The sequence below is a fragment of the Ranitomeya imitator genome, chromosome 3 (assembly GCF_032444005.1).
Source record: "Ranitomeya imitator isolate aRanImi1 chromosome 3, aRanImi1.pri, whole genome shotgun sequence".
Lineage (NCBI taxonomy): Eukaryota > Metazoa > Chordata > Amphibia > Anura > Dendrobatidae > Ranitomeya > Ranitomeya imitator.
The window spans coordinates 47,798,302-47,870,390 of NC_091284.1; positions in this window are offsets into that span (position 1 = coordinate 47,798,302).

Genomic DNA, 72,089 nt, shown 5'->3' on the forward strand with positions numbered 1-72,089 from the left:
ATTTTTGTGTTCACTGAAGGGGTTAACTAGAAGGATAGTTTTATAGAGCGGTCGTTATTGACGCGGCGATAGCAAATATGTGTACTTTTATTGTTTTTTTTTATTTACATAAATAAATTGATTTATTGGAAAATATTTATTTTTATTTTTTTTTCTTTATTTGGGGATTATTATTATTTTTTTTTTACTTTATAACATTGTCCCAGGGTGGGACATCACTATATTACATCAGATCGCTGATCTGACACTTTGCTTAGCACTGTGTCAGATCAGCGATCTGACAGGCAGTGCAGGAAGCTCTCTGGCGACTGTTGTGACCATGCGCCGGGAAGTCACCTCACTTCAGGACCCGGAAGGAGCCCTGCAGCCATTTTGGATCCGGGAACTCCATGAAGACCACCGGAACAACGCAATCGCATTACGAGAGAGCGCAGAGAGCCCCTGTCCCTGCGCTGTGCCCCTCTATGTCGCTGTCACTACTGAAAGCGGCATCAGAGGGGTTAAATGCCCACGATCGGAGCTAGTGCCGATAGTGGGCATTGCTGTGGGGTGTCAGCTGTCACATACAGCTAACACCCGCACGCGATTGCCGCGGTGCTCACAGTGAGACTGCGCGATCGAGCAGCCGTACTACTGTAGTTCTGCGGTTTGCGGGAACGCAGTTCCCGCAGAGCAGTACTAGTACGGCGTATGTCGGGAAGGGGTTAATGGTGCAGCAGTGTGATGCAAGTACTACAATAGCAATGTTAAACCCTGTCTATATGCCTCCTCCAAAATAAGCTCTGACTCACGCTCATTATTATTTGTGATGTGAATGTCAAGGGTTCTTCATATTACTTAGTCATTTAGCAATTACTACTGTAGTTGTGCGAAAATGTAAATGTGAACACATCTGTGAATATATTCATATGCCATCTCACATCTTAATAGGCTCCCTTATAAATAGTCTTTCACTATAGAGAAATAGCAAATGTTAACTTGACTTAAAAGCCATCATTCTGATAATTTGTAAGAGAAGGTTATCTTACCTAAGAAAATAAGATATCTCAATGCTGTGTAATAAAGATACAGCAGGTGAATTAAGTATTGAACACGTCACCAATTTTCTAAATATATTTCTAAAGGTGCTATTTATATGAAATTCTCACCAGATGTCAATGACCACCCCTCCAATCCACACAGGCAAATAAATCAAAAGATAGGTGTCCATAAATTATGTTTGTGTAATAATTAGTGTTGAGCGATACCGTCCGATACTTGAAAGTATCGGTATCGGATAGTATCGGCCGATACCCGAAAAATATCGGATATCGCCGATACCGATATCCGATACCAATACAAGTCAATGGGACATCAAGTATCGGAATGTATCCTCATGGATCCCAGGGTCTGAAGGAGAGGAAACTCTCCTTCAGGCCCTGGGATCCATATTAAAGTGTAAAATAAAGAATTAAAATAAAAAATATTGTTATATTCACCTCTCCGGCGGCCCCTGGACATCAGCGGGAGGATCCGGCGTCCGGCACGGCTTCTTTCTTCAAAATGCGCGCCTTTAGGACCTGTGGAATGACGTCCCGGCTTCTGATTGGTCGCGTGCCGCCCATGTGACCGCCACGCGACCAATCAGAAGCCTCGACGTCATTCCTCAGGTCCTAAAAGGCGCTCATTCTAGGACTTTAGCTGAGGAATGACGTCGCGGCTTCTGATTGGTCGCGTGGCGGTCACATGGGCGGCACGCGACCAATCAGAAGCCGGGACGTCATACCACAGGTCCTAAAGGCGCGCATTTTGAAGAAAGAAGCCGTGCCGGACGCCGGATCCTCCCGCTGATGTCCAGGGGCCGCCGGAGAGGTGAATATAACAATATTTTTTATTTTAATTCTTTATTTTACACTTCCGATACCGATACCCGATATCACAAAAATATCGGATCTCGGTATCGGAATTCCGATACCGCAAGTATCGGCCGATACCCGATACTTGCGGTATCGGAATGCTCAACACTAGTAATAATTAGAAATGACCTAACGAAAAAGTATTGAACTCAGGAGAAAATAAAGGTGCAAAACCCCCTCGAAAGTTATAACACCAGCTGAAATCTATCATGAATTAAAAATCAATACTGCCACATAAAAAAAAAATTATTTCAGCTGCTTCAACTGATGGCTTAACGCTAGGACTACTGGACTCGTGAACCCTGACTAGAACTACTGCAAGTAAGTAGTCAAAATGACTATTCCAGTAGTCCTAGTGTTAAAAGTGTCTCATTACCAAGGTAACACACAAGGAACATCTCATGATCGGTAAAACCAGTGAGTATCTCAAGATCTTCACAAACTTATTGTTGCTAAGAAAACTGACAGAATTGGGTACAGACAAATTTCTAAACCACTGAAGGTTCCAGTGAGCATTGTTGGGGCCATAACCCAGAAGTGGAAAGAACATAATTTCACTTTAAAGCAGCCACGACCAGGTCCTCCCCGCAAGATTTCAGGTAAAAAACAAATAAAAAAAATTATCTGAAGAGTTGTCAGATAAGAGCCAAGGATCACCTGTGAAGAGCTATAGAAAGACTTGGGATCAGAAGGTACAATTGTTTCAAAGTAAACAATAAGCAATGCACTCAACCTTTATGGCCTGTATACATGCTCACCAAGCAAGACTCCATTGCTGAACAAAAAGCATGTTCAAGCGAGTTTAAAGTTTGCTTAACAACATTTAGACAAGCCTATGAAATACCGGGAGAATATGGTCTTTTCAGATGAGACCAAAATTGAACTCTTTGGAGGCCATAATACACACCATGTTTGGAGTCCAAAAGGCATTGCATATCACAGCAAAAACACTAACTATACCAACAGTGAAGTTTGGATTTCGAACATCATGGTCTGGGGCTGCTTTTTCAGCATATGGCACTGAAAAACTTCATGTAATAGAAGGTAGGATGAACGGGCAACTGTATTGAGAAATTCCCGAAAAAAATCTGCTGGATGACGAAGATGAAATGAGGGTAGACATTTCAGCAAGAAAATGATCCCAAGTTTCTATGTGTGGAGAGCTCAAAATCAGTGAAGTGAAACTTATATCATATGCAATGGTTTATTTATATCACTAAGAGTGCATTGTATGGCCTATAAATCATATTACATCAACTTTGTGCTCTCTATAAGGGCTCATACTCACTTGCGAGAAACTCGGATGAGTCTCGCATGTTAATACCCGGCGCTGTTGCTGGCACTCAGATCGGAGTGTGCGGCCGCATAGGAATACATGCAGCCGCACGCTCCGCTCCTGAGTGCCGGGTGCAGTGCCGGGTATTAACATGAGAGACTCATCCGAGTTTCTCGCAAGTGAGTATGAGCCCTAAGGAGAAGCTTTATCTGTTGGATCCTCTGTTAGAGGGTTCTTTCTAAGTCAAACTGTTCTCCTGCTTTGCACTGATGAGGGGCAAACGAAACATGCAACTGCAAATGGAATTTCTTTTTGACATCTTATACTAAGTCATGTGGCAAGGCAATTTAAGAAGTCAATATTGATTTTGTGAATTTTATTGCGTTACACTTTGTGCTATTTACTTTCTATTTTAATTACAGATGTGGCCCCGAACAGCTGCGGGTGGAATTACGATCCACCTGAGGCTGTTAACTAGTTAAAGGCCACTGTCGATCTCATAGCAAATGAGCATTTTAGCTACATATAGCAGGGCTGAAGCTCTGCTCTGGGTATCACAGGTGATCGCATGATCAAAGTTTCTAGTTTCCCATGGAGACTTTTGAAGTAAGTAAAATGAAAAAAAAAAGCTTTAAAAATGTTTTTAAAAATAAAAAAAATATAAAAGTTCAAATCACCCCCTTTTTGCCCCGTTCAAAATAAAACAATAAAAAAATACACATATTTGGTATCTTTGCATTCAGAATTGCCCAAGAATTAAGATTTTTTTGGTCGCTGCAACAATGCAATAAAATGCAATAACGGGTGATCAAAAGAGCTTATCTACACCAAGATGGTGCCAATAAAAACCCCAGATCCGTGCTGCAAAAAATGCCTGCATCCAGCCCCAGATCCCCAAAAAATGGAGATGCCATAGGTCTCGAAATATGGCACCGTTTTTTTTCTCTTTCTTTGGCAAACTTTGGATTTTTTTTCTCACCACTTAACTAAAAAAGAACCTATAGATGTTTGGTATCTGCAAATGAACTAGACAATCATATTGGCAGGTCAGTTTTGTCATTTTATGAACATGGTAAAAAAAAATTGTGGAATTGCACTTTTTCTGCAATTTAAAAAAAAGCAAGCTCTCACATGGCCACATTGGTGGAAACATAAAAAAGTTATGGCTCTGGGAAGAAAGGTGAACCCGCATCAAAGTCAGGACATGTCAGCTGTTTTGAAAAGCAGACATGTGCCCGCAATAGCTGTGGGTGGAATCGCAATCCACCAGCTGCTATTAACTAGTTAAATGCCGCTGTCAGACGCTGACAGCGGCATTTAACTAGCACTTCCAGCCATCGAGCCAGAAATGAGCGTATCGCTGACCCCGGGGGTCATCGATGCATCGGCATAACAACCAGAGGTCTCCTTGAGACCTCTATGGTTGTTGATGCCGGATTGCTATTAGTGCCACTCTGTGGTCAGCGCTCATAGCAATGCTGTAAATCTACTACGTAGGAGCGGTCTGAGCTTCACTCCTATGTAGCAGAGCCGAAGCTCGCAGTGAACTGAGCTTGCAGCAGCTCATTGTGTCCTGGTTTTTAGCATGGACGGTCACATCATGGCACTGTTCGTGTTAAAAAATAGATATTGCAGAGCTGGATTACGGCATGGGACAGTATGGCCTATCTGCACTTCGGACAGGTGAGGGATATGGTTGTGTATTGTTTTTAGGCATCGGTGAATTAGGCATAAGGTGAGAATTTTAGTTTTTTATTATTTCCTGTCTTCTATAGAGGACATGGGGTTAGTTATGGGGCGTCTTATAGATGCTTCTTCATTGCAAATCTCTGGCAATGAAGAACCCCTGGGCTGGCAATACAAAGGTGATGTCAACCCCAACCCGATTACCCCACTTGCCGCTAGCGAACTTCACTGCTTTTAACAGGTGCTGGTACATGTCAGACGGACACACAGACATCACATCGATGTAACACACGGATGCACAGACACAAGGACAGCAAACATGGACACACGGATGTCACATACGTACACTGACCAAGGATCTCTCCAGTACTGTTTTTTCCTGACCAGGAATCACCAGGACAAGTGAAGGAGGCCTTACACTGTGTGCAATGTATAATCAGGGCAAATATTCATGGATCATATGATAGCCCAGATAGCCGTTATTAAAATCTGCTGCAAAGATAACAAAATATATCCAATATATACACTATCTCCTCTGAAGCACTGACCACACATCCAGACAGTCTCTGCTGTGGCATTGTGCCAGTTCAAGTAACTGCCAGGAATAGATAAAGAAATCTCCTATTGAATGTACAGCAGCCCTGGCATCTCTTTGTAGATAGCATTGATTCTGTACAACGGTAAATGGAATTATTTATATGTTCATTATGTTGTCACAAAATAAGAAGCTTTTGCCAGAAATCATTGTTAATAGTCAAAGCTCAAAGCGATATTTGTCACCGGAATACAATTACAGAGAACGATTCAGATATTAATTTCACATTGCATTCTCTTTTATTCTGGCCTTTGTAATGAAGTTTTGTATAGTCCAACAAAAGAAAAGTTTTCTTGGGGTCATCCTTGTAAAGTTTTAGGATATCTCCTCCAAGTGTTTTATTCAAGTGAGTATCTGGACTAGAGATGAGTGAATTGATTTGTAACAAATCAAATTCATTCTGAAAATTTTTTTAGGGGTTAAAATTATAGTTGAGCAAAAAATTTCAGACTATCCCTTGGTCCGGCATCTAGTCCAGTCCTCCGTGTCAGCAAGACAAATGCAGTCTTCACTTCTGCGACCAACATTCAGAAGTGAAGATTGTGCTGGTCCCATTACGACAGATGATCAGACTGGAAATCTGTTTACGGGGTGTCTGGGACTTTAACACTGATTGCTCATTCTTACCATCATTGATATCGGATTGGTGTGGATGTGACACCCAGTGCCTCGGAAGATCAGCTTCCGGAGTAACGGAGATACACAACACAGCTCTATCAATGTAATAGTGACTGTGGTTCCGCACTGCACCCCCACCCCCTATTGACATGAATAAGGGGCGAGTGTGCAGTACTTGACAGCAGCCACTATTCACTCAATACTGTGCGGATTCATAACTCATCATTTTCGAACACTGCTTACACCAGGAACAGCTGATTGGCGGGGTGCCGGTTATCACACCCATCGATCAGACATTAATAACCTTTCCTAAAGGTAGGCCATAAATGTTAAAGTCCTGAAAAACTCCTTCAACTCTATTTAAAAAATATAATATAAAATTATACTTGCCTGTTCTAGGCCTGCCCCTCACCTTCTGTCGTTGCCCTCTTCCCCGTTCTCTGCTTGCTTCATCCAAAGTTTGGATTTTCTGTTTCTAACTACCGTAGGTCTCAATCAGACAAATGGGGGGCAATACATGTCATTGAAGTGTATTGCATACCACACGGCTACAGAAGGACTAGTCAGCACTGGAAATCCAAAGACCAAAAGAAACAAGAAGAGGACCAGGTTGAAAGCTGCAGTAGCAGGGTAGATAAGTAAACTTTTATTACTTTTTAATCCCTTCATTCCCTATGATTTGAGAAATGGAGAATGATTAACCTCAGAGCAAAATAAATGACTTTTCATAATTTCCCAGTTTTAAGGTTGAATCTAGTCATAAGTCCATGGAGCTCAACCTATAATCTAACATATTTATCCAGATAGGGCCTTGAGCAAAAGTTTAACGTAGGGCCATGAATGCTAATAAATTGCAGCATCATACAGAAACATTTTGGTTGTATTTATATGCGCTGAGTTCAGTATGTGAAACGAGCGTGATCAACAATTTAGAAGTCGTTTGATGCTAGTTTCCCAGCCTCTTTACATGTTATCAGCAGCATATCTACAGTTTTCATCGGGCGATGTGCTGCTGTGAACAATGATTTCTGTTTGGGCATAAACAATCCAATCTCTCTGTGAATAGGCAGCATTTTGCTCATTTAGTATACTGCACCTCATAGTCTTCCACATAGTATAATGCACCCCATAGTCCTCCATATAGTATAATGCACATCCTAAAGTCCTGCATATAGTACAATGTGGCCCATAGTCCTCCACATAGCGTAATACACCCCATATACTGTAGAAAGAACGGAACTCCTGTGTAGTAGCTAGGTGCACGGATTGGGTCCCAACCCATTATACAAAGAAAGAGATTCAGAGAGATTCCAAACGTATAGCATATGTAAATCCGGCTCTTTTGTTTCAAGCATAAGTATGACGGCCTGAACACTGCAGCGATTGGAGTTGCAACCCTGCGGGCTGTCACAGGCTCACTCTCTTCCTAGATACAAGCTTATGCTTGAATCAAAACAACCAGATACACATATGTTATATGTTTCGAATCTCTCTGAATCTATTTGAACCATTTAGTGTATAACAAATGAAGATCTAAGGACTGAAGCGTTCTGTACACTTTCCTCATGTTGTAAATAAATTCATCAATTTGAGTGCCAGATTCTTGGACTTTTTTCAAAATACACAGCACAGTCCTCCATATAGTATAATGCACATCCCATAGTCCTCCATATAGTATAAGGTGGCCATAGTCCTCCACATAGTGTAATATGCCCCATTGTCATCCACATAGTATAATGCATTCCCCATAGTCCTCCACATAGTATAATACACTTCCCATAGTCCTCAATATGGTATAATGCATCCCATAGTCCTCCAAATAGTATAACACCCCCTTAGTCTTCCATATAGTATAAGGTGGTGCATAGTTCTCTACATAGTATAATGTGCCCTCATATTCCTCCATATAATATAATACACTTCCCATAGTGCTCAATATAGTATAATTCATCCCATAATCATCCATATAGTCTTTTTAATAGTACAATGGACTTTCCATAGTATAGTGCACCCTATAGTACCTCATTTAGTATAATACAATCCCCATAGTCCTCCATACAGTATAATGCATTCCACATAGTCGTACATGCAGTGTAATGCAGCCTCTATATAGTATAATGCAGTCCCATATGGTATAATGCAGCTCCATTGAGTATAATGCAGCCTCATTTATTATGCTTTGCTTATGTAGCTCTATCATATTCTGCAGCGCTTTACATATGTTATTGTCAATGTCCCCAATGGGGCTCACAATCTAGATTTTTATCAGTATGTCTTTGGCGTGTGGGAGGAAACTGGAGAGCTCAAAGGAAACCCACGCAAACGTGGAGAGAACATGCAAACTCTTGCAGATGTTTTCCTTGGTGCAAGTTGAACCCAGGACCTTAGCACTGCAAGGCTGCAGTGTTAACCACTGAGACACCATTCTGCCCATGACTATAATGCAGCCTCATAGCGTATAATGCAGCCAAAAAAATTATAATGCAGCCAAAAAAATTATAATGCAGCCAAATAAAGTATAATGCAGCTCCCATAGAATATTATGAAGCCCTCACAGAGTATAACCCAGCCTCATAGAGTATAATGCAGCCTAAAATAGTATAATGCACCCCCATAGAGTAAAATTCAGCCCTCATAGAGTATAATGCTGTCCCCATATGGTATCATGCAGCTCCATATAAGATCATACATCCCTCATAGAGTATAAATGCAGCCCCCATATGGTACAATGCAGCCACATATAGTATAATACAGCCTAAAATAGTATAAACAGTCCCATAGTCCTCCAGTGTTATGACCACCATGTACACACTGATTGAAAAATCAATACCTCACCGCTCCTCGTTTCCCCACTGCTATGGTGTCTTCTCATCAGCTCCACTGCTCAGCAAAGCATAGCATGCGATGAAGTGACATCTTTGCACTCACTATGTCAGAAGCAGATGGGGAATAATGAGAGAGTGAGCGTCACCTGAAGCTCTCATCTCCATCATTGATTTTAACTGTATCAGCATCTATGATGCTGATACAGTTGAATGTGCTATGTGGACTTGGGGCAGAGCCACCACTGGCAGTGGCCCCGCTAACACATGGGCCCTATAGCAGCTATGTGGTGTGCCACTATTAGCAGCTCTCCACTGGCTGGGATCCCCTGGGGAAGTGGGGGCCCCAAGCAAATGCCTAGTTTGCCTGCACCTAACGCCAGCCCTGGATCCAGAGGAACACTAAAACCTCATGACGTAGGCATTAGTAGCTCCAAATTAGAAGAAACAATCCTTCCTGATTCCAAACACTGCAATAAGACTAGTTCCTTGGATCAACGCCCCATCACAGAGTCTAGTGCCTATAACCTGTAATATTATATATTTCAAGAAAAAAAGAATCTTTGTATGTGATCATGATTAAACCTTCTTACCTCTAGACATAGAGGATGCCCCCTTGTCCCTTTCGCAGGCATAAGTGTAGAAAAATCATTAGAAAGATCCTGTACTGTCCATTCATATATTTGTACACTGTAATAAGATCACCCCTAAGCCTTCAACTTGAGGAAGTAAATGTGGCTGGGAATTTAGGAGACAACAATCATACCATCCTTGAATTTTTGATAACAACATGAGAAAGACCTGCAAGGACTCAGATTTTAAGGTTCAACTTTAAAAAGGTAGATTTTAATAAACTGAGAAAAAGCTTAGCAAAGGTTCAATGGTTGGATGTTGTAAAGGATAGAAATGTCCAAGAAGAACGAGAGATTTTGCTAAGTGAAATTCTCACAATTGATAACAATTCCAAAAAGAATGGAGGAATGCATGGATGAACACAAAACTTAAACACTTGCTAGAAAAGAAAAAAGAAATGTATATCAAATGGAAAGAGGGGAAAGTATCTAAAGAAGAATATAATGCTGTCTGCAAGGAATGCAGGGCAAGCTTTAGAAGAGCTAAAGTCAGTAACGAATTGAGGTTTGCAAGGGAGACTAAAAGCAATAGGAAAGAATTTTGGTGGTATGTCAAGAGAAAAAAAAAGTCAAATATTCTAAAGAATTTTTACATGTTGAAAAGGGTGAAGTGGTCAAAAGTTATGTTGAGAAGGCCAAACTTTTAAATTCCTACTTTGCATCTGTGTTTTGCAAGAAAACAAATGTAACATCAACTGATCTTCACTGTCATTTTGAAGGAATTTAATAATCCACAGTATCTATAAACATAGAGATGGTGAGGGAACACTTAGCTAATTTAAATGAATTTAAATCTCCTTGTCCAGATGAATTACAGTACAAACCAAAAGTTTGGATACACCTTCTCATCCAAAGATTTTTCTGTATTTTCATGACTATGAAAATTGTACATTCACACTGAAGGGATCAAAACTATGAATTAACACATGTGGAATAATATACTTAACTAAAAAGTGTGAAACAACTGAAAATATGTCTTATATTCTAGGTTCTTCAAATTAGCCACTTTTTGCATTAATTACTGCTTTGCACACTCTTGGCATTCTCTTGATGAGCTTCAAGAGGTAGTCACCGGAAATGGTCTTCCAACAGTCTTGAAGGAGTTCCCAGAGATGATTAGCACTTGTTAACCCTTTTGCCTTCACTCTGCGGTCCAGCTCACCCTAAACCATCTCGATTGGGTTCAGGTCTGGTGACTGTGGAGGCCAGGTAATCTAGCGTAGCACCCCATCACTCTCCTTCTTGGTCAAATAGCCCTTACACAGTCTGGAGGTGTGTTTGGGGTCATTGTCTTGTTGAAAAAGTAAATGATGGTCCAACTAAATGCAAACCGGATGGAATAGCATGCCGCTGCAAGATGCTGTGGTAGCCATGCTGGTTCAGTATGCATTCAATTTTGAATAAATCCCCAACAGTGTCAACAGCAAAGCAACCCACACATCACACCTCCTCCTCCATGCTTCACGGTGGGAACCAGGCATGTGGAGTCCATCTGTTCACCTTTTCTGCGTTGCACAAAGACATGGTCGTTGGAACCAAAGATCTCAAATTTGGACTCATCAGACCAAAGCACAGATTTTCCCTGGTCTAATGTCCATTCCTTGTGTTCTTTAGCCCAAACAAGTCTCTTCTGCTTGTTGCCTGTCCTTAGAAGTGGTTTCCTAGCAGCTATTTTACCATCAAGGCATGCTGCACAAAGTCTCCTCTTAACCCTAGAATGCGTGACCATAGAAATCTACACTATTACGTACCTGGGGCCTTTGAGGCCTGTTTTCAAATAACATGGAATAACTCAAAAACATTTTTTTTTCAAAGTTATTTGAAAGTAAGCATGCATTCCCACTAGCTCAGGGGTCCGCCTGGACGGGATTTCGTAATGGATCTGACCTCCTGGTGACCCCGGCTAAGGCTGGTAGAACGCGTACCTGGGGCCTCGCAGGCCTGTCAGGTTACTTTTTTATTATTTTCTGTAAAACTACTTTAGTTACAATTTTGAAACTCTAGGTATTCCTCAGCTATATAGTTGTTAGTAATTTCCAGTTGTTCGTATATTTTTATGTTATAGGCATTTCGTATAGCAACGCTTTTTTTGTGACTACCCCATATTCACGTACCTGGGGCCTTTTAGGCCTCTGTGCAAATAACATGGAATAACTCAAATAAAAATACTTTTCAAAGTTTATTTTAAATTTGCAATGTAAGGATGCATTCCCACTAGCGCTGGGGTCCACCAGGAGGGGATCCGTAATGGATCTGACCTCTTGGTGACCTCAGCTAAGGCTGGTGGAATCCCGGCATTCCATCAGCCTTAGCTGGAGTTACCAGGAGGTCAGATCCATTATGGATCCCATTCTGGTGAACCCCAGCGCTACTTGGAACATAGCCTAAGATGTGTATAATTCCAAAAAAAAAAATTATGTACATAAAACAACAAAAATGTAACTAAACGGGCACGCCCAATATATTCACTCAGTACAATTTTTTATGATGGATACATTTTTTCTTATAAAAAGTTTTTACATAAAGTCTGTAGCAAACTTGGTGCAGGAATATTTATTTTCCACTTTACATATTCCCCCGACAATTCTTGCATATTATTTTTTCTTCAGAATGTTCCCTGCATACATTTTGCCCGCAAGTAGAACAGAAATGCTCCGATTTTCTTTCTTTCTTTGCTGGACAAATATAGCAGCGCTTTCTTTTTTCTTCTCTTTGCTCTGGCTGTTCCTGAAAGCATGTTCCACATCGGATCATTGCCTCTGTAATTTGTCTTGATAAGCATTTTGTGCTGCTTCTCTCTAGCATAGTAGGCATCAAAAGTTCATAACAAAGTTCTGTCAAAAATAGACGTCTCTTGTCATTCCTGTTGGCATGGAATTCTGGATTAGTTTGACAATAAACAATATAGCTATTGAGGGATGACACATCAAGGATATTGGAAAAAAGGGCAACAGGCCAACGTTTAGTCTGCCTTTTACACGAATATTCAGTAATCATTTTGTCCATCTTGTCGACACCTCCTTTTGTCTTATTATAATGAAGTATAATTTCAGGTTTTTGCTTCCTGTCATTGGTGTCAATACTTTTATCGTGATGCATTGTGCTCAGTAATATCACAGATTTTTCTTTCTTGGCTTTATAGGACACCATTGTTGCCTCATTGCAGAAACCGAATACACTCTCGTAGATTGGTCGCTGTGCATTGTGCTTCATTATTGGTCTCATTGTACCAACAAGTGTTAGTTGTTTCTGAAGCAAAAAATTGGCCAGTTCTAAATTAGTAAAATAATTATCCATAGTGATATTTTTTCCAGAATGGAAAATTGGTAAAGCTAGTGTTTTCACTATGTTGGAACATAGATCTTTCTGGACTGGAGCGTCAGCTTCTTTTCCACAGTAAATCATGCCATTTATCCCATAATAAGTTGCTGAATCGCACATCCAGAAAATTTTTATGCCGTATTTAGCTGGCTTACTGGGCATATATTGGATAAATTTGCAACGTCCCCTAAAGGCAAGAAGTTGTTCGTCCACTGTCACATATTCACTAGAATTGTAAAGTTTGTAACAGTTCTTGATAAAAAGATTCCATATATAGCTAATACTTTGTGAGGGGAAACTCCCTCCCAGGATCACATTACCATGTCAGGCAGAATCCACACTCTTCCCAGCAACAGCCATCGACCAATAGTCATAAAGACTGAGTCATAAGTTCTTCCCCAACAACAGTACAGACAAAAAGACTGAGGAGTACATGTAAACCAAAGCAGGCCTCAAAGGCCCCAGGTACGTGAATCTGGGGTAGTCACAAAAAAGCGTTGCTATACGAGATGCCTATAACATAAAAATATATGAACAACTGGATATTACTAACAACTATATACCTGAGGATGACCTTGAGTTTCAAAATTCTAACTAATGTAGTTTTACAGATAATAGAAAACAAGTAACCTAGCAGGCCTGCGAGGCCCCAGGTACGCGTTCCAGGGTTAACAGTTGTTGTAGAGATTTGTCTGCTGATAGAACTCTGTGTGGCATTGACCTGGACTCTAATCTGAGCTGCTTTTAACCTGCGATTTTTGAGGCTGTTGACTCGGATAAACTTATCCTCAGAAGCAGAGGCGACTCTTGGTCTTCCTCTCCTGGGGCAGTCCTCATATGAGTCAGTTTCTTTGTAGTGCTTTATGGGGTTGCAACTGCATTTAGGGACACTTACAAAGTTTTCACAATTTTTCGAACTGACTGACCTTCATTTCTTAAAGTAATGATGGGCACTCGTTTTTCTTTACTTAGCTGTTTTTTTCTTGCCATAATACAAATTCTTACAGTCTATTCAGTAGGACTATCAGCTGTGTACTGTAGCATGGCTAAAGGGTGTGTAGTCGATGGGAGGTATGTGCCACATAAGTGCCTTGTTGCTGTAATGTAGCCCGGAATATTGCGTTGTTTTATATAACCATATGTTTGTGTTTCAGGACCTGTGGTGATGTCAGACCACATGGCTAATCATGTGATAGATTACTGGGTGTGGTTAGTCCTATATAAGACTGGCTAATCCTTTACACAGCAGATATGTGTGGAGGTGAAACCCTCCTGAGTGTGTTCGGCTTCAGGACTGAGCCGGATGAACTGGACACTTGTTTTCCTTTGCCTGAACCAAAGGCCCATTTTGCTTTCTGTTGTTTTGCCACATGGTTTATGAAGCAATAAACCCAGTGAACTTTAAAGGAACACGTCTCCTGAGTGTCAGCCGTCGCAGCTGAGTGAGTGAAATCGCAACAATTGGTGGAGACCTGCGAGCAGCGTTCCCAGCGGAGACGTGAGTTTATTTTTGAATGTCCTGGGTCAAGGCTGTTGCAAGCCAGCAAGCATTGCTGGAGAAAATGGAGGACCTGCTGAAACACTTGGTCCAGCAGGAGCAAAGGCAGCAAGAGACCAACAGGCTGTTGATGCAGCAGATACAACAGAGCCAGCAGCAGATACAACAGAGCCAGCAGGAGCAACGGCAGCAGATGCAGCAAAGCCAGCAGGAGCAAAGGCAGCAGTTACAACAGAGCCAGCAGGAGCATCAGCAGCAGATGCAGCTTCTGGCAACCGCCATCCAGGGCAAGGCGAGCGCCCCAACCCCAGGTTTGGCTGATGACACCCACGTCCGGAAGACGGTAAGACGTGCATTGCAGAAAATGACTCCCGGGGATGATGTTGAGGCCTTCCTGATGGTGTTTGAGAGGGTCGCTGAGAGGGAAAAACTTCCGCCAGAGCAGTGGGCAGAGGTACTTGCGCCATACCTGACGGGAGAACCCCAGAAGGCGTACTATGATTTGACCTTGCAGGATGCCAAAGAGTATCACAAATTGAAAGCCGAGATTCTCGCACGTCTGGGGGTGACACTGACTGTCAGGGCACAGCGAGTTCACTCCTGGGGCTATCACCGGGACAAACCACCTCGTTCCCAAATGTTTGATCTGTTGCACCTGGTCCAGAAATGGCTGCAGCCAGAGACCTCTGCGCCTGCACAGATGGTAGAACGGGTGATGATGGATCGGTTTGTCCATTCCCTCCCGAGGCCTATACAGTCTTGGGTTGCCCAGGGTGATCCCCAGAATGCCGACGAGCTGATCGGACTGGTTGAGAGATACCAAGGGTTGGAAGGCTCCTTCGGGAGGCAGCCCATGCCGTACTGGGGGTCCCAGAGGGCAGCTGAGTCCCAAAAAGGGGTGGTGCGTCCAAGGTCACAAAGGGCGGGGGAGGTGGTGCCCAAGGTCCCCACGGGTGATGTTATTTGTTGGAGGTGCCACAAGCCAGGACATATAGCTGCCCGTTGTTCCCAAGCCACTGAGCAGATGGACTGCAGCATGGGACGCCGTTGTTCATACTATGCGTATCCAGTCTGTAGTGTGAACTCTCCATCCAACGAGGGACCTCAAGCGTGTCCCGTAAAGGTGAACGGTCGAGCAGTAACGGCACTGTTAGACTCGGGGAGCCTAGTGACCCTGGTGAGGGCCACTTTTCCTCTTCATCTGCTCCCAGGAAAGAAGGTCGGAGTGCGGTGCATACATGGTGATGCAAAGGACTACCCTATGGCCAGGGTGGACATTGAAACGGCATGTGGCACTGAATCCCACATAGTCGGCGTAGTTCAGGACTTGTTGCACCCTATAATTATTGGCCGGGATTTCTGTTTGTTTTGGGATTTGTGGGGAAAGGGTTCTGAGCTCCCTGGCAGGGAACCAGTGAACCCTGGAACGGTATCGCCACACCCAGAGGCAGACAGCTTTCCTTTTTGTGTTCTGGTTGGGGATGAGGAGGAAGTATCCCCTACATCTGACATTCTGGAGTTAGAGGTTACCGGTGAAAATTTTGGGACTGCCCAACATAGGGACCCCACTCTGAGGGAAGCCTTTAATAATGTCACAGTTATTGACGGGGTGGTACAGGAGCCGGGGGCAGACAAAAGATTTCCCCATTTTCTGTTGAGGGGGGAATTGTTGTACCGGGTCACGAAAATAAGGGAGGAGTTGGTAGAGCAGTTGATAGTGCCGGGTCCGTATAGACGGAAAGTGTTGGACATGGCCCATTCACACATCTTGGGTGGACACCTAGGGGTGGAAAAAACGCAGGAACGGGTTGTGCAGAGGTTCTATTGGCCTGGGTGTCACCGGGAAATAGTGAACTATTGCAGGTCCTGCCCTACATGTCAGCTAACTGCTCCTACTCCTCATTTCCGGAACCCCCTTGTGCCACTGCCCATTATTGAGGTACCGTTCGAGAGAATTGCCATGGACTTGGTCGGTCCCTTAGTTAAATCAGCTCGGGGCCATCAGTATATATTAGTCATCCTGGACTATGCCACACGCTATCCTGAGGCAATTCCCTTGAGGAATTCTTCCTCAGAGAGCATAGCCCGCGAGTTGGTCCATGTCTTTTCCCGGACAGGTCTGCCAAAGGAGATCCTGACTGACCAGGGTACACCTTTCATGAGCAAGGTGATGAGGGAGTTATGCAAAGCCCTGAAGATCTCCCAGTTGAGGACCTCGGTGTACCATCCCCAGTCAGATGGTCTTGTTGAGAGGTTTAACAAGACTCTAAAGAGCATGCTGAGAAAAGCTATAGAGAAAGACGGTAGAGACTGGGATTGTCTCTTACCCTATCTGATGTTTTCCATTCGTGAAGTTCCACAGGCCTCCACAGGGTTCTCACCGTTTGAGCTTCTATATGGCCGACATCCACGAGGACTCCTGGATATAGCCAAGGAAACCTGGGAAGCCGAAGTCACGCCCCACAGAAGCGTCATTGAGCATGTGGCCCTGATGCAGCAGAGGATTGCAAAGGTGATGCCTATCGTGAAAGAACACCTTCTCCAAGCACAAGAAGCTCAAGCCAGGGTCTACAACCGGTCTGCAAGAGTGAGGCAGTTCAATTCGGGAGATCGAGTTCTGGTGTTAGTTCCAACGGTGGAAAGCAAGTTCTTGGCCAAATGGCAAGGGCCATATGAGGTTGTCGAGAAACTTGGTGAGGTAAATTATAAAATTCACCAACCAGGAAGACGGAAACCATTCCAAGTTTACCATGTCAACCTCATCAAGCCATGGCAAGATAGAGAGCCGACAGTTACTCCGTCATTGTTAAGCAACCCAGAAGGTGAGGTTGGAGCGGTTACTATAGCAGAGACGCTATCGAAAACCCAGAAACAGCAGTGCCGGGAGTTACTCCAGAAAAACAGGGACCTGTTTTCAGAATTGCCAGGATACACGAAGGTCATAGAGCACGAGGTCCTAACAGAGCCCCATGTGCGGGTGAATGTGAAACCTTATCGTATTCCTGAGGCTCGTCGAGAAGTTATCTCCAAGGAAGTGGAGCGTATGTTGAGGCTTGGAGTCATTGAGGAATCCAAGAGCGGTTGGTCAAGTCCAATTGTCCTGGTCCCAAAACCTGATGGAGAGTGGAGGTTTTGCAACGACTATCGGAAGTTGAATGAGGTCTCCAAGTTCAACGCTTATCCCATGCCCCGTATTGATGAGCTCATCGAAAGGCTTGGGCACGCCAGATATATATCCACCTTGGATCTGACAAAGGGGTATTGGCAGATCCCCATGGCGCAGGAAGCCAAGGAGAAGACAGCCTTTTCGACACCTGATGGATGCTTCCAGTATGCCCGGATGCCGTTTGGCCTACAGGGAGCTCCGGCGACCTTCCAGAGGGCTATGGATAGAGTTCTTGCACCCCATAAGGCCTACGCTGCTGCGTACCTAGATGATATCGTCATCTTTAGCCCGGACTGGGAGAGTCATCTGGAGAAAGTCCAAGCGGTGTTGGATGCTATAAGAGAGGCCGGATTTACTATAAACCCAAAGAAGTGTGCCTTGGGTAAAGAAGAAGCTAAGTACCTTGGATACATAGTGGGTCACGGAGAAATAAAACCCCAAATCAGTAAAGTGGAGGCAATTCAAACGTGGCCAAAACCAGTTTCCAAGAAGCAAGTTAAAGCCTTTCTGGGAATCGTGGGATATTACAGGAGGTTCATCCCAAACTTCGCCACGATGGCTGCGCCTCTGACTGACCTGCTAAAAGGGACAAAACCAGTAATGGTTAAGTGGTCCGAAGAAACAGAGTCAGCCTTCCAAGAAATGAAAAACGCTTTGTGTAAGCAACCCGTTCTGATGGCCCCAAACTTCAAGAAAGAGTTTATTCTTCAGACAGATGCCTCCGATGTTGGGGTGGGAGCAGTCCTTTCCCAAGAACTACATGGGGAGGAGCATCCTGTTCTCTATCTGAGTAGGAAGCTGTCCTCATCTGAAAAGAACTACTCAGTCGTTGAGAAGGAGTGCTTGGCCATAAAATGGGCAGTGGACACATTACGGTGCTATCTGCTGGGACGTAAATTTAGACTGATATCCGACCATGCCCCACTTAGGTGGATGAGGGAAACGAAGGGTAGAAATGCTAGGGTCACCCGTTGGTTCTTATCCCTGCAGGACTTCAGTTTCCATGTGGAACATCGGGCCGGAAAGCTGCACGATAATGCAGATGCCCTATCAAGAATCCCTTGTTTAGTGGGAGAAAGTGCCAAGCCCCACGGCTTTAGGCAGAGGGGGGAGGTATGTAGCATGGCTAAAGGGTGTGTAGTCGATGGGAGGTATGTGCCACATAAGTGCCTTGTTGCTGTAATGTAGCCCGGAATATTGCGTTGTTTTATATAACCATATGTTTGTGTTTCAGGACCTGTGGTGATGTCAGACCACATGGCTAATCATGTGATAGATTACTGGGTGTGGTTAGTCCTATATAAGACTGGCTAATCCTTTACACAGCAGATATGTGTGGAGGTGAAACCCTCCTGAGTGTGTTCGGCTTCAGGACTGAGCCGGATGAACTGGACACTTGTTTTCCTTTGCCTGAACCAAAGGCCCATTTTGCTTTCTGTTGTTTTGCCACATGGTTTATGAAGCAATAAACCCAGTGAACTTTAAAGGAACACGTCTCCTGAGTGTCAGCCATCGCAGCTGAGTGAGTGAAATCGCTACAGTACCCACCAGATTTCTGCACAACACAAATGATCATCCCAACCCCATTTATAAGGCAAGAAATAACACTTATTAAACCTGACAGGGCACACCTGTGAAGTAAAAACCATTTCCGGTGACTACCTTTTGAAGCTCATCAAGAGAATGCCAAGAGTGTGCAAAGCAGTAATCAAAACAAAAAGTGGCTACTTTGAAGAACCTAGAATATAAGACATATTTTCAGTTGTTTCACACTTTTTTGTTAAGTATATAATTCCACATGTGTTAATTCATAGTTTTGATGCATTCAGTTTGAATGTACAATTTTCATAGTCATGAAAATACAGAAAAATCGTTGAATGAGAAGGTGTGTCCAAACTTTTGGTCTGTACTGTACATCATCAAGTAATGAAAGGGATAGCTGAGGAAATTGCAGAACCACTATCTTTGAAAATTTCTGGAGAGCAAGAGAAATCCCAGAAGATTGAGGAAGGCAAATATTGTTCCTATCTTCAAAAAAGGAAACAAGATGGAGCCAGGAAATTACAGGCCAGTGAGCCTTGCTTTTATATCAGGAAATAACTTTGAACAAATAATTTAACAGCAAGTATGTAAGTACTTGGATAAGACTACAGTAGTTAGCCAGAGTCAGCATGAGCTTGTAGCAAACAAGTCATATCATCTTAAATTAATTTCCTTCTATGATGGAATCACTGACTGGGGTGATAAGGGAAATGTGGTAGATATAGTATATCTTGACTACAGCAAAGTATTTGTTAAAGAATCTCATACTATCCTTATTGAAAAAATGACCAAGTATTGGATTGACTAGGCTACGGTTTGGTGGATTCATTACTGGCTAAGTGATCGTACTCACAGAGTGGTAATAAATGGTTGCACATCCAATTGGGAGAGTGTTTCAAGTGTGGTACCGCAAGGCTCAGCCATGGCCTAAGTGTTGTTCAACATATTTATAAATGATCTAAATAAAAGAAGTGAAGGTCAACTAATTTGCAGACGATGCAAATCTAGGAAGAATAGCTGACACTAGAGAAGACCGAGAAAGAATTCAGAACAAAAGATAAGCTTGAACAATGGGCAGCGACTAATACATTGGTATTTAACAGGTAGAAATGCAAGACTCTACATCTAAGTAAGAAAAACAAAAAATTACACTGGTCAAAAAAATAAAGGGAACACTAAAATCCCACATCCTAGATGTTAGGAGTCGAGTTTCCTCTGCTGCACAGGGGGAATCTCGATCCGTCTCCGCTGCGGTCTCCCATTCTCCTCCAGCTGCAGTGGAGTCTGCTCAGCAGGGACGTCGATCCCAGCGTCTCGCTCAGTCTGACTCTGTGCGAAGAGTTGCTGCTGCTTCTCCAGTCTCTGCCATTAAAGTCAGTGCTGGTCAGCAGCGAGCGGACTTCTCTGGGACTAAGTCCTTGTCTGCACGTACTGAGCATGCCCAGGGTAAGATCTCCCGTTGGAGATCGAGGGTCATGTGCTCAGGCTCTGCAGCACATTCCATTGGTCCTCTTGGCAGGTCTTGGAAGGCCAAAAGTGCTGTAGCCACTTCCTGTGCTGCAACTATATAAACTGCGCATGACCGCACGGCCATGCGCTAGTATTGTCTCATAATGTTATATGTGTGTGTGTAGATGAATGTATGTCGATGGATGAAAGCTCCTAAATATCCCTCCCTAGAGTTGTTGTCTGCTCGTGGATGTTGGTAGCTATCTAGCGCCCAACTAATCATCTGCACGATACACACATTACAGCGTCCTCTTGCTGTGTCCGCCTGTACGGCGCCGTGCGCTTGCCTTGCGCTTTCCATACTCAAGCCAGTGTGGTTGGTGGCATCCGTCAGTGCGGCATTGCTCGCACTCCTGTGCATTTATATATTTATACTTAGTTTCCTTACACACCCAGTTGTGGTGTAGTGCCAGCGAGGGTCTAATCGGACTTCAATCCCAGTTGGGGTTAAGTACGCTGACTACTCGCTCGCGCTTTAGGTGCGGTACCGCGATCCTGTGACGCAACAGGATTGCTCCCTTCACGCTGGGTGAGGTTGAACCCACGTGTATATACTTTAGTGTACCGCCATATAGTCTGTATTTACTAGCAGCAGGTTTTCACCTGCACGGTGGACCCCGGACTGCGAACGCATCTATATCACCTTTCTTGGTGCGTTCCGCCAGTCCTAACAGAATACTAGCGCCAGGGTCTGGCTAGTAAATGATGGACGATCAGCGTTCACAGCGGTACATCCAGCAGCTGGAGGGAAGGTTGGCGGCTCTTGAGCGTTCAACTTCAGCTGTGGATGTCACTGCTGTCGCTGTTCATGCTGCTAGTGTTGCTGCAGCCACCTTGTCCACTGCCGCTCCTGTTTCGACTCTAACTCGCCTCCCGCTTCCAGAGAAATTCTCTGGTGACAGTAAGTCTTGTAGGGGTTTCGTGAGTCAGTGCTCTATCCATCTCGAGCTTCTGGCCTCTCGTTTCCCTACAGAGCGGGCTAAGGTGGGATTTATAGTGTCTCTTCTGTCGGACAGAGCATTGCAGTGGGCTACGCCGCTATGGGAGCGTAGCGATCATGTGGTGCAGAGTGCTCCGTTGTTTCTGAGCACTCTGAAACAGGTCTTTTTGGGACCTCGTGTCACCCATTATACAGCGCTCCAATTGTTGGCATTGACTCAGGGCTCGTCCTTGGTCAGTCATTTTGCCGTCCACTTCCGCACCTTAGCATCTGAGCTGGAGTGGTCGGATAAAGCCCTCATTCCAATATTTTGGAGGGGGCTGGCTGACCACGTTAAGGACGCCCTGGCCACTAGGGAGATTCCCGCCACACTTGAGGAATTAATTACTCTATCCACTCGTATTGATCTCCGTTTTCACGAGCGGAGGTTAGAGCGAGCCCAGTGTAGGCAGAGGTTTCGGCTGGCTCCCACCTTCGCCAAACCTTTGGAATCTCCAGACCAGGCTCCTGAGCCCCATGAGTCTGTGGTAGAGTCTCGAGCAGGATCTAAGTCCCGGACCGCTCGTGCATTCCAGATTTGTCATCTTTGCCAACAGTCTGGACATCTTGCCTCCAGATGTCTCCAACGGTCGAGGAAACGTCAGCGTCTAGTGGTAGTTGGTGGAGGTGCACTAGACACGGCGACGTTTGCCTCCAAATTGTCCTTTAAGGGGACAATAACATTGGGCTCATCCTCTCACTCGGTGGAACTCTGCGTGGATTCTGGGGTGGAGGGCAATTTTATGTCTTCAGCCTTCGCCCAGCGTCACGCAATTCCTCTGGTCATGCTATCTCAACCAGTAACGGTACGAGTGGTGAATGGGTCGACACTGCCCACACAGATTACACATCAAACTATCCCTTTTACTCTGTCCATGTCACCATCTCATCAGGAGATTATATCTCTACTCGTCATTCCTGAGGGAATTGATGAGGTTCTCTTGGGGATACCTTGGTTACGGTACCACTCTCCTCACATCGAGTGGTCTTCAGGCAGAATTCTGGGATGGGGTGAATCTTGTGGGAACAGGTGTCATCGAGAGTGCGTTCAGGTTACTACTACAGAGGTACCCGCAGATCTCTCCTCTCTCCCCAAGCAATATTGGTCTTATGCAGACGTGTTCTCCAAAAAGGCAGCGGAGACTCTTCCGCCCCATCGCCCCTATGACTGTCCTCTTGATCTCTTGCCTGGTGCTGAGCCTCCCCGGGGTCGAGTCTATCCTTTATCTCTCCCGGAAACGGAGGCAATGTCTCAGTACATACAAGAGAATCTGGCAAGAGGGTTCATCAGGAAGTCAGTGTCACCTGCTGGGGCAGGGTTCTTTTTCGTGCAGAAGAAGAATGGAGAACTACGTCCATGCATAGACTACAGGGGTCTTAATGCTATCACAGCTAAGAACAAGTACCCTTTGCCGTTGATATCTGAGCTTTTCGATAGGCTTCGGGGAGCTAGAGTGTTTACTAAACTAGATCTGCGGGGTGCTTATAACCTGATTCGCATCCGTGAGGGGGACGAGTGGAAAACGGCATTTAACACCAGAGATGGGCACTATGAGTATCTGGTGATGCCCTTCAGGCTCTGTAATGCACCTGCCGTTTTCCAAGACTTTGTCAACGACATCTTCCGGGATATGCTTTCCACCTCGGTCGTAGTCTATCTTGGATGATATTCTCATCTTTTCTCCAGATATTGACTCCCACCGGAGAGATGTTGGCAGAGTCTTCGACCTCCTACGGGCAAACTCTCTTTATGCAAAGTTGGAGAAGTGTGTGTTTGAGCAGGAGTCCTTACCTTTCCTGGGCTATATCATCTCCGCCCAGGGATTGGCTATGGATCCTGCCAAACTACAGGCTGTGATGGACTGGCAAGAGCCCCATTCTCTTAAAGCGGTGCAGTGCTTTATGGGGTTCATAAACTATTACCGCCAGTTCATTCCCCACTTCTCAACTCTGGTAGCTCCCTTGGTAGCCCTCACCAAGAAGGGAGCGAATCCCAAATTGTGGTCGGAAGAGGTCTCCAAGGCCTTCACTTCTATTAAGTCCCACTTTGCTAGCTCTCCCATCTTACATCGTCCCGATGTGGATAAGCCATTCCTAAAGGAGGTGGATGCCTCGTCCGTTGGTGCTCTACCAAAAGGATGCTCAAGGTCGGAAGCATCCATGCTTCTTCTTCTCCAAGACCTTCTCGCCAGCGGAGAGGAACTACTCCATCTGGGACAGGGAGTTGCTAGCAATGAAGTTGGCCTTTTCGGAGTGGAGACACCTTCTGGAAGGTGCGCGGTTTCCCTTCCAAGTTTACACAGACCACAAAAATTTGGTCTATTTGCAGACAGCCCAGCGGCTAAATTCTCGCCAGGCCAGATGGTCCCTGTTCTTCTCCCGGTTCCACTTCTCCCTTCATTATCTCGCCGGGGAGAAGAATATCCATGCTGACGCTCTCTCTCGCTCCCTTATGTCAACTGAGGAGGAGGAAGAGGAGCCTCGGCTTATTGTCCCTTCCGAGAGCCTGAGAACCGTGGCGCCGGTTTCGCTAGAGTCTGTTCCTCCGGGCAAGACTTTTGTGCCCATTAATTTGCGACCGGAGGTTCTCTCTTGGGCTCATTCGTCCAGCGTGGGTGGACACTTTGGGACAAAGAGGACATCTGAGCTACTGGCGAGGACGTACTGGTGGCCGCATATGGTCCGGGATGTCAGGGATTATGTTCTGGCGTGTGTTTCCTGCGCCAAAAATAAATCTCCGCGTCAAAGGCCAGCTGGTTTGCTCTATCCCTTGCCGGTGGCAGATAGGCCCTGGGAGATGGTCGGGATGGACTTTGTTGTGGGTTTGCCCAAGTCTCGCGGCTGTACCATCATTTGGGTCATCACCGATCATTTCTCAAAAATGGTACATTTGGTGCCGCTGCCGCGGTTACCTTCTGCACGGGCCTTGGCAGCGTTGTTCATTAGACATATCTTCCGCCTGCATGGTATGCCAGACAAAATTGTCAGTGACCGGGGTCCCCAGTTTGCGTCTCGGTTCCGGAGAGAGCTCTGTCGTCTTCTCAGTATTGAGTTGAATCTCTCTTCCGCTTATCATCCCGAGACGAATGGGTTGGTAGAGAGGGCCAACCAGACCTTGGTCACATACCTGCGACATTTTGTTTCAGCCAGGCAGGATGACTGGGCATCCTTGCTATCATGGGCAGAGTTTGCACTGAACAACGCCGTAGCCGACTCCACTGGACAAACCCCATTCCTCCTCAACTATGGTCAGCATCCACGGGTGCCTGTGCCTATGCCCGTGTCTTCCGCCGACTCCAGGGTGGCAGACTGGGCTGTGGAGGCACGAGATATTTGGGACCGCACTCAGGATGCCATTCGGGCCTCTAAGGAGAGAATGAGGTCCTCCGCCGATGCTCATCGGCGCCCCGCTCTGACCTTTGCTCCTGGCGACTTGGAGTGGCTCTCCGCCCGTAACATCAGGCTGCGAGTTGAGTCCACTAAATTTGCTCCTCGCTACTTGGGCCCATTCAAGGTCCTCGAGCAGGTTAATCCTGTGGTCTATCGTTTGGCCCTTCCGCCACGCCTGGGTATGACCGACACCTTTCATGTGTCCCTCTTGAAACCCGTGTATATGTCCCGGTTTTCCGAGTCATCTGCTGGGACATCGGGTTCGTCTACGGACGATTATGAGGTGAACGTTATCTTGGGGTGCAAGGTGGTGCGTGGTAAAAATTTTTATTTGGTAGACTGGAAGGGTTATGGCCCCGAGGACAGGTCCTGGGAGCCTGTTGAGCACATTCGGGCTCCACAGCTCATTGCTGCCTTCGAACGTAGCGAGGCCCAAGGAGGGGGGGGCCCTAGGAAGGGGGGTAATGTTAGGAGTCGAGTTTCCTCTGCTGCACAGGGGGAATCTTGATCCGTCTCCGCTGCGGTCTCCCATTCTCCTCCAGCCGCAGTGGAGTCTGCTCAGCAGGGACGTCGATGCCAGCGTCTCGCTCAGTCTGACTCTGTGCGAAGAGTTGCTGCTGCTTCTCCAGTCTCTGCCATTAAAGTCAGTGCTGGTCAGCAGCGAGCGGACTTCTCTGGGACTAAGTCCTTGTCTGCACGTACTGAGCATGCCCAGGGTAAGATCTCCCGTTGGAGATCGAGGGTCATGTGCTCAGGCTCTGCAGCACATTCCATTGGTCCTCTTGGCAGGTCTTGGAAGGCCAAAAGTGCTGTAGCCACTTCCTGTGCTGCAACTATATAAACTGCGCATGACCGCACGGCCATGCGCTAGTATTGTCTCATAATGTTATATGTGTGTGTAGATGAATGTATGTCGATGGATGAAAGCTCCTAAATATCCCTCCCTAGAGTTGTTGTCTGCTCGCGGATGTTGGTAGCTATCTAGCGCCCGACTAATCATCTGCACGATACACACATTACAGCGTCCTCTTGCTGTGTCCGCCTGTACGGCGCCGTGCGCTTGCCTTGCGCTTTCCATACTCAAGCCAGTGTGGTTGGTGGCGTCCGTCAGTGCGGCATTGCTCGCACTCCTGTGCATTTATATATTTATACTTAGTTTCCTTACACACCCAGTTGTGGTGTAGTGCCAGCGAGGGTCTAATCGGACTTCAATCCCAGTTGGGGTTAAGTACGCTGACTACTCGCTCGCGCTTTAGGTGCGGTACCGCAATCCTGTGACGCAACAGGATTGCTCCCTTCACGCTGGGTGAGGTTGAACCCACGTGTATATACTTTAGTGTACCGCCATATAGTCTGTATTTACTAGCAGCAGGTTTTCACCTGCACGGTGGACCCCGGACTGCGAACGCATCTATATCACCTTTCTTGGTGCGTTCCGCCAGTCCTAACACTTCATATCACTGAAAGAAATATTCCACTTGTAAATCTTTATTCATTACAAAGTGGAATGTGTTGAGAACAATAAAGCCTAAAAATGTTCAACATATATCACAACTAGTATCCCATGGAGGTCTGGAGTTGGAATGATTCTCAAAATCAAAGTGGAAAATAAAATTACAGGCTTATCCAACTTCAGTGGAAATGCCTCAAGACAAGGAAATGATGCTCAGTAGTGTGTGTGGACTCCACGTGCCTGTATGATCTCCCTACAATGCCTTGGCATGCTCCTGATGAGGTAGCAGATGGTCTCCTGAGGGATCTCCTCCCAGACCTGGACTAAATCATCCAACAACTCCTGGACAGTCTGTGGTGCAACGTGATGTTGATGGATGGTGCAAGACATGATGTCCCAGATGTGTTCAATTGGATTCAGGTCTGGGGAACGGGCAGGCCAGTGCATAGCTTTAATGGCTTCATCTTGCAGGAGCTGCTGACACACGCCATCCAGATGAGGTCTGGCAATATCCTGCATTAGGAGGAACCCAGGGCCATCCGCACAAGCATATGGTCTCACAAGGGGTCTGAGAATCTCATCTCAGTACCTAATGGCAGTCAGGCTACCTCTGGTGAGCACATAGAGGGCTCTGCGGCCATCCAAAGAAATGCCACCCCACACCATTACTGACCCACTGCCAAACCGGTTATGCTGAAGGATGTTGCAGGCAGCAGATTGTTGTCTGTGGCGTCTCCAGACTCTGTCACATCTGTCACATGTGCTCAGTGTGAACCTGCTTCCATCTGTGAAGATCACAGGGTGCCAGTGGTGAATTTGCCAATCCTGGTGTTCTGTGACAAATGCCAAGCGTCCTGCATGGTGTTGGGCTGTGAGCACAACCCCCATCTGTGGATGTCAGGCACTCATACTATCCCCATGGATTTAATTACTAACCGTTTGTGCAGACACATGCACATTTGTGGCCTGCTGGAGGTCATTTTGCAGGGCTCTGGCAGTGCTCCTCCTGTTCCTCCTTGCGCAAAGGCTGAGGTAGCGGTCCTGCTGCTGGATTGCTGCCCTCCTACGGCCTCCCCACATCTCCTGGTGTACTGGCCTGTCTCCTGGTAGCGCCTCCAGCTTCTGGACACTACGTTGACAGACACAGCAAACCTTCTTGCCACAGCTCACATTGGTGTGCCATCCTGGATGAGCTGCACTACCTGGGCCACTTGTGTGGGTTGTAGAGTCCATAACATGCTAACATGAGTGGGAAAGCACAACCAGCATTCAAAAGTGACCAAAGCATCAGCCAGAAAGCATTGGTACTGAGATGTGGTCTGTGGTCCCCACCTGCAGAACCACTCCTTTATTGAGGGTGTCTTGATAATTGCCAATAATTTCCATCTGTTCTTTATTCCATTTGCACAACAGCATGTGAAATTGATTGTCAAACAGTGTTGCCTCCTAAGTGGCCAATTTTATTTTACAGAAGCTGGATTTACTTGGAGTTACATTCTGTTGTTTAAGTGTTCCCTTTATTTTTTGATGCAGTGTACATCTTAGTAAAATAGAATATAATCACTACGCTAAAATAGAGCTAAAATAACAATGACCAAGTGGTCGCTGGACAACCACCATAGAAGGAGTTGTGTGAACAAGCGACAATCACACTAGTTTTGAGTGGCACTTACTGGTGCTGCTGTGGGTAGTATAGCGCACCGCAAGTCCAAGGTAATCACTCCGCTGAAATGGAGTTGTGCTGCCGTGGGTGGTATGGCGTGCAGCGGGTCCCAGGGAGCGGGATGTGAGTGTACCCGGGGGTAGAAGTTTTGAGAGAGTCCTCCCGCGATAACGATCCTCCAGGGTGCACATAGAGAGATGTCGGCTACTGGCATGCTCAGCCGGTAGTGACTCCAAGGCAGTCGCAAAGTGAGCAGGGGCTGTGGTGTATCATAACATCACAAGAGCTATGGGACAGGTGCATGAAGGGATTAGTTTGTTAATGTGTCATCAGGGCTATGGCTCCATCGTATAACCCATCCTTATATATCAGCATCAGCCTACCTCTCCACTGCCTACTTGTGCATCACAGAACATCTACCGCATAGATTGGTAGCACTTTATCTATGTATGGTTTGACATGATGGGTGGGAATAAGGACAATTGCACACTGACTTGGTCCAGATTAATGCCAAATATAAATTTTATATGGATGCTGTGTAATATGTGTGGAAAAAAGTGGATGCCTTTACGCAACCACGTAATCTGGCATGAATAATAATAATATGATAGTGGATCTCATGCATCTATAGAGCTGTATGATGCTATGCTTTTGTCTATCATATATAATGTAAATAAATATAGATAAAATGGAGAGTATGGATTTGGGAGATAATAAGTCTGTTTAAAAACAATGTTTTACTATTAACTTTAAAATATTATGTAGTATGTAAGCGTGTATATCTAAAAAATATTGAAAATAAAAAATGCAATAAAATTAGAATCATGAATAGAATTGGGGTACATAGAGCTGTTAAGTCACATGTAATAAAATGGTCATTCTAATTGGAGCGCCCCCAGACACAGGGCCACGGGATACTCGGTACCGGTCCTCTCTGTCTCGGTCCTGGGGTTGTCACGGTGGCTAGACCCGGTCCGTGACCCTGCTAAGGGGCGTCCAATGAAAGGTAGTGAAAGTTTGTCAGGAGTTTGTGACGCCACCTGTGGTACTCGGTCAGGGTGACCAACGCTGCTTAGCGGTCCACTGGGGTGATGTAATGGCAGCTAGATGGTATACCTTCCCACAGGTGAAGTATATCCCCAGGGCTTCCCAGTAGTGTAGGTGGTGATGATGTGAGGCACAGTTAATAACGAGGACACAGGGTTTCAGTCTCTTTACCTTTTTACTGAAGACTTCGGGATCCGCAATCCAGAGCACTGTTAACAGGGCTGGCTGAGACCGGCCGGTCCGAAGGCACATCCAGAGTTCCCTTTGCAGGTGGAAATCAGTGCCTACCAACTAGCACCTGTGTATTGTAGTCCTTCCCTGCTGAGCACCACGGGATAGTCCTCACAACTGTCATATTCGTTCTTTCTTTCTCCGTCCCCCAGTTTATCTGGCTAGGACGCACCCGTATGACAGGTAGGCCTGGAGTTATTCTGGGACCCTAGAGACGCCCCTCTCCCACAATTGCCTCCTATATCTACTTAGGTGATTTAAGGTAGACAGCCAACCTATAATCAACTGTCCTGCCGCTTTTTGAAGTAATGCTTGAAGTCTGTTACTTCCTCGGCGTTCCGGCCACCGGCTACGCGCCTCAGTAGGATGTTGCCAATCTCGAGGCACGACTCCTACTGGTTCTATCGCCTTTGTGCTGTGATCTCGTTTCTCACTTCCCCACAATATACTCCGCTTCGTGTCCTTCCTGACAGGTCCTCCCTGGAGCTCTCCCAGACTGCTTTCTGACTAACTTCCTATCCAACCCCCAGTTTTACCCGAGTGTGAGGAGTGGCCTAATACATAGAGCCTTTTGCTCCCCCTGGTGGCCGGAGTGTGAAGTGTAATGTGTGACTGTGATACCTGGTCAGGTGAACTCCTTTAGTGCAATCAGACATAACATCACTCCCCTTAGTGGCAGAACGACATTACTGCATCGACCAGGACTCTGGGGCGCTGCATAACTATAAAGTGTTAATCCACTGATAAAAATGTCATTTTTTATGGAATGATACCTTAAAGATAGTTTAAATACGACCTAATAAAGGGTTTTGGGTACATTTATAAAATCTTGCTAGCTGGATAACTGAAATATCCAAAATAGAATATAAGTTGTATTATTGGGATTGGATTTTCTAAATGTACACAAATCCCTTTATTAGGTCGTATTTAACAACTTATAAACAAAAATATTTTTTCCCAAATATTTATCAAACTTTTGACTTGTACTGTATTTATATACTGTAGTCCTTACAGACAGAAATATTGGGACACTTACAAACTATACCCACAGAAATTTTCATGTAATCCTATTCTAAATTCACAGGCATAATTATAGAATTGGTCCTTACTTCGCATCTACAACATCTCCCACTCTTCTGGAAAAGCTTTCTACAAGATTTTGGAGATGTCTATGGGAATGTTTGATAAAGAACATTTTGTGAGGTCTGACACTGATGCTGGAGGAGAAGGTTGCACTTGCAATCTTTGTTCAAATTCAACCCAAAGGTCTTAGATGTGGTTGAGGTTCTAGTTCTGTGCAGCTGCTCATGTGTTTCTATACCAAACTCCTCCAAACATACCTGTATGGACCTTCTGCATTGGGCACAGACATAGAGAACAGAAAGGGACCTCCCTCAAGCTGTTCCCATACAGATGACACCATACAATTGTCCAAAATGTCTTGTACATTGAAGTATTAACATTTCCCTTCACTGTGTATCACAGATAGGGTTCTAAGAGGAAATAACCTGAAAGTGGACCCTCTGGGTCACGTCTCCAGTACCCCCGAGGATGAGCGGACCAGATGGATCCACCCCTATACAGGGAGTGTTAGGAGCAGGCCCAAGGGGGATGTAACCACAACTGCCAGAGCCAAAGGGACGACTTTGGTAAACGAGGAAAAGCGGATACAGGTAACCAAAAGGGAAAAGTATGGAATTAGGAGAATCTGGAACTGACAATGACTGGGAGCTAAGAGCTGTTAAGGAAGGGAAAAAACAAATAGTAAAGGTGGAACTGCTAAAGGACTAGGGAAACCTAAAGGCTAACGAATTTCAGGAGAAGAGGACTGCTGAGACGCCAGACAGAAATACCCAGTGGGCGCCGCCATGTTGGGGCAGAGCCACTGGGTCACGAACTTCCACCAACCCTGGCGACAGAAGAAGCGCAACTGCACATGTGTGAACTGCCGAAGTGCCGTGAGCCCGAGAAGCGGGGCAGAATACGGCAGGAGACCATGTCGGGGGCGTGTCGGCTGGAGAGAGAGAGGTAAGTATCAGAAGATGGAACGGAGGACATGACAGTGTGACTAATGAGTCTTCACCAAACTCTGAAAATCAAGCCCATAATATAATCCCTCCTCCACCAAACCTCATATTTGGAACAATGCAGTGAGGTTGGTAACGTTTTCCTGGCATTCACCAAACCCAGAATTGTCCATCAAATGTCTACACCAAACTCTGAAAATCAAGCCCATAGTATAATCTCTCTTCCACCAGACCTCATATTTTCAACAATACAGTGAGGTGAGTAACTTTCTCCTGGCATTCACCAAACCCAAACTTGTCCATCAAATGTCTACACCAAACTTTGAAAATTAAGCCCATAGTATAATCCCTCCTCCACCAAACCTCATATTTTCAACAATGAAGTGAGGTGAGTAACTTTCTCCTGGCATTCACCAACACGTTTCCTCCAGAGACGAGTGGTGGTGCCTTTACTCCACTCCATCCAATGCTTAGCCCATGACATGAGGCTTCCGGTGAGGGAATGGTCTTTGTGCTGATGTTAATTTCAGGGGCGATTTGGACTTTCTCGGTTATGGAATCAGCAGAGCATTGGTTACTTTTATGCCTTCAGTAGGGTTGAGCGAAACGGGTCGAACATTTTCAAAAGTCGCCGACTTTTGGCGAAGTCGAGTTTCATGAAACCCGATCCGACCCCTGTGCGTGGTCGGCCATGCGGTACGCGACTTTCGCGCCAAAGTCGCGTTTCAATGACGCGAAAAGCGCCATTTCTCAGCCAATGAAGGTAAACGCAGAGTGTGGGCAGCGTGATGACATAGGTCCTGGTCCCCACCATCTTAGAGAAGGGCATTGCAGTGATTGGCTTGCTGTCTGCGGCGTCACAGGGGCTATAAAGGGGAGTTCCCGCCGACCGCCATGTTACTGCTGCTGATCTGAGCTTAGGGAGAGGTTGCTGCCGCTTCGTCAGAAGCAGGGATAGCGTTGGCAGGGTCCATTAACCACAAAACCGCTTGTGCTGTAGCGATTTCCACTGCCCAACACCACCTTCGGTGTGCAGGGACAGTGGAAGCTCCTTTTTTTTTTTTTTTTCCTCAGCACTGTAGCTCATTGGGCTGCCCTAGAAGGCTCCCTGATAGCTGCATTGCTGTGTGTACGCCGCTGTGCAAACCAACTGCTTTTTTCAAAGCACAAATCCTCTTGTTCCTTCCTTTCTGCACAGCTATCTTGTTTGTTTGTCCACACTTTTTATTTAATTTGTGCATCAGTCCACTCCTTATTGCTGCCTGCCATACCTGGCTGAGATTACTGCAGGGAGATAGTAATTGAAGGACAGTTCCTTTTTTTTTTTTTTTTTTGTGGGAGATTAAGATTGACATTTCTGCTAGAGTGCCATCTCTGTCTGTGTCATCTCTCACTCAGTGGGCCATAGAAAGCCTATTTATTTTTTTGCTTGATTTGGGTTCCAAAATCTACCAGAAAAAATCACATCAATCAGTGGGAGAAAAATATTGGCCTCAGGGCTTGTGTGCCACTCCTTACTCCTGTGTGTGCCATCTCTCACTCAGTGGGCCATAGAAAGCCTATTAATTTTTTTGCTTGATTTGCGTTCTAAATTCTACCTGAAAAAATCAATAAATCAATCAGTGGGAGATTAATATTGGCCTTTGGGCTTGTGTGCCAGTCCTAAGCGTGCCATCTCTCTCTCTCTCAGATAGTGGGCCATAGAAAGCCTATTTTTTTATTATTTTATTGGGTTTATAAATTTTCCCTGGAAAAAAAAAAAAAGTGGGAGATTAATATTGGCCTCTGGGCTTGTGTGCCAGTCCTGAGCGTGCCATCTCTCTCACAAATAGTGGGCCATAGAAAGCCTATTTATTTTTTTGGTTGATTTGGGTTCATAATTCTACCTGAAAAAATCAATCAATCAATCAGTGAGAGATTAATATTGGCCTTTGGGCTTGTGTGCCAGTCCTAAGCGTGCCATCTCTCTCTCTCAGATAGTGGGCCATAGAAAGCCTATTTATTATTATTTTTTTTATTGGGTTTATAAATTTTCCCTGGAAAAAAAAAAAATGGGAGATTAATATTGGCCTCTGGGCTTGTGTGCCAGTCCTGAGCGTGCCATCTCTCTCACAAATAGTGGGCCATAGAAAGCCTATTTATTTTTTTAGTTGATTTGGGTTCCTAATTCTACCTGAAAAAATCAATCAATCAATCAGTGGGAGAAAAATATTGGCCTCAGGGCTTGTGTGCCACTCCTTACTCCTGTGTGTGCCATCTCTCACTCAGTGGGCCATAGAAAGCCTATTAATTTTTTTGCTTGATTTGGGTTCTAAATTCTACCTGAAAAAATCATTAAATCAATCAGTGGGAGATTAATATTGGCCTTTGGGCTTGTGTGCCAGTCCTAAGCGTGCCATCTCTCTCTCTCTCAGATAGTGGGCCATAGAAAGCCTATTTTTTAATTATTTTATTGGGTTTATAAATTTTCCCTGGAAAAAAAAAAAGTGGGAGATTAATATTGGCCTGTGGGCTTGTGTGCCAGTCCTGAGCGTGCCATCTCTCTCACAAATAGTGGGCCATAGAAAGCCTATTTATTTTTTTGGTTGATTTGGGTTCATAATTCTACCTGAAAAAATCAATCAATCAATCAGTGGGAGATTAATATTGGGCTTTGGGCTTGTGTGCCAGTCCTAAGCGTGCCATCTCTCTCTCTCAGATAGTGGGCCATAGAAAGCCTATTTATTATTATTTTTTTTATTGGGTTTATAAATTTTCCCTGGAAAAAAAAAAATGGGAGATTAATATTGGCCTCTGGGCTTGTGTGCCAGTCCTGAGCGTGCCATCTCTCTCACAAATAGTGGGCCATAGAAAGCCTATTAATTTTTTTGCTTGATTTGGGTTCCAAAATCTACCAAAAAAAATCACTAAATCAATCAGTGGGAGATTAATATTGGCCTCTGGGCTTGTGTGCCAGTCCTGAGCGTGCCATCTCTCTCACAAATAGTGGGCCATAGAAAGCCTATTTATTTTTTTAGTTGATTTGGGTTCCTAATTCTACCTGAAAAAATCAATCAATCAATCAGTGGGAGAAAAATATTGGCCTCAGGGCTTGTGTGCCACTCCTTACTCCTGTGTGTGCCATCTCTCACTCAGTGGGCCATAGAAAGCCTATTAATTTTTTTGCTTGATTTGCGTTCTAAATTCTACCTGAAAAAATCAATAAATCAATCAGTGGGAGATTAATATTGGCCTTTGGGCTTGTGTGCCAGTCCTAAGCGTGCCATCTCTCTCTCTCTCAGATAGTGGGCCATAGAAAGCCTATTTTTTTATTATTTTATTGGGTTTATAAATTTTCCCTGGAAAAAAAAAAAAAGTGGGAGATTAATATTGGCCTCTGGGCTTGTGTGCCAGTCCTGAGCGTGCCATCTCTCTCACAAATAGTGGGCCATAGAAAGCCTATTTATTTTTTTGGTTGATTTGGGTTCATAATTCTACCTGAAAAAATCAATCAATCAATCAGTGAGAGATTAATATTGGCCTTTGGGCTTGTGTGCCAGTCCTAAGCGTGCCATCTCTCTCTCTCAGATAGTGGGCCATAGAAAGCCTATTTATTATTATTTTTTTTATTGGGTTTATAAATTTTCCCTGGAAAAAAAAAAAATGGGAGATTAATATTGGCCTCTGGGCTTGTGTGCCAGTCCTGAGCGTGCCATCTCTCTCACAAATAGTGGGCCATAGAAAGCCTATTTATTTTTTTAGTTGATTTGGGTTCCTAATTCTACCTGAAAAAATCAATCAATCAATCAGTGGGAGAAAAATATTGGCCTCAGGGCTTGTGTGCCACTCCTTACTCCTGTGTGTGCCATCTCTCACTCAGTGGGCCATAGAAAGCCTATTAATTTTTTTGCTTGATTTGGGTTCTAAATTCTACCTGAAAAAATCATTAAATCAATCAGTGGGAGATTAATATTGGCCTTTGGGCTTGTGTGCCAGTCCTAAGCGTGCCATCTCTCTCTCTCTCAGATAGTGGGCCATAGAAAGCCTATTTTTTAATTATTTTATTGGGTTTATAAATTTTCCCTGGAAAAAAAAAAAGTGGGAGATTAATATTGGCCTGTGGGCTTGTGTGCCAGTCCTGAGCGTGCCATCTCTCTCACAAATAGTGGGCCATAGAAAGCCTATTTATTTTTTTGGTTGATTTGGGTTCATAATTCTACCTGAAAAAATCAATCAATCAATCAGTGGGAGATTAATATTGGGCTTTGGGCTTGTGTGCCAGTCCTAAGCGTGCCATCTCTCTCTCTCAGATAGTGGGCCATAGAAAGCCTATTTATTATTATTTTTTTTATTGGGTTTATAAATTTTCCCTGGAAAAAAAAAAATGGGAGATTAATATTGGCCTCTGGGCTTGTGTGCCAGTCCTGAGCGTGCCATCTCTCTCACAAATAGTGGGCCATAGAAAGCCTATTAATTTTTTTGCTTGATTTGGGTTCCAAAATCTACCAAAAAAAATCACTAAATCAATCAGTGGGAGATTAATATTGGCCTCTGGGCTTGTGTGCCACTCCTGACTCCTGTGTGCGTCATCTGTCACTCAGTGGGCCCTAGAAAGCCTATTTTTTGTTTTATTTGTTTTCTAAATTCTCCCTGAAACAATCATTTTATTTTCTTTGGTTTCTAAATTATTCCTGAAAAAAATCATTTTTTTTGTATTTTTTTTTCTCTCAAGTGTCCCTGAAAAAAAAAAAAATCTGTGGGAGATTCATATTGCCCCTTCTGCTTGTGTGCCAGTCTTGACTCCTGGGTGTGCCATCTCTCTCTCCCCAATTGTGGGCCATAGAAAGCCTATTAATTTTTTTGCTTGATTTGGGTTCCAAAATCTACCAAAAAAAATCACTAAATCAATCAGTGGGAGATTAATATTGGCCTCTGGGCTTGTGTGCCACTCCTGACTCCTATGTGCATCATCTGTCACTCAGTGGGCCCTAGAAAGCCTATTTTTTGTTTTATTTGTTTTCTAAATTCTCCCTGAAACAATCATTTTATTTTCTTTGGTTTCTAAATTATTCCTGAAAAAAATCTTTTTTTTTGTATTTTTTTTTCTCTCAAGTCTCCCTGAAAAAAAAATAAAAAATCTGTGGGAGATTCATATTGCCCCTTCTGCTTGTGTGCCAGTCTTGACTCCTGGGTGTGCCATCTCTCTCTCTCTCCCCAATTGTGGGCCATAGAAAGCCTATTAATTTTTTTGCTTGATTTGGGTTCCAAAATCTACCAAAAAAAATCACTAAATCAATCAGTGGGAGATTAATATTGGCCTCTGGGCTCTTGTGCCACTCCTGACTCCTGTGTGCGTCCTCTCTCACTCAGTGGGCCCTACAAAGCCTTTTTTTTTTTTTTTTCCTAAATTCTCCCTGAAACAATCATTTCATTTTATTTGTTTTATAAATTCTTCTGTAAAAAATAATTTTTTTTTAATTTTTTTTTTTCTGAAGTCTCCCTTTTAAAAAAAACAAACACAAATCAGTGGGAGATAAATATTTACATTTGCGCTTCAGTGACAGTCCTGCGTGTGTGCCATCTCATTTGTTGCCAACAACAACAGAGTGTGTAACATTGTGGCTGATTTTCGTTGTGGTCTCACCCACCTGTAAAGGGGTAGCTAAATCATACTGAAGTTATAGCTCACCGTGTAAGTTGTGTGACAGCAACAAATACCGTTCGTTTGGTAACGTTTTTAAAACAATGAGGAAGTCTGGTGGAAGAGGTCGTGGCCGGGGGCGTTCATTGTCAGCTGGTAATGAGGGTAGTGGTTGTGGTGGAGCATCAGCTGGTCGTGGGAAAAAAAATATTGCACCTAAGTCTGGAGCTGTGGAGCCAGGTTCGTCATCTGGCTACACAAGGCCTCGAACGCTCCCTTTTCTGGGAGTAGGAAAACCGCTTTTAAAGCCGGAGCAGCAAGAGCAAGTTTTGGCTTATCTTGCTGACTCAGCCTCTAGCTCTTTTGCCTCCTCTCGTGAAACTGGTAAATGTCAAAGCAGCGCGTCGTTAGTGGATGTTCACGGTCAGGGACAAGTCGCTTCCTTGTCCTCTTCAGCAAAAACAACAACAGAGAAGAATGCAGCAGGCGACACAACGGGTTACTCCATGGAGCTCTTTACACATACCGTCCCTGGCTTAGAAAGTGAAGCAGTTAACAGTCCATGCCCATTACAAGTTGAATCTGACATGGAGTGCACTGATGCACAGCCACAGCCAGACTACTATCCTGGTCCTTTGACTCAGACCACAACATTGCCCTCGCAGGGTGCTGATCAAGAATCAGACCCTGATGAGACTATGTTGCCCCATCACGAACGCTATACCACCGACCGACACGGTGACACAGACGAAGTTGCACACGAGCTACAAGAAGAGGTAATAGATGACCCAGTTCTTGACCCCGATTGGCAGCCATTGGGGGAACAGGGTGCAGGTGGCAGCAGTTCTGAAGCGGAGGAGGAGGGGCCGCAGCAGGCATCAACATCGCAACAGGTTCCATCTGCCGGGCCCGTATCTTGCCCAAAACGCGTGGCAAAGCTAAAACCTGTTGGAGGACAGCGTGGCCATCCGGTTAAAGCTCAGTCTGCAATGCCTGAAAAGGTATCCGATGCTAGAAAGAGTGCAGTCTGGCATTTTTTTAAACAACATCCAATTGATCAGCGCAAAGTCATCTGTCAAAAATGTTCAACTACCTTAAGCAGAGGACAGAATCTGAAAAGTCTCAATACAAGTTGCATAGACATTTAACCACCATGCATTTGCAAGCCTGGACTAACTACCAAACGTCCCTTAAGGTTGTTGCACCCTCGGCCAATGAAGCTAGTCAGCAACGCAACATCCCTTCCGGCAGTGTAGGGCCACCATTTTCCGCACCACCTGCAGTATCTGTGCAGGTTTCTTTGCCAGGCCAAAGACGTCAGGGTCAGGGAATCACCAGTTTCGTAGTAGGAAACACTGCATCTAGGGCACCGGTGGCAACAATACCATCTCCCACCGTCTCTCAGTCTGCCATGTCCACCGGCACCCCCGCTAGTTCCACGATCTCCAGCTCTCCAGTCCAGCTCACCCTACATGAGACTATGGTTAGAAAAAGGAAGTACTTAGCCTCGCATCCGCGTACACAGGGTTTGAACGCACACATAGCTAGACTAATCTCGTTAGAGATGATGCCCTACCGGTTAGTTGAAAGTGAAGCTTTCAAAGCCCTGATGGACTACGCTGTACCACGCTACAAGCTACCCAGTCGACACTTTTTTTCCAGAAAAGCCATCCCAGCCCTCCACCAGCATGTTAAAGAGCGCATCGTCCATGCACTCAGGCAATCTGTGAGCACAAAGGTGCACCTGACAACAGATGCATGGACCAGTAGGCATGGCCAGGGACGTTACGTGTCCATCACGGCACACTGGGTAAATGTGGTGGATGCAGGGTCCACAGGGGACAGCAAGTTTGGGACAGTTCTGCCTAGCCCACGGTCTAGGAAACAATTGGCTGTAGCCGTTCGCACCCCCTCCTCCTCCTCTTCGTCCTCCTGCAGAAGCGAGAGCTCGTCCACAGACCGCAGTCGCACAACCACTCCATCCGCAGCTGCCACTGTTGCACACCAGGTCTCCCATTATGGGGCAGCTACTGGCAAACGTCAGCAGGCTGTATTGGCTATGAAGTGTTTGGGCGACAACAGACACACCGCGGAAGTTCTGTCCGAGTTCTTGCAGAAAGAAACGCAGTCGTGGCTGGGCACTGTAGATCTTGAGGCAGGCAAGGTAGTGAGTGATAACGGAAGGAATTTCATGGCTGCCATCTCCCTTTCCCAACTGAAACACATTCCTTGCCTGGCTCACACCTTAAACCTGGTAGTGCAGTGCTTCCTGAAAAGTTATCCGGGGTTATCCGACCTGCTCCTCAAAGTGCGTGGACTTTGCTCACATATCCGCCGTTCGCCCGTACACTCCAGCCGTATGCAGACCTATCAGCGTTCTTTGAACCTTCCCCAGCATCGCCTAATCATAGACGTTGCAACAAGGTGGAACTCAACACTGCACATGCTTCAGAGACTGTGTGAACAGAGGCGGGCTGTTATGTTTTTGTGGGAGGATACACATACACGGGCAGGCAGTAGGATGGCAGACATGGAGTTGTCAGGTGTGCAGTGGTCGAAGATTCAAGACATGTGTCAAGTCCTTCAGTGTTTTGAGGAATGCACACGGCTGGTTAGTGCAGACAACGCCATAATAAGCATGAGCATCCCCCTAATGCGTCTGCTGATGCAAAGTTTGACGCACATAAAGGATCAGGCGTCTGCAGCTGAGGAAGAGGAAAGCCTTGATGACAGTCAGCCATTGTCTGGCCAGGGCAGTGTACAGGACGAGGTAGCGGGCGAAGAGGAGGAGGAGGACGAGGAGGATGATGGGGATGATTATATTTTTAATGAGGAAGCTTTTCCGGGGCCACTGGAAATTGGTGGCGCGGCAAGGCCGGGTTCTGGTTTTTTGAGGGACACAAGTGACGTTGATTTGCCTGAAACTGCCCCTCAACCAAGCACAACCGCAGATTTGAGAACTGGAACTTTGGCCCACATGGCGGATTATGCCTTACGTATCCTCAAAAGGGACACACGCATAACTAAAATGATGAATGATGACGATTACTGGTTGGCCTGCCTCCTTGATCCTCGCTATAAAGGCAAATTGCAAAATATAATGCCACATGAGAACTTGGAACTAATATTAGCAACCAAACAATCAACTCTTGTTGACCGTTTGCTTCTGGCATTCCCTGCACACAGCGCCCGTGATCGTTCTCACACGAGCTGCAGGGGCCAGCAGACCAGAGGAGTTAGAGGGGCAGAAATCAGAAGTGGCGTTGGCCAGAGGGGTTTTCTGACCAGGTTGTGGAGTGATTTTGCTATGACCGCAGACAGGACAGGTACTGCAGCATCAATTCAAAGTGACAGGAGACAACATTTGTCCAGTATGGTTACAAACTATTTTTCATCCCTTATCGATGTTCTCCCTCAACCGTCATTCCCATTTGATTACTGGGCATCAAAATTAGACACCTGGCCAGAATTGGCAGAATATGCATTGCAGGAGCTTGCTTGCCCGGCAGCTAGTGTCCTATCAGAAAGAGTATTCAGTGCTGCAGGTTCAATACTAACAGAAAAAAGGACTCGTCTGGCTACCCAAAATGTAGATGATCTAACCTTCATTAAAATGAACCACAACTGGATTTCGAAATCTTTTGCCCCACCTTGCCCGGCTGACACCTAGCTTTCCTATGAAAAGGTCTTGCCTGTGGACTATTCTGAATGCCTTTTCCAATCTCGTAATTTTCAGCACCTGATTCTCCAGCATACGACATGTTTACACCTCACTAAATGGCCAAACTCCCCATACGGGGCCGTGGTATCGACACTTGGCGACAGCACCCGTGAGAGTGCAGTTTGTCTGAAGAGGTGGGTGAGCCCGCTTTTGGTCGACGGCACTGCCACTGGGTCCCTCCTAGTACAATAAAGTGTCTCTGGCGGTGGTGGTGCGCACCCAACGTCAGACACACCGTTGTAATATGAGGGGCCCTGGGCCTGTACCGCCGGCCACAAGACCGTTTCCCCCCACCCCAGCTCAAACAGTGCTCTACCACTTGCAAAATTATCTCACAGCTCCACCAATGTTTAGTCTATGCGCTGACATCCTTCAATGCCTGCCACTGACAATACCATTGTATTGACATTTTTGTTATGTTAGGCCTTCGATGCCTGTCTGTGGTCACTCCTTCCACTAGGCCTCCACTGACCACACCACTGCTGCCCGTGTACCCCTGGAACCAATTTAAAATTGCCTACAGCCATGTGTTATTATTTTAGGCCTTCGATGCCTGTCTGCGGTCACTCCTTCCACTAGGCCTCTACTGACCACACCACTGCTGCCAGTGTACCCCTGGAACCAATTTAAAATTGCCTACAGCCAGCCCAATTTTTTTATTTTAGGCCTTCGATGCCTGTCTGCGGTCCATTCTTTCAACTACTACTACACTGACCAGGGCACTGCTGCCCGTGTACCCCTGGAACCAATTTAAAATTGCCTACAGCCATGTGTTATTATTTTAGGCCTTCGATGCCTGTCTGCGGCCACTCCTTCCACTAGGCCTCCACTGACCACACCACTGCTGCCCGTTTACCCCTGGAACCAATTTAAAATTGCCTACAGCCATGTGTTATTATTTTAGGCCTTCGATGCCTGTCTGCGGTCACTCCTTCCACTAGGCCTCCACTGACCACACCACTGCTGCCCGTGTACCCCTGGAACCAATTTAAAATTGCCTACAGCCATGTGTTATTATTTTAGGCCTTCGATGCCTGTCTGCGGTCACTCCTTCCACTAGGCCTCTACTGACCACACCACTGCTGCCCGTGTACCCCTGGAACCAATTTAAAATTGCCTACAGCCAGCCCAATTTTTTTATTTTAGGCCTTCGATGCCTGTCTGCGGTCCATTCTTTCAACTACTACTACACTGACCAGGGCACTGCTGCCCGTGTACCCCTGGAACCAATTTAAAATTGCCTACAGCCTTGTCTTATTATTTTAGGCCTTCGATGCCTGTCTGCGGTCACTCATTCCACTAGGCCTCCACTGACCACACCACTGCTGCCCGTGTACCCCTGGAACCAATTTAAAATTGCCTACAGCCATGTGTTATTATTTTAGGCCTTTGATGCCTGTCTGCGGTCACTCCTTCCACTAGGCCTCCACTGACCACACCACTGCTGCCCGTGTACCCCTGGAACCAAATTAAAATTGCCTACAGCCATGTGTTATTATTTTAGGCCTTCGATGCCTGTCTGCGGTCACTCCTTCCACTAGGCCTCTACTGACCACACCACTGCTGCCCGTGTACCCCTGGAACCAATTTAAAATTGCCTACAGCCAGCCCAATTTTTTTATTTTAGGCCTTCGATGCCTGTCTGCGGTCACTCCTTCCACTAGGCCTCCACTGACCACACCACTGCTGCCCGTGTACCCCTGGAACCAATTTAAAATTGCCTACAGCCATGTGTTATTATTTTAGGCCTTCGATGCCTGTCTGCGGTCCATTCTTTCAACTACTACTACACTGACCAGGGCACTGCTGCCCGTGTACCCCTGGAACCAATTTAAAATTGCCTACAGCCATGTGTTATTATTTTAGGCCTTCGATGCCTGTCTGCGGTCACTCCTTCCACTAGGCCTCCACTGACCACACCACTGCTGCCCGTGTACCCCTGGAACCAATTTAAAATTGCCTACAGCCAGCCCAATTTTTTTATTTTAGGCCTTCGATGCCTGTCTGCGGTCCATTCTTTCAACTACTACTACACTGACCAGGGCACTGCTGCCCGTGTACCCCTGGAACCAATTTAAAATTGCCTACAGCCATGTGTTATTATTTTAGGCCTTCGATGCCTGTCTGTGGTCACTCCTTCCACTAGGCCTCCACTGACCACACCACTGCTGCCCGTGTACCCCTGGAACCAATTTAAAATTGCCTACAGCCAGCCCAATTTTTTTATTTTAGGCCTTCGATGCCTGTCTGCGGTCCATTCTTTCAACTACTACTACACTGACCAGGGCACTGCTGCCCGTGTACCCCTGGAACCAATTTAAAATTGCCTACAGCCATGTGTTATTATTTTAGGCCTTCGATGCCTGTCTGTGGTCACTCCTTCCACTAGGCCTCCACTGACCACACCACTGCTGCCTGTGTACCCCTGGAACCAATTTAAAATTGCCTACAGCCATGTGTTATTATTTTAGGCCTTCGATGCCTGTCTGCGGTCACTCCTTCCACTAGGCCTCCACTGACCACACCACTGCTGCCCGTGTACCCCTGGAACCAACATCAGAAAATATAAAAATAAGTATTTTGCTTATAAAAAAGAAAATACTGGAGAGATATCAAATGCAGACATTTTAACATTAAAAACAAACACACAACTAAAATCTGGTACAGTACTAAAAATGGCCACCAGCTACAATTACTTTCTCCTGCAAGTAGTTAACTGAAAGGTTTTTTAAATTGAAAACACAGATATGGCATCCACCGAGTGTTGTCCTGTCGCGTCTTCTTTATATTATTGCCGAGAAGATGCAAAACAATGAAAATAATAAAATCATTAATTACCAAAATAATAGAGAAAGTCAACACCACATTGCAAATAAACATTCATTCCAAATAAAGAAGCAGGGCGCGTCCGAGGGTGAGTATATACCTAATAAGAATATAACACCCTCGGACGCGCAATGCTTATTTCCAACAGCCTTCCTTCCTAAGAATCAGCCCTTCCGTGGTGTAGAGAGACGTTGTGTTACACTCCAAGGTGTTCCCCAGGTTGCCTTTCCTGAGCTTCGATCTTCCGGCTCTCGTTTAGTAGTTGTTGGAAACTACGCTGCATTAGGCCTTCAAATTGGGTATGGGGTGTAGAGAGATGGTGTGTTCCACTCCAAGGTGTTCCCCAGGTTGCCTTTCCTGAGCTTCGATCTTCTGGCTCTCGTTTAGTAGTTCTTGGAAACTACACTGCATTAGGCCTTCAAATTGGGTATGGGGTGTAGAGAGAGGGTGTGTTACACTCCAAGGTGTTCCCCAGGTTGCCTTTCCTGAGCTTCGATCTTCATGCTCTCGTTTAGTAGTTGTCGGAAACTACGCTGCATTAGGCCTACAAATTGGGTATGGGGTGTAGAGAGAGGGTTTGTTACACTCCAAGGTGTTCCCCAGGTTGCCTTTCCTGAGCTTCGATCTTCCGGCTCTCGTTTAGTAGTTGTTGGAAACTACGCTGCATTAGGCCTTCAAATTGGGTGTGGGGTGTAGAGAGAGGGTGTGTTACACTCCAAGGTGTTCCCCAGGTTGCCTTTCCTGAGCTTCGATCTTCCGGCTCTCGTTTAGTAGTTCTTGGAAACTACACTGCATTAGGCCTTCAAATTGGGTATGGGGTGTAGAGAGAGGGTGTGTTACACTCCAAGGTGTTCCCCAGGTTGCCTTTCCTGAGCTTCGATCTTCCGGCTCTCGTTTAGTAGTTCTTGGAAACTACACTGCATTAGGCCTACAAATTGGGTATGGGGTGGAGAGAGATGGTGTGTTCCACTCCAAGGTGTTCCCCAGGTTGCCTTTCCTGAGCTTCGATCTTCCGGCTCTCGTTTAGTAGTTCTTGGAAACTACACTGCATTAGGCCTTCAAATTGGGTATGGGGTGTAGAGAGAGGGTGTGTTACACTCCAAGGTGTTCCTCAGGTTGCCTTTCCTGAGCTTCGATCTTCCGGCTCTCGTTTAGTAGTTCTTGGAAACTACACTGCATTAGGCCTACAAATTGGGTATGGGGTGGAGAGAGATGGTGTGTTACACTCCAAGGTGTTCCCCAGGTTTCCTTGCCATTGCTTCGGTCTTCCGACTCTCGTTTAGTAGTTGTAGAAAAGTACACTGCATTAGGCCTACAAAATGGGTATGGGGTGGAGAGAGATGGTGTGTTACACTCCAAGGTGTTCCCCAGGTTGCCTTTCCTGAGCTTCTATCTTCAGGCTCTCATTAAATTGTGGTTAAATGGAACAACTGCATTTGGCGTACTAGTTGGTTTGGGGCCTACTATCGGTGTCTGCCACTCCTTGCTGTTCTCCTGGTTTCCTGTCCTGAAATTCCATTTTCAGGCTCTCGTTAAGTAGTTGTTAATGTTAGACTGCATTTGGCCTACTAGTTGGGTTGGGGCCTACTATCGGTGTCTGCCACTCCTTGCTGTTCTCCTCCACTGAACAAAGCTGTGCCGCCTGTTTACTACGGTTGCCAATTTTGAACTGCATTTCGACTACTTACTGATTTGGCCCTAGTCTCTGTGTCAGCCTCTCATTCCAGTTGTCCTCCACTGCAATGCCCCCTGGTTATTCCTGTGTTACCAATTTTGAACTGCATTTAGCCCACTTTATTCTTTGGGCCTATATCTGTGTTTCCACTTCATCGTGCCCATTGCCCAGCCAGTGATAGATGAGTCTGCTGGTACATTGACCCATAACGCAACATTCCCCGTGCATGCTACACAACAACATTGTGACCCTGCTGAAAGTCAGGTTGCTCTTCCCGCATACCATACCACCTTACACGGGGACAAAGAGGAAGGTGCAGATGAAAGTGCAGGTTCCTTCATCAGGTGGGGGGAGGAATACTAGTTGGCGACGTCACTGGCACAGGGCCTCTCATAGTACGCAAAAGTGTTGCTGCCGGTGGGAGGCGCCCCCGCCGTGCAAACACACCGCTGTACTTTGAGGGGCCCTGTGCCAGTGCCAATGCCAACAAGTGGGCCCCCCCTGCTTGCTCAGGATCACAGCACTTGCAAAGTTGAAATACTTACCTCTCCCTGCTCCACTGCCGTGACGTGGTCCAGATTTCCTGGGCCCACTAATTACTTGAACCAGCCCTACCCCACACAACTTTAGCCAAATGACCCCCAATTTCAAATGCCTTCCAATTATTATAAGGTAAATTACGCTTGACAAGCTTCATTAAGAAGAATGGATGGTTTTGACATTAAAATGGGCACTCTAGGTGTTTTCCTGGCCCCCACTCACTGCCGACTATGCTCCCCCATTGACTTGCATTGGGTTTCGTGTTTCGGTCGATCCCGACTTTACGTCATAATCGGCCGATTTCACTCGACCCGACTTTTGAGATAGTCGGGTTTCGCGAAACCCGGCTCGACTCTAAAAAGGTCAAGGTCGCTCAACTCTAGCCTTCAGCACTCAGTGACCCTGCTCTGTAGCATTACGAGGTCTCCACTTCATGGCTGAGTTGCTGCAGTTCCTTTCACTTCTCAATAATATCACTCACAGCGGAGTATTTAGAAGGGAAGAAAAGTAATAAATGGTCTTCATACACCAGCGGCTCCTATTACCGTGTTGGTATCAGTGAGCTTTGCACCTCCAGCCGCTTTATCGCAAGTTGGTAATGGCAGATGGCTAGGTTATAGTCCTGTGGTATTGGAAAAATGATTAAGTGGAGTCCCAATACTTTTGTCCATATACTTTTATTTCCAAAATATATACAGTTTATAAAAGTTTTAACCAAAAGTTTGTAACAGAATAATTTAAAAAGTTTTTTTTTTCTTATCGTAAAGTCAGCATTGTTGGAATCTTGGCATTAAATCTCCATTTCTGGACTAACCTAAAAGAAAAATCATTGTAGAAGCCTTCAGATGTACTTTTTCATCTGCCATACTGTACAGGAGAGAAGGCTGAACAAACAAATATATTTTCATAGTCCGTGAGATATGAGACCATCTACAATATCAAACTGTCATCTTATCTTGAGATATGTTTCTCTGTGTAATTAATATTTCAGTCACAACTGTGGGCATTGCCGAAGAAAAACATCTTGGGTCATGTCATTACATTGATAGCTGCGTAGATGGCGCTATTGTCTTTCACTTAAGAAATTGACGTTCAGCATCCTCGTTTTTCACCGCAAATATCTGATCTTATAAACTGCTTTATTTCACATGCAATTAATTATTAGCAAGAAGTATACGGCAGGTTATAAATATAATGCTCGCCCTAACTCTTCTTACTTTTGTCTTTTTTGCTACACTGCAGTGCATCACATATTTTTATTTAGAACTTCAACCAGAAAAGAGCTAAGAAGCTCATAGAGTGTAATCCAAAATATCAAATTTTATTAAACATAGATATATAAAAACATTTTGAAATAAAATGCAGAGGCCGCCAAGCTTCACCGGGGGGAACACACTGATTGACTAAATAAAGTACATTGTGCAAAACAATTTGTTGTGCAAAATAAGGCAAATCACCACAATATTTCCATCATATAAAGAGTCTAAGACGTTATATGAAGAAAAACACACATACAATAAAGCAAGCCTGGAAACAAGGGCAAAAAAATCAATGGAGGCTGAATACAGCGGGACAGACATGTGTAGCCAATGGTACAGCACAGTACTTGATCCAAATTGGCTAATTCCATGTGGAAAGTATTGAAAAAAGAGAGATGAAAAAAACTTACAGGAAAGTCAATGTGAGCCCCGTCGCCCCAACGCACGTTTCGTTTCTTTTTCATCATCACCATTGTGTTGTGAAGGAATGAATGGAGTTTTATAGCGTAAGTAAGCCTATCAAAAAGACACATTATGGAGACTTGTGAGTCAGGTGGTATTAATCATGTGATGCAGGTCACATAATAGCAGTGAGAGAGAATGGAATGGCGATTGTGAAAGAACGCTCCTAATGTGGCGCATGTGCAGTAGTCTACTGTTGCACAAACCAAGATATGCACTGATCGGCGGCACCAAGATGCAAGCATACAGCAACCGTCATGGAGATGGCGCATGCACGCTGGGTTATAATAATATAAATAATCTTTATTTAGCGCTAACATATTCCGCAGCTCTTTACATTTTGCACACATTATCATCACTGTCCCCGATGGGGCTCACAATCTAGAATCCCTATCAGTATGTCTTTGGAATGTAGGAGGAAACCGGAGAACCAAGAGGAAACCCACGCAAACACAGAGAGAACATACAAACTCTTTGCAGATGTTGTCCTGGGTGGGATTAGAACCCAGGACCCCAGTGCTGCAAGGCTGCGGTGCTAACCACTGCGCCACCATGCTGCCCAGTGGGTTCCTGTGTCCGCATCATGGTGGATTAGTGACAAGAGCGCACCACACATGCGCACCGGAGCTGAAACAAGAGATATAGTGCAAGAACTGTAAAGCATCGAAAAATGGATATCTGTATATGGTCAGAAAACAGGACTTGAAAAGACCGGATACCACATGAACATAATGACAGAATAATGAGTAAAGAATGGGAATATAAAAGATGCAAGTGAATGATAATGAAGTGAAAATAAAAATGAGAAATGTGGATAAAAGAACTGAACTGTGTACCCAGTATGCAAATAAACAGTACACATTGTAAGGTGTCTAGTTCCCACCGCTGCGCAGGGAGAATCTCGAACCATGTCCTCTGTGGTTTCCCATTCTTCCTCAGCAGCAGAGGAGCCTGCTTAGCAGAGACATCGGTCCCAGTGTCTTGCTCAAGCTGATGCGGTGCATCTGATTACTGATGCAGTCCCAGGTCTAGCTATTGTAACCAGCATTTGTCAGCGGCGAGTAGATGCTCCTGGGGCTAAGTCCTGCTTTTTGGCTACTGAGCATGCCTGTGGGACGACCTCTCATTGGAGGACAGAGGTCACATACTCAGGTCCTGAAGTGGCTCTGATTAGACCACTGGGAAGGTCCCAGAAGGCTGCAACTATAAAAGGTTCGCATGGCCGCTCGACCTTGTGCTAGTATAAACAGAAATCATGTATGTGTGGATGCGTGGATGTTATCTGGTGAAAACTCCTAATCATCCCCCTCCCTAATGTTGTTGTATGTGGTTGGGTGTCTGGAGCAAGCACAGCTCCAGATAGTGCAATCCAGCACAGATTACGAATATAGCGTCAATTTAGCAACGTGCGGCACCGTGCACAACTAGTGAGCTTGCCAGTCCCAAGTTAGGGTGGTTAGTGGTGTCTGCCAGAGCGGCGCTGTGCGCACTCAGAGCACTAAATCTTTTAATTAGTGTTCCCTGATGCCGCAGATGCAGCATCAAGCACTAGTGGGTCTAGAGCAGGGGTCCCCAACCTGTAGCTCGGGAGCCACACGTGGCTCACGGTGCCATGAATTGTTGCTCGCGGCTGTCTGTTAGTTTGGTGAATTAGCTCCAGTTCTAGCAAACAGGTATGAAGAGCAAATCTGAAAATGGTGAATTTTGTGAGCATCCCTGCACAGAAGAGCAGATATGGGTACACATCTAGTAGTCTTTGGGGTTTTGAGATGATTTAAGTATGATACGCTGGAGACTAGATGACACCCCCTGTTAGAGGAGGTGTTTGAAGCTGGATGTGACACTGTCTTGGGAGTGCTTTATAGGAGAATACTGAATGGGGGTATTGTAGGAACCACTAGATCTTTGTATACTGCTTTGGGATGATTGACTTTTGTGGAAAAGCTTTGGTTACCATTATGCCTGTAATGGGGGCTTTGGTTGCCACTATTTTGAGGGAGGCGGGAGCTGAATGTGGCTCGCGACCCTTTCTCAACCCTGGATGTGGCTCGCGACCCTCTATAATAGCTGGATGTGGCTCTCAAGGTCAGAAACGTTGGGAACCTCTGGTCTAGAGGGACTCTAACCCGTATCCTTGGGGCAAAGTCTTATGACCGAACGCTAGCATTCATTCTGCGGTATTGCAGCCCTGTGACACATCAGGGTTCAGCTCTAATTCATACCGGGTGACGTTAACACGTGTGTGTTCTTACTATACCGTCATATACTGTCTGCCATTACCGAGCAGCATGTGTCATCTATGTACAGTGGACCCCGGACTGTGAACGCACCTTATAGCTTCCTTTATATTATTTGGTGCGTTCCGCCAGCCCTAACACACATGATGATAATAATAATTAGAATCAAAGGTAAGAGTGAGTGATGAAGTGAAAGGATGAATAAGTGGAAAATCATCTATACAACAAGCTTATGATGTGTAACTAGGCTTTGATGCTAGAACAAAAGAAATATGAAGAAATGTGTGTGTGTGTATATATATACAGTTTATATATATATATATATATATATATATATATATATATATATATATATATATATACTGCTCAAAAAGTTAAGGGGAACACTAAAATCCCACATCCTAGATATCACTGATTGAGATATTCCAGTTGTAGATCTTTATTCATTATATAGTGGAATGCATTGAGAACAGTAAAACCTAAAAATGATCAACGGAAATCACAACTAATATCCCATGGAGGTCTGGAGTTGAAATAATGCTCAAAATCAAAGTGGAGAATTAAATTACAGGCTGACCCAACTTCAGTGGAAATGCCTCAAAACATGGAAATGATGCTCAGTAGTGTGTGTGGCCTCCACGTGCCTGTATGACCTCCCTACAATGCCTGAGAATGTTCCTGATGAGGTGGTGGATGCTATCCTGAGGGAACTCCTCACAGACCAGGATTAAGGCATTAGTAAACTCCTGGAAAGTCTGTGGTGCAATGTGGTGCTGGTGGATGGAATGAGACATGATGTTCCAGATGTGTTCGATTGGATTCAGGACTGGGGAACGGGAAGGCCAGTCCTTAGCATCAATGCGTTCATCATGCAGGAACTGCTGACAAACTTCAGTCACATAAGGCCTAGCATTGTCATGCATCAGAAGGAACCCGGGCCCCCCTGTACCTGCATATGGTCTCACAATTAGTGTTGAGCGATACCGTCCGATACTTGAAAGTATCGGTATCGGATAGTATCGGCCGATACCCGAATAATATCGGATATCGCCGATACCGATATCCGATACCAATACAAGTCAATGGGACATCAAGTATCGGAAGGTATTCTCATGGTTCCCAGGGTCTGAAGGAGAGGAAACTCTCCTTCAGGCCCTGGGATCCATAGGGATGTGTAAAATAAAGAATTAAAATAAAAAATATTGATATATTTACCTCTCCGGTGGCCCCTGAACTCAGCGCGGGTAACCGGCAGGCTTCGTTGTTCAAAATCAGTGCTTTTAGGACCTGAGAATCACGGCCCGGCTTCTGATTGGTCGCGGGCCGCCCATGTGACCGCCACGCGACCAATCACAAGCCGCGACGTCACCGCAAGCTATTAACGCGCTCATTTTTAAAAATGAGCGCGTTAATGGCTTTCAAAGACGTAGCGGCTTGTGATTGGTCGCGGCCACGCGACCAATCACAAGCCGCGACGTCACCGCAAGCTATTAACGCGCTCATTTTTAAAAATGAGCGCGTTAATGGCTTTCAAAGACGTAGCAGCTTGTGATTGGTCGCGGCCACGCGACCAATCACAAGCCGCTACGTCTTTGAAAGCCATTAACGCGCTCATTTTTAAAAATGAGCGCGTTAATAGCTTGCGGTGACGTCGCGGCTTGTGATTGGTCGCGTGGCCGCGACCAATCACAAGCCGCTACGTCTTTGAAAGCCATTAACGCGCTCATTTTTAAAAATGAGCGCGTTAATAGCTTGCGGTGACGTCGCGGCTTGTGATTGGTCGCGTGGCGGTCACATGGGCGGCCCGTGACCAATCAGAAGCCGGGACGTGATTCTCAGGTCCTAAAAGCGCTGATTTTGAACAACGAAGCCTGCCGGTTACCCGCGCTGAGTCCAGGGGCCGCCGGAGAGGTAAATATATCAATATTTTTTATTTTAATTCTTTATTTTCCACATCTCTATGTATCCGATACCGATACCCGATACCACAAAAGTATCGGATCTCGGTATCGGAATTCCGATACCGCAAGTATCGGCCGATACCCGATACTTGCGGTATCGGAATGCTCAACACTACTCACAATGGGTCTGATGATCTCATCCCGGTCCGGTACCTAATGGCAGTCAGGCTACCTCTGGCGAGCACATGGAGAACTGTGCGGCCCTTAAAAGAAATGTCTCCCCACACCATTACTGAACTACTGCAAAACTGGTCATGCTGGAGGATGTTGCAGGCAGCAGAATGTTCTCCACAGTGTTTTCAGACTCTGTCACGTGTGTCACATGTGCTCAGTGTGAGCCTGCTTTCATCTGTGAAGAGCACAGGGCGCCATTGGCGAATTTACCAATCCTGGCTATGTGGCAAATGCCAAGCATCCTGCACGGTGTTGGACTGTGAGCACAACCCCCATCTGTGGACGTCGGGCACTCAGACCATCCTCATGGAGTCGGTTTCTAACCGTTTGTGCAGACACATGCACATTTGTGGCCCGCTGGAGGTCATTTTGCAGGGCTCTAGCAGTGCTCCTCCTGTTCCTCCTTGCACAAAGGCTTAGGTAGTGGTCCTGCTGCTGAGTTGTTGCCCTCCTACAGCCCCATCCACGTCTCCTGGTGTAAAGCAAAAATTCTGCTGGGGTATGTAAACTTTTAAGCACAACTGTACATGTGGCTCATTGAAAAACAAGTCCAGCAATAACTCTTCATGGTGAGTCTGTTCCTCTATTACTGAGAAATCAGCATTTGAATTGAGATGTAAATTAAGCTGTAGGTCTGAAACCTCTGTCACTCCAACTCTATTCCCATCCATTAATACAGCAAACTAGGTGTAGCAGTATTTATCTGCCTAGGTATCAAAACTAATGCAGGAAACCCATAAAATAAAGATGGCATCAATTCTGGTGCAAAATACCGATTAGACAACCGCTCACAACCTACCAATTCATGGAGGGGTTGATTGCTTAGTGTTAAAATTGCACAAAAGCGGAATGTATAGGGCGCTGGTCACACACAGGTTGTGCACAGCCTATTAGTGATGCCCATACTACTACATTAGGCAGGCTGCTCAGCACTATATAAGTGCACCCCATGAGGACAGACACCCTAGTTTACAAGACCAAAACTGAGGGGCTGCTTCCTGAATATAAATAACGTACAAAAGATATATTCAGTGGGTGTGGAAAGTATTTAGACGCCTTCAAATTTTTCACTTTTTGTTTCATTGGCACCATTTGGTAAATTCAAAAAAGTCCATTCGTTTTCTCCTTAATGTATACTCTACACACTATCTTGACTGAAAAAAAAAACAGTATACAATGTAGACATTTTTGCAAATTTACTAAAAAAGAAAAACTTAAATTTCACATGGTCATAAGTATTCAGACCCCTTGCTCAGTATTGAGTAGAAGCACCTTTTAAGCTAGTAAAGCCATGAGTCTTCTTGAGAATGATGCAACAAGTTTTTCACACCTGGATTTGGGGATCCTCGGCCTTTTTTCCTTGCAGATCCTCTCTAGGTCCATCTGGTTGGATGGTGAACATTGGTGGACAGCTATTTTCAAGTCTCTCTAGAGATTCTCAATTGGGTTTAGATCAGGGCTCTGGCTGGGCCGGTCAAGAATGGTCACAGAGTTGCTCTGATGCCACTCCTTTGTTATTTTAGCTGTGTGCTTAGGGTCATTGTCTTGTTGAAAGGTGAATCTTCGGCCAAGTCTGAGGTCCAGAGCATCTCTGTACTTGGCCGCAACCAGTGGTCCTCCTATCCCTGCAGCTGAAAAACACCTCCATAGCATGTTTATGCCACCCCCATGTTTCACTGTTGGGATTGTATTGGGCAGGTGATGAGCGATGCCTGGTTTTCTCCACACATACCGCTTAGAATTATCACCAAAAAGGTCTATCTTCACCTCATCAGACCAGAGAATCTTATTTTTCATTATCTGGAAGTCCTTCATGTGTTTTTTAGCTAACTCTATGCAGGATTTCATATGTCTTGCACTGAGGAGAGGCTTCCATCCGGCCACTCTGCCATAAAGGCACGACTTGTGGAGGGCTGCAGTAATAGTTGACTTTGTGGAACTTTCTCCCATATCCTAACTGCATCTCTGGAGCTCTGCTACAATGATCTTGGGGTTCTTCTTTACCTCTCTCACCAAGGCTCTTCTCCCACGATTGCTCAGTTTGGCTGGACGGCCAAGTCTAGGAAGACTTCTGGTGGTCCCAAACTTCTTCCATTAAAGGATTATGGAGGCAAATGTGCTGTTAGGAACATTGAGTACTGCAGAAATTCTTTGTAACATTGGTCAGATCTGTTCCTTGCCACATTTCTGTCTCTGAGCTCCTTGGCCAGTTCCTTTGACCTCATGATTCTCATTTGGTCTGACATGCACTGTGAGCTCTTATATAGACAAATGTGTGCCTTTCCGAATCAAGTCCTATCAAAAAAGTTACATTTCTGTTTATTTTCAGTCAAGATGGGGTGCAGAGTGTACATTAATGAGAAAACAAATGAACTTTTTTGAATTTACCAAATGGATGCAATGAAACAAAGAGTATAACATTTAAAGTGGTCTGAATATTTTCTGTACCCACTGTATGAGGTATTGGTTGATATGTTGGCCAAAATACAAAATATGTAAACATGCAACACGCATCAAGGGTCTTCATACTTTCGGGTCCCCACACTAAAATTAAAAGCAAAGTCTAAAAAGAGGAATAAAAATGCTACCAAAAATTCAAATATTAACACATTAATACTATTCCCAACCCAGCACTGCCTCTTTCTGCTTGACTGACAGCCTCTATGCTGTGACTGTGACAGTGACTCCAGGTAAAGGAGGAGTAGGCATTGATGGGTGGTGAACAGAGCTGAAGTGACAGAGATTTCAGATTTACTATTGTCCTTCAACTTCATTTGCATAGTAATACAATCACTAATTTCTCAGTAAAGGAAGGAACGGATTGGCAATATAAAGGTATTTATGGGCTGAAGAGTTATATACACATATACTGTAAACAGCTTGCATTGTGAAATCCGGCTGACAGATTCCCTTTAGTCAAGGAACCATATTTATTACCTACACATAGGATACGTGTTAAATGTTTGTTTGGAGGAGGATCCATGTCCTCTTTGTGACAAAATGGTTCATATTTCTAAGAATTCACTGTAGAATTACAGACCTACCTTGACAGGAGCAAATTCTTTTCCTATCAGGGAAGCTCTTTGGCCGTGATTAAAAACAATATGTCATTTTGATACAAAGAAAGGCATTGATAAAATAATCCTTCTTCCTTTTTGACCCAAAATGCTTAAGTGCTCATTTCGAGTAATGAGTATAATGGGAGTCAATGGGCAATCCAAGCATTAAGGTACCATCAAATTTAGCGACGCTGGAGCGATCTAGACAACGATGCCGATCGCTGCAGCGTCGCTGTGTGGTCGCTGGAGAGCTGTCACACAGACAGCTCTCCATTGACCAACAATGCCGAAGTCCCCGGGTAACCAGGGTAAACATCGGGTTACTAAGCGCAGGGCCACGCTTAGTAACCCGATGTTTACCCTGGTTACCAGTGTAAATGTAAAAAAAACAAACACTACATACTTACATTCCTGTGTCTGTCCCCCAGCGTTCTGCTTCCCTGCACTGTGTAAGCGCCAGCCGTAAAGCAGAGCGGTGACGTCACCGCAGTGCTTTACGGCCAGCCGGTGCTCAGTCAGTGCAGGGAAGCAGGACGCCGGGGGACAGACACCGGAATATAAGTATGTAGTGTTTGTTTTTTTTACATTTACACTGGTAACCAGGGTAAACATCGGGTTACTAAGCGCGGCCCTGCGCTTAGTAACCCGATGTTTACCCTGGTTACCAGTGAAGACATCGCTGAATCGGCGTCACACACGCTGATTCAGCGATGTCTGCGGGAGATCCAGCGACGAAATAAAGTTCTGGCCTTTCTGCTCCGACCAACGATGTCACAGCAGGATCCAGATCGCTGCTGCGTGTCAAACACAACGATATCGCTATCCAGGACGCTGCAACGTCACGGATCGCTAGCGATATCGTTGTTAAGTTGTTCAGTGTGAAGGTACCTTTATTCCAGCAGACCCTACAAGGAGGTCTAGGGGGCAGTGAAAAGGTTAAAGTAGATGCAAAAAGTGCTGAATAGAAGGCGAGCAGCAAGGGGAATTCCCTGGAAGCATTTTTGACTCTCAGAGCGCTACTGAGAACAATGGTGTCACACTTTTGCTCCACTTTAAGGACTGAAAAAAACATTTTAAATTGAAGAGAAATTGGAGTTTACAGGGAAAAAAAGTTAAGAAACATACTTTCCTTTATAACGATTTGTACATAAGGCACAATTTAAATGAATTTAAAAAAATATATAATTTAAGTAAACTAAAAATGTAAAATGTTTTTCAAAATTTGGAATTTCATTTTAATTTATAAAGGAAGCAAGAAGTGCCAAAAATTAGGGACTCAGATATACCCTGTATTAGACATAAATGAGGGCCTCATACACATTCTGTTCAAATTGTAATGCAGTGGTACTCCTAGACTCATAGAGGCTAAGCACTAAGTGCAAATACAGCCAAAAATTACAAGTCAGGTCACCCATACACCATTCAAGGCGCTAACTGTAGATACGCGTTCAAATATTGTGAGGAAAGTGCAATTATGTTAAACTTCACTCATAAAAGCTCTGCACATTGCAAAGCCTGCCAAAAATTACAAGCAAGGTCATACATACACCCTTGAAGGCATCAACTGGACTGCCTAATAAAAAAATTAAGAAAGTGTAGTTGTGATACTTCTACAATCATAAACACTTTTAACAAAGTGCAAAACCAGAAAAAAATGCAAGTAGGTCATTCAGTCATCCCTAGACCCTAGAAGGCAGAAAGTGGGGGGCCTCATTCAAATATTGAACTGTAAAAGCACTTTTTGTGCTGCTGTTGTGGTGTGGAAAAGTCAGATTAATCCAAGCTTTGGCCATTGTTATCAGAGTGAGTGTGTCAGCAATTTCTCTTTACAGGTGAAAGCACTTGTTTATTACCCCACCACTAAAATCCCACTCAGACAAAACGCTAGCATCAGGGCAGCATAACACCTCCAAGGCATAGAGGGACAGCTCATGCCTGGTGTCCAGCTTTGAGACCCAATAGCTGAAGGTCACAGAGGAATTACGCTAATTTTGTCAGCCAAATATTGCTTGACCATCTTTAAAAACTTTGTAATTCTTGTTTAGAATACCCGGTCATCAGGGCATGGATGCTGGGAGGGTGTTATGAAATTGGCCCAGGCCATTGACAGTGCACCCCTGCCTCTGATGTGTGTCTCCCTTGCTTCCCCTCCTTGGTTGGGCAAGGAAGCTTGCCCCCTGCCACTTGCGTTGTTTGATGGGAATTTTTTCAACATATTTTTCACAATGACCTTCAGGTTTATCACCATTTTAGAAGACCTCTCCATCTCAGGAAGAATAGATGCAAAATTCTCCTTGTAATATGTGTCTAGCACGTTGAACAACCAGTACTCTTTTTTGACCAAGATCAATGTAATATGAGAATCACAGGAAAGGTAGCAGTACATAACATTTGCCATATGTGCCAAGGTCCTTAAGGACAACACTTCCGGGTCTTCACCATGTGACTACTCTTGATCTCTTCCTCCTCATTCTCTTTCTCCTCAGCCTATCCATGTAGGAGTGACGGGAAGAAGCTTGCATGGGTACTAGCCTTTTTTGAGCTATCAGCCAGCTCCTGTTCTTCCTCCTCTCCCTATGTCTCTACCTCCTCATTTCTACCCAATCTGCACTGAGCAGACGAGAAGAAGATGGGTAGTATCTCCCTGTCTCATGTCTTCCTCAGTCTCCACATAATCTACATCTAAAGCTTCATGTTTAATTGCCAGCTTTGACTGTTAAAGTAGACACAGAAACGAGATCACTGCGTCGATGATGGTGTCATTGCCGCTCACCATCTTTGTGAAGTTCTTAACCCCTTAGTGACCGAGCCAATTTGCTGATTAATGACCAAGCCAATTTTTACAATTCTGACCACTGTCACTTTATGAGGTTATAACTATGGAATGCTTCAATAGGTCCCACTGATTCTGAGACTGTTTTTTTTCATGACATATTGTACTTCATGGTGAAAATTTTGAAAATTTTGCAATTTCAAAATTTGAATTTTTATTTGCTTAAATCAGAGAGATATGTCACACAACATACTTTGAAGTCTATGTCACTCCAGATCTTTTACCTTATCAGAGTTACCTTATCAGAGTTTTTGCCTCCTATTTGGCTGACAGTTTCTTTGCTGTGTGACATCAGGCAAAGGAGCCATGATTCAAACAACTAGAGGAGGTTACACTGGGACAGGAATAGAGCTGGAGTGACGGAGCCTTCAGATCTACAAACAGTTCTTCATTTGCACATCAATTTAAATTTCGATTTCTCAGTAACAGAGGAACGGACTGGACATGTAATGGTATTGCTCAACTTGTCTTTGAATGAGCTATATGCACACATGTAGAGTTTGGGGCTAAAATCTTGCTAATAGATTCTTTCAAGTAAAAGTCTGCATGCATCACTATTTTATAAAGAATACAAGAATGTTATGAATTAAAAGTGGATCTGACTGCCCATGTTTACTATACACCTTCAGGTGCCCAAAAAGAGATTGTGATTTTTCTATTTTTGGGATAATTAGATTGTTTTTACTTGATCTATATTGTACATTTTATACCTATTTTGTACATATTCTCCTTTCCTTCTTGTAAGCCATGAAAATATCTGACATGCTGCCTTTTTAGTTAAGTAACATCTCAAAAATAGCTGGGGGATGTTCTTGTTGATTAGAAATTCACATTTGATCCTGTGCCCAATTGTCACTTTGCGCTGCACTTGGCTTTACGGCTTTACCTATTCTTAACTCATTTTCTGTGTCGGAGTCACGCTTCATTTTTACTCTGCTATTAATTATAACTTATCAGGCTAGTTGCCTCCAGAGCCTTACATACTTTTATCAAGGTTGAGAACACCATCTGTAGAAAACAGCATTGGATGATACAGGGAATTAGCAGAAGCAGATCAAAAATTCATTTGAAGAAAATAAATCCCATGATTTCTTCATATTTAGACTTGAGGTTATTCCTTCAACTACAGGAAGTTCAGCAATTATTTTTTTTTATATATATGTAAAAGTTAAAGACCAAACAAAATAATTCTAAGTGAAACAAATGATCGAAAGTTTTAAACTTGAGCCAAAAAAAAGCATATTTTAGGACTCCTAATTAAAAAAAATTCTATTAGATCCAACTTCATTTTCTGAGTTTTAGTTTTATTTGGAAAGCATTGTTATTTTCAACCAGCGTCGGAAAAAAAAAGTGGTGAATGTAATTTTTATAATTTACTTAATGAGGAGATTTGTCTGGAGGGAAGAAAGAAAAAGAGAAAAAGACAATGTAATGTCATCTTCCAGAGAAGATTAACAAACAGAGAATGAGAGCAAAACCAGAGCATGTTTAACCACTTGCTGACCAATGGTGAAGTTCTGCCCCATGCGCCACTGTCATCTGACGCGCCATGATTGTACATTTCCGTCACTATGTATCCAATGCTATCATTACACCCTTGGTCATAAGATCTCTGTTGTAATTCATAGCACTCTTTTTTTCACAATTGTAGGTTGAAAAAAATCTCACAAAGTGGTAGCTAGTCATTTTAGTGCTGAGATCAAACATGAATTTGACACTGTATAAAAAGTGTAAAGTCCCCTTATTGTGATGAGTTCACATTTCAGTGACACAATTGATTTACTCGTATCACCATTGGAACTAATAAAACTTCTCAAGTCTGACTCATGTGTGTGTTTATATCTGTGCATAATTTTATGTATAGGCATCAAAGTCACCTCTACCTAGCGCTAAACATCCAGGGCACATGCCATAGACTTCTTGCCCAGTGTCCCAGATCTCTATGCAAGAGCCACTTTGAACTATGTCAGCATCAACAAGGTGTTGATACAGTTAGATTCTATGTAAGAGGAGGGAACAATAGGCTCTCTGTCTTACATCCTTGAGAAATTGGCACAAGAATGCTACCCTAATTAAAAGTCAGCGTGAACAACCATATAATGCTCCTGGTGGATCCTCACCGATCCCCTGCAGACTGTGAGCCCTCGCGGGCAGGGTCCTCCCTTCTTATGTATCTGTGTGCCTTGTTTTTTGCTCATGTTTAGTTGTATTTGTCTATATTTGCCCCCTTTTCACATGTAAAGCGCCATGGAATAAATGGTGCTATATGTACAATAATAATAATAGTATCCAATTTGCCAAATTCAAGGCCAAATTGTTAATACTAGCTTAAATAAGTGCATTTTTATCCAGCAAATCATGTTTACAGATACAGAAAAAGGTCATAGTTCAGTTTGAGTGAAATATTTAAGTTACTCTACTTATCAGCTTGGCCCTTAGAATCCAGTAAAATACCAGACCCTATTCAGGTGGATTCACATGAATCACATTCCCAAATCTGTATTTTTTGGAAAAAGTTTCTGATAAAAAAAAATATATATATCAATGCTGTATGCTCGTGCCATTCAATTAATTCAATGTGGAACAGAGAAGAGGACCATTTAAATTATTTCAGTACTTTACTTCCTCCCTGCTGATGTCAATGTCATGCGCAGATAGATAGTAAAGAAAAGTAAATTCATTCAAATTTACTTTATCAATTTCTAATTAACATAGTAACATAGTAACATAGTTAGTAAGGCCGAAAAAAGACATTTGTCCATCCAGTTCAGCCTATATTCCATCATAATAAATCCCCAGATCTACGTCCTTCTACAGAACCTAATAATTGTATGATACAATATTGTTCTGCTCCAGGAAGACATCCAGGCCTCTCTTGAACCCCTCGACTGAGTTCGCCATCACCACCTCCTCAGGCAAGCAATTCCAGATTCTCACTGCCCTAACAGTAAAGAATCCTCTTCTATGTTGGTGGAAAAACCTTCTCTCCTCCAGACGCAAAGAATGCCCCCTTGTGCCCGTCACCTTCCTTGGTATAAACAGATCCTCAGCGAGATATTTGTATTGTCCCCTTATATACTTATACATGGTTATTAGATCGCCCCTCAGTCGTCTTTTTTCTAGACTAAATAATCCTAATTTCGCTAATCTATCTGGGTATTGTAGTTTTCCCATCCCCTTTATTAATTTTGTTGCCCTCCTTTGTACTCTCTCTAGTTCCATTATATCCTCCCTGAGCACCGGTGCCCAAAACTGGACACAGTACTCCATGTGCGGTCTAACTAGGGATTTGTACAGAGGCAGTATAATGCTCTCATCATGTGTATCCAGACCTCTTTTAATGCACCCCATGATCCTGTTTGCCTTGGCAGCTGCTGCCTGGCACTGGCTGCTCCAGGTAAGTTTATCATTAACTAGGATCCCCAAGTCCTTCTCCCTGTCAGATTTACCCAGTGGTTTCCCATTTAGTGTGTAATGGTGATATTGATTCCTTCTTCCCATGTGTATAACCTTACATTTATCATTGTTAAACCTCATCTGCCACCTTTCAGCCCAAGTTTCCAACTTATCCAGATCCATCTGTAGCAGAATACTATCTTCTCTTGTATTAACTGTTTTACATAGTTTTGTATCATCTGCAAATATCGATATTTTACTGTGTAAACCTTCTACCAGATCATTAATGAATATGTTGAAGAGAACAGGTCCCAATACTGACCCCTGCGGTACCCCACTGGTCACAGCGACCCAGTTAGAGACTATACCATTTATAACCACCCTCTGCTTTCTATCACTAAGCCAGTTACTAACCCATTTACACACATTTTCCCCCAGACCAAGCATTCTCATTTTGTGTACCAACCTCTTGTGCGGCACGGTATCAAACGCTTTGGAAAAATCGAGATATACCACGTCCAATGACTCACCGTGGTCCAGCCTATAGCTTACCTCTTCATAAAAACTGATTAGATTGGTTTGACAGGAGCGATTTCTCATAAACCCATGCTGATATGGAGTTAAACAGTTATTCTCATTGAGATAATCCAGAATAACATCCCTCAGAAACCCTTCAAATATTTTACCAACAATAGAGGTTAGACTTACTGGCCTATAATTTCCAGGTTCACTTTTAGAGCCCTTTTTGAATATTGGCACCACATTTGCTATGCGCCAATCCTGCGGAACAGACCCCGTCGCTATAGAGTCCCTAAAAATAAGAAATAATGGTTTATCTATTACATTACTTAGTTCTCTTAGTACTCGTGGGTGTATGCCATCCGGACCCGGAGATTTATCTATTTTGATCTTATTTAGCCGGTTTCGCACCTCTTCTTGGGTTAGATTGGTGACCCTTAATATAGGGTTTTCATTGTTTCTTGGGATTTCATCTAGCATTTCATTTTCCACCGTGAATACCGTGGAGAAGAAGGTGTTTAATATGTTAGCTTTTTCCTCGTCATCTACAACCATTCTTTCCTCACTATTTTTTAAGGGGCCTACATTTTCAGTTTTTATTCTTTTACTATTGATATAGTTGAAGAACAGTTTGGGATTAGTTTTACTCTCCTTAGCAGTGTGCTTCTCTGTTTCCTTTTTGGCAGCTTTAATTAGTTTTTTAGATAAAGTATTTTTCTCCCTATAGTTTTTTAGAGCTTCAATGGTGCCATCCTGCTTTAGTAGTGCAAATGCTTTCTTTTTACTGTTAATTGCCTGTCTTACTTCTTTGTTTAGCCACATTGGGTTTTTCCTATTTCAATCCTTTTATTCCCACAAGGTATAAACCGCTTACAGTGCCTATTTAGGATGTTCTTAAACATTTCCCATTTATTATCTGTATTCTTATTTCTGAGGATATTGTCCCAGTCTACCAGATTAAGGGCATCTCTAAGCTGGTCAAACTTTGCCTTCCTAAAGTTCAGTGTTTTTGTGACTCCCTGACAAGTCCCCCTAGTGAAAGACAGGTGAAACTGTACAATATTGTGGTCGCTATTTCCTAGATGCCCGACCACCTGCAGATTTGTTATTCTGTCAGGTCTATTAGATAGTATTAGATCTAAAAGTGCTGCTCCTCTGGTTGGATTCTGCACCAACTGTGAAAGATAATTTTTCTTGGTTATTAGCAGAAACCTGTTGCCTTTATGGGTTTCACAGGTTTCTGTTTCCCAGTTAATATCCGGGTAGTTAAAGTCCCCCATAACCAGGACCTCAAAATATGTTGCCACAAATTTCCTCCCCAAAATTCAAACTCTAACAAATTTCAGCTTTTGAGAATTGTATTCATGCCAGTCAAACAAAATATAGGCCAGATTTTTGATAGACCCACATAAATCAAATCCTCAAAAGTTTGGATTTGTTGGAGTCAGAATTTTGGGAGAAGCTTGATTTTTTTTAATTGATTCACTCATCTTTACTATCCATTTGCTAATGCAGTTGACATCAGTAGGGAGAAAGTATAGAACTGAAGTATTCCAAGTCCTTTCCTACTGTGTTCTACTCAGAAATAAATATTTTACACTATGATATAGCATGTAGCATTAATTGTTTTACATTAGAAACTTTAATTCGTGCATTAAAAATTTTAAAAACATATCCTCAAAGGACAAGGGAGATGATGGAGGTGGGAAAGGGTGAGGTTAAAATCACTAGAAGTGTAGTTTAAAAATATTTACAGTGCAGTGGTTAGTAAAGATCTGGTTGAAGGATAGTCATTATTGTGAAAAAATGTAATTTGGAAATGTAGTATTGATTATCACCAATGATACATATTTTTAAATGCTTCTGACGGAAGAAGGTGATTTACTTCATGTGCTTTTCTAGACTAGTAAAAAGACAATTTCTGATGATTTTAAGAAAGTAAAAAGCAATAGGTCATCCATGTGAACTGAAATACAGACAGTTTCTCAGGACCTAAAATCCCCTGGTTTGTCTATTTGCCTGCCAAATAAATGAAAAGAAAAATACAATTTATAGAACTCATATCCTCAGATATTTGTTTAATTGGCATTTTACAGACCACCAAAGGATGGGAAAGCGCAACTAGAAACTGTGAAAATGACTTTCTTTCAAAAATTGAGGATACGAAATGTCTATCCTTGTAAGTGAAATATCACACGGCAAATGTAGTGTTGTAGGAGGAAGATAAATGATGGTTGACTGAGGTGATATCACTAAAATATTTTCCAAGGAGTACCCACTTATTTCACATCTGGCTGGAGAAAAGCCATGACTGTGTGATATATGTAGAGTGTTTCACTACATGTAAAAAGGACAGAAAAGACATAAAAGGTGGAAGGGCAATTTTGTCAAATCCACCTTAAGACCTATGCTCAATTATGACATTGGGGAGAGCTGTCACATTGTAAAGTCAGTGCGGGTAAATGTACATGGGATTGACAATAATGGAAAACTGCTAATTGGAGTTTGCTACAAGCCTCCTAATATAGCTAAACAGGTAGAGGTTGAAATGCTGCAACAAATTAAAAAGGGTCAAATAATAATAGCGTCCTTTTAGTGGGAGATGGTAACTATTCAGACATTCAATATGACCTAGAATCTTCTGGTTGTGCTAAACGATGTAAGTTCTTATCCATAGTTCATGACAATTACCTTTCTCAGTTGGTTGATGAACCAACCAGGGAAGATAATCTCCTGGATCTGGTTCTGTCAAATACTACCGGATATAATTTCAGATCCACAGGACAGGAATCATTTGGGATACAGTGACCATAATATGGTAAGTTTCAAAGTCATTTTCAATCAAACATTTAAAAGGGGAAATTCAAAAACCCGGAACTTTAGGAAAGTGGATTTTAACAAATTAAGGGAAGAGCTTAATCGTGTAGACTGGCACCATGTCATCGTAACTTGTGATATTACACATAAATGGGGCATGTTTAAGGAAATTCTACTAGAATCCTGTAGAAAGCGTATACCATCTGGTAATAAAATGGCAAAAAATTAAAAAAAACTATTATGAATAAATAAGGCAGTACAAAGTTTAATAAGACAAAAACAAAGGGTATTCAGAATCCTGAAGGCCCAGAATACAGAAATAGCATTTCAAGAGTATGAAGATCTCAATATGAAATGTAACAAAGAATTCAAGCTGAAAGAATTATCTACAGAGAAAAATCCCCCCAAAATTTATAAGCACATTATGACGACTTAGCATTTTATCTGAATTAGCCAGACGTCTATTTTCAGCAAGCCAGGAACAATAGACCATTATCCATGCGTCGACTTTTGCATTTAAGTGTTTCTTTCTATTTGGTCAATAAAACAGACTTTTTTTTGTGTAAGACTACAATATTGACTTGTAAGTTGACAATTTGTAGTAATTTATTGTGCTCTTATCATGGATGACTAGTGATACAGGGTCATGGAGCAATGATGTTTGCTGATATGTTGATTACACATCGTCCAAGCTAGCCAGTTTGTTGACTTGCAAAATAAAGGAGGAAAAACTATGCAAATAGATTACAAAATCAAACAATAGGAATTAGTCATATCACCATTTTAACCCATTACCTGTTAATACTGGAGGAAAAGACAGTTGTTAACTATAAAAAGAGGTTATACGCCTCTGTAACATGAGACAAAGATTCAAACAAGATATCCAAACATCCACAGAACTAGAGACTCTATACAGGACAGTAGCCAAGACATCATGGCTCCATCACAAGGGACAAAGATTTGTCATTTTGCAGGATGCCAGCTAAGGGGTCAACGGCTCAAGCTGGAAGAATTCAGGTCTGCTCAATTGACCATCATGAATCCATGGATACATTTGTGTTACTCAGGATTTGGACTCACTGGTCACCTGAGCCCCATGGATGCATTTGTGGGGGCAAGGAATAGGACCCACGGGTTGCCTGACTGCATGAAGATGTTCAGAAAAGCCACGTTGTGACCCTCGGGTCAACTGATATTGTACCTTAATGGACTGTCATCTTCCTAAGCTTGTTGCTACCTCCTTTCTCTGTGTGTGATGGTTTTTTCCTCATCCTGTGTTGTCTGAGTAGTATTAAGCCCACGGTGAAAGGAGAGTGGGATGATCCCTGGTCCATGCGGTTTCAGCAAACAGACCAGGGCACCCGCTGATTCCCTGTGTCTCCAAATACATCAATGCCCCAAAAAGAAAGAACAGATAGGTATTTAAAGGATGTTAATATGGAAATTATTGAGGACAAAGAAAAGGCTGAGATATTAAACAAGAACTTTTTATCAGTGTTCACCAATGAACTGTCCATTTCACAGATCATTAAACAAGGCAAAAATCAAAGTTCACCATCTGATATAACTAGTTTAACCAAAGAAGAAGTACGCCTGCATCCGAACAAATTAAACATTGACAAATCCTCCAGCCCAGACAGTATTCATTCATGGATATTGAGTTCAGAAATTGACAGATTGCTGTATCTAATATTCTTGGACTTTCTTGTAAATGGGTCAGTGCCACAGGATTGAAAGATGGCTGATTTGGTACTGAGCAGTGCTGGAGCCCCTCAGGGTACAGTGATGTCGCCCTTCCTCTTCACATTGTATACAGCTGAGTTTCAGTATAAATCAGATTTTTGTCACCTCAAAAAATTCTCAGATGACTCAGTGATTGTAGGGGGCATTGTGGGGGGCCAGGGGAGGAGGAATATAGAAGGGTGGTTTCTGACTTTGTGGATTGGTGCCAGACTAACTGTCTAGAACTAAATCTAAAGCAAACCAAGGAGTTGGAGTTGGTGGTGAGTTATAGAAAGAAAAAGGAGGATTACTTACTGATCAATATTGCTGGCCAGGGGGTTGAGATTGTTGAGAGCTACAAATATTTGGGTGTTCACCTTGACATTAAACTCGATTGGAGGTGTCATACAGGTTTACAAGAATGAGCAGACTGTACTTTCTTCGGAAGCTCAGGTCATTCAATGTGTGCAGTAAAATGCTGTAAATGTTCTACCGGTCCGTTGTGGCAAGCGCCATCTTTTTTGCTATTATATGCTGGGGCAGTAGTGTGCGAGTAACTGACGCTAATAAGCTCACCAAACTTATCAAGAAGGCAAGCGCGGTTGTTGGCCTCCATCTGGACTCTTTTGAGGAGGTATTGGAGGATAGAATTCAGAAGAAGTATAGGGCTATAATGATCAATAATACATATAATACACACCCACTATACGAGCTGTTCTAGAAGCAGAAGAGCACATTCAGCAGCCGCCTAATCCTACTAAGGTGTAAGAAGGAGAATTTCAGGAAATCGTTTGTACCTAATGCTATGGGGATGTATAATAATTTACTAAGGGTGGTAGACAATAATGACTGATTGCTGGTGTACTAATGTAAATTAACAGTGATTTTTATACCTGAACCACCCACATTTATTCATTATGTAATATTGGTATACCTGTGCAAGATTTGTGTCCAAATATTATATGTACTGCTGTTTGTATTGCTACTGTAATACTATAATTTCACCCTGGGATCAATAAAGTGTATCGTATCATATCATATTTTATATTTAGGAAAGGTAAGAATGTGGATCCAGGCAATGTCAGGTAAGTCTGAGATTAGTTGTCTGCGAAGTTTTTGACTGCATTATAAGAGATGACCTGAAGAGACATATTGCAGGGAATAATAATATAATAACTCACAACCAGCATGGATTCATGAAAGATAAGTCATGTCTAACCAACGTGTTGGTTTTATATGAGGAGACAAATGCCAATCTGATTGTTGGTAATACAGCTGGTGTGATTTATCTGTACTTTGCAAAGGCATTTGATACTATACCTCATAACAGCCTTATACAGAACCTCCAGAAGCAGGGCCAAATGGTATGTTCTCTAAATCTCTAAATGGGATATAGTTAGCAGTGGGGTACTGTAGAGATCTGTGCTAGGGCCCCCTAGTGGATGGGGTTGAGAGTAAAGTGTCAGTCTTTGCTGACAGCACAATTAATTTAGTGACAAAATGTACAATTGGTGGAGAAAGGATAAACTTGATGAGGCTAGTTCTTTTTTCAACCTATGTAACTATGCAATATGTATTATGATCCAGCTAAACCGTGCTGCCCCTCCCCCACAATGACCCTATCTGAAAGGTTTAATCATTTGTGCTTTCTAATTATGCAAGAGGCTAAACCAATCAAGAGATCAGGGGTTATTTTTCTGTTATAAAAAAATATTAAAAAATCTTGAGCCCCTCATATCCCCCCTCCCCTTTTCTTTCATCTACCAATTGTTCTGAGGAGACAGGAGATACCAATCAAAACCTGTCTTTATGTCAAATTTAATGCACAGAGATGGGAAGCAGATTAATTAAAATGTGAGCATTGCACTTAATGTCCAGGTGACTGAAGAGGATGTGTATTATCCACTGAGACAGAGACAGGAAAGGGTAATTAGGATCTGAGGGGATGAAAGGAAGATCTGACACCCTTTACAAATAGCCATGGTCACTGCAATAAATCAGCAGACAGAATGTCTGATAGTAACCATAGAATATTGGAATGTCTATCCATCTGATATTAATGATACATATATTTTCAGCACTGGGATGGCTAGGCAAAAATACACTATTTTTTCTTAATTAAAAACCTTGCCGAAAGGCCCAAAATCCATAGGGGCCATATAACCGCCAGCAGCTAGGCCATGTTTGGTTCTAAGTGTCTGTAAAATCTTAATACAAGATGAAATCAATCTCAACCTTCTGTGACCCACTAAGAGGAGTTATTGCATAAATTGTGATTTCCTAAAATCATGAAGGACTGAGAACAGCCTACAACTAGGCCCTTGTGATGTCATCACAGAGGGGTGTGTGGGTGGGACCCAAGGTCTGATAAAAGATCAATCCAAATTGTCATCAATGTTTGTGCAGAGAGCTACATATCCTGCGTATTCAGGGACACTATTACACTATTATTGACAGCCAAGTCGAAGCGCTCTCCTTCGGCTAAACTGAATTGTCTCTGCAATCGGTGTAGTAAGTTCTCCTGTGAAACCCTTTTATTTTATGCAACTGTTTATGCTGTTTTCTTTTGTGCCCCTTGTAAATTTTTATGTATATTTTTCCTAAACACTACCTCCCTTTGGATTAAATATAAAATGTAATAGTTCTGTTCTTTCTGTTCTGTAAACTACATCTCCAAGTCATAAGATATCGTAAATGGTGTCTAGTCAACCAAAACAGATTAGTGGTGGTGGCGAGTAATCTGGGGTTAGCTGTGACCATACCAGGGTGTGTACACAAATTTCATGTGTTGGAATGCGGAAGTGTATATGCAGTACGCTCACCATTAATATTCCGATAGCCTGCCTAGCGATGCAAATAAGCTACGGTCTTCTCCGTTGATCATTGATCAATCATGTAACTGTCTGGATGATAGGGGCAGCACCAGCGGGTGGTACTCGTGACCTTCCCGGCCTGTGATATCGGGATATTTAAGTCACATGCTGTCCATTTCCTTCTGATCCTCCTTGAGATGGTTCTACTCCTTCATTGCAGTCCAGCTGTAATTAAATAAACTGATAGGAATTTATTTGGAAAGGCGCACACCTGTCTATATAAGACCTCACAGCTTACAGTGCATGTCAGACCAAATGAGAATCATGAGGTCAAAGGAACTGGCCAAGGAGCTCAGAGACAGAATTGTGGCAAGGCACAGATATGGCTAAGGTTACAACAGAATTTCTACAGTACTCAAGGTTCCTAAGAGCACAGAGGCCTCCATAATCCTTAAATGGAAGAAGTTTGGGACCACCAGAAGTCTTTCTAGACCTGGCCGTCCTGCCAAACTAAGCATTTGTGGGAAAATAGCCTTGGTGAGAGAGGTAAAGAAGAACCCCAAGATCACTGTGGCTGAGCTCCAGAGATGCAGTAGGGAGATGGGAGATAGTTATACAAAGTCAACTATCACTGCAGCTCTCCACCAGTCGGGCATTTATGGCAGAGTGGCCCAACGGAAGCCTCTCATCAGTGCAAGACATATGAAAGCCTGCATAGAGTTTGCTAAAAGCCACATGAAGGACTCCCAGACTATGAGAAATAAGATTCTCTGTTCTGATGAGATGATGATAGACCATTTTGGTGATAATTCTAAGCAGTATGTGTGGAGAAAACCAGGCACTGCTCATCACATTCCCAATACAATCCCAACAGTGAAACATGGTGGTGGCAGCATCATGCTATAGGGGTGTTTTTCAGCTGCAGGGACAGGATGACTGGTTGCCATTAAAGGAAACATGAATGTGACCAAGTACTAAGTTTCAACCTGGATGAAGACCTCTTCCAGAGTGCTCTGGACCTCAGACTTGGTCTAAGGTTCACCTTCCAACAAGACAATGACCCTAAGTACACAGCTAAAATAACAAAGAAGTAGCTTCAGAATAACTCTGTGACCATTCTTGACCGGCCAACCACCCAACCTGATGGAACTGGAGAGGATCTGCAAGGAAGAATGGCAGAGGATCCCCCAATCCAGATCTGAAAACTTGTTGCATCATTCCCAAGAAGACTCATGGCTGTACTGGCTCAAAAGGGTGATTCTACTTAAATACTGAGCAAAGGGTCTGAATACTTATGACATGTGATATTTCAGTTATTCCTTTTTAATAAATTTGCAAAAATTTCTACATTTCTTTTTTTTTCTCAGTCAAGATGGGGTGCAGAGTGCACATTAATGAGAAAAAAATGAACATTTTTGAATTTACCAAATGGCTGCAATGAAACAAAGAGTGAAAAATTTAAAAGGGGTCTGAATACTTTCCGTACCCACTGTATATCACATACTGAAAAAGCTTTTCTTTCCTTTGGGTATTGCGGTCTGCTTATGATTAGTGTTGAGCATTCCGATACCGCAAGTATCGGGTATCGGCCGATATTTGCGGTATCGGAATTCCGATACCGAATTCCGATACTTCCCGCGTATCGGATACCGGAATCGGAAGTTCCCAGAATTCAAACTGAACGCAGCAGCCAATGAGGAATGATAGGAAGTGTGGGAACATCCTGTTTAGCATGGTGGGCATGTAAGTACTGGCAAGGCTGTGATTGGCTGCTGAAATTATGTCACTCTGCACTATAAAAAACGCTGCCGCCATTTTGCGCTCACTCGGCTGTGATTTCAGTTAGGGACAGGACGCTGTGTTCTAACTGAGGACCAGTTGAGATAGCTAATTGCTTTATTTTCCTTTCCTAAGGCTAATTTAGCAAAACGCTGTGTGTTCTTCACTGTTCACCTTGCTCTTGCCTTCCAGCGCTGTTTTAATAGCGTTCTGCAAGGTCTCTGTGTGTGTGTGTGTGTGCAGCTCACTCTGTAGTCTGTGTGCAGCCATATACCCGGTTGTATTCAGCTCAAGGGGGGTTCACACTGCCTCACACAGTTGTCCTTTTTTGCTCATAGTGCAGCCTGCTGCACATTTTTTCTCAAATTTCCTATTAGTGTTTTTCCACCCGTCTCCAGCTAAATTGTGGAAAAACACTTCATAGGATAACCTAGAGGGGGGTTTTTGGGCCTTGCAGCGCCGTTTACGGCTGTCTGCACGGTCTCTGTGTGAGCGCAGCTCACCCTGTAGTCTGTGTGCAGCCATAGCCGGTTAGATTCAGCTCAGGGTTCGTTACTGCCTCATACCTTGAAAAAAATTTTCCTTTTTTTCAAATAGTGCAGCCTGTTTAAAATTTCAAAAAAATTTCCTATTAGTGTTTTTCCACCCGTCTCCAGCTAAATTGTGGAAAAACACTACATAGGATAACCTAGAGGTGTTTTTTTTGGCCTTGCAGCGCCGTTTACGGCTGTCTGCACGGTCTCCGTGTGAGCACAGCTCGCCCTGTAGTCTGTGTGCAGCCATAGCCGGTTGGATTCAGCTCAGGGTTCGTTACTGCCTCATACCTTAAAAAAAATTTTCCTTTTTTTCAAATAGTGCAGCCTGTTTAAAATTAAAAAACAAATTTCCTATTAGTGTTTTTCCACCCGTCTCCAGCTAAATTGTGGAAAAACACTATATAGGATAACCTAGAGGGGGTTTTTTGGGCCTTGCAGCGCCGTTTATGGCTGTCTGCACGGTCTCTGTGTGAGCGCAGCTCGCCCTGTAGTCTGTGTGCAGCCATAGCCGGTTGGATTCAGCTCAGGGTGCGTTACTGCCTCATACCTTGAAAAAAATTTTCCTTTTTTTCAAATAGTGCAGCCTGTTTAAAATTTTAAAAAAAAAATTTCCTATTAGTGTCTTTCCACCCGTCTCCAGCTAAATAGTGGAAAAACACTACATAGGATAACCTAGAGGAGGGTTTTTGGGCCTTGCAGCGCCATTTACGGCTGTCTGCACGGTCCCCGTGTGAGTTAAACTTGCTCTATAGTCCGATCTGCAGAAAAAAAAAAAGGAAAGTTCACCAAA